Source organism: Clarias gariepinus, chromosome 18 (assembly GCF_024256425.1).
Source record: "Clarias gariepinus isolate MV-2021 ecotype Netherlands chromosome 18, CGAR_prim_01v2, whole genome shotgun sequence".
NCBI classification, from domain to species: domain Eukaryota; kingdom Metazoa; phylum Chordata; class Actinopteri; order Siluriformes; family Clariidae; genus Clarias; species Clarias gariepinus.
In genome coordinates this window covers 3,627,198-3,699,286 of record NC_071117.1, presented here as the reverse complement: position 1 = coordinate 3,699,286, position 72,089 = coordinate 3,627,198, and the positions used below count along the sequence as shown (strand labels likewise).

The window sequence follows — 72,089 nt, the reverse complement described above, 5'->3', positions numbered from 1 at the left end:
AGAAATGCGCCGCGGCCCGGTGCTTCTCAAGGAATGAGGGGCGCGCGCGAGCACTTTATTCGAAGCAGTAAAGTGTAGAGATCGCCCTCCGATATGTGTTTATCAGACACGGAGGAATATCTTAATTAAAACTCTGCCATATCGGTGAGTTAAACACTTTCTTATTTTGCTGGTTTAAATACACACGCAAACACAACAAGGTCAGTGAAGACAAAAGATCTGAGAAATGTTTCCGGTTCACTCCTATTTATAACCTGCAGGTGCGTCTCATCAGATGACGTCACCCGACCGAGGTTATATAAGCCAAAATTTGGCGTGTTTGATACACAAATGCTTCACAACCGGCAACATGACAAGATGTTTCCCCAGCGTTTTCACGCAGCATCGAGTGTAGCCTTTGAAAGGGAACTTCTGAATCTGGTCTACACATTATTTGTAGTTATCTTCCATACTTTATTAAACGTGATAGTGGGCTACATAAGCCATGAGTACAGTACACACAGTAACTTAGGAAAATCTTATTTAGTTACATTTTAAAAATAATTAATTTATTAATATGTTAGGAATCGCCACTAGAGGGTACTGTTTATGTTTTGTAGTTTTGGTTTGGCAAACTCAGTTTTCCAGACGGCACCTCTGTCAGGTGATGCGGGAGCTCACCTGAACCGAGGCAGGTCATTAAATCTTCTATAAGTAGCTGGTTAGTCTGGGAAACTTAAATGTTTGTTGGTATTGACTGCCTTCTATGTGGGCACTTTGTTTTGTATTTTGGTTTGTTTTATGTTTTTCTTGATTTAGCTTGTACCATAACTTAGAATCATGTCCCAAGGCACTAGTTGTGTTAATATGTAATTCTTTTGTGTTTAAATGTGTGTGGAGCTGACTCGATTTTGTGCAGTCATGTGTGGATCTCCAGTTTGTGTAAGTCTCCCTGTGTCTTTGGTCTACCTAGTCTCCCTGTGTCTCTGGTCTTCCTTGTGTGTTTGGTCTACCTAGTCTCTCTGCACTGAAAAAATAATAATTTGAGATGTTTTAAATGTGGCATTATTAAATCTGTGTAATCAACAATAAATAATTAAGTTTGTACGTTTACATAAATATATCTAAGTTAGAAATTAATCTGCATTTGTTCAGAACACAAGACAATGTGCATTTTTTTTCCTCAACATATTTTTTTTATGTAATCCCTGACAATCTTTTGCACACACACAACAAGCAATAATCATGTTTTTTTTTACTCTGTTTAAATAAAACTGACTCCCCATGGAAAAAGCATGGGAAACCCCGTATCAAATTAAAAGTGTACCCAAGCCTCATTGCAGTAGGAAACAACTGTTCTGTTCTGTTCACCTCGTGCGCGAAGAGTTTTAAGAAGCAGAAGACGACCTGTGGATCACTTTTGTGAAATAGTTGATTAAACAGTTAGACAAAGAGTTATTGTTGGCCTAGGAGGTGGCATCCAAGTAGAAGCACGTTTTATTAATTCAGCCTGTAATATTCAAGCTTTTCTATATAATATATTATAGTTATTAATTTACAATTTACTACCAAGGCGGTTTATATTTGTTGGAAAACAGTTAAGTAATTAATTGAAACGCAACTTCAGATGCCTTTAGAGCCTAACTCCATTACTGATTAATATTGAAAGATAGCGGGGGAGGGGGAGGTTATCTCCATCAGATTAGAAAATAAGCGCAAATTTTACAGGGTGGGCGGAGTAAGTGGGCAGCCATCTCTGAGCAGACGGCATTCATTTCACGACATGGAGAAAAAACTCAGCATGCGAGGTATAGGAGCGACTGAACCCAGCTGAACTGAACGCCAGTGTTATGCGCTAAAATACCCCCTGCTATGAATTGCCCCCACACAATCTTTATTAAATATTATTACAACATTAATTTATATATTTATTAAACAGTCATCGAGACTATAATAGAAAATTATTATGAAAAATACTTTGTGGCACAAAGTTTTCAGATGTTTGTAATGCAATAAATTTTTTAACTAAAATATTGAAAATAAATGTTAATTGGCATCTTTATATATGCAATATGGCAATTTTCTATTACACAACTTGGTAATTTAGTTACACAACTTTATTATAAATCATATAAAATTATTCATGTATATCAAATCAATTGCATAAACACCTACATATTTAAAAAGCATACATATTTATGGTCTAATTATCTGCAGTGGTTATTGTTTGTTCCAGGGATATTATGTCATTAATCAATTTCTATAGATTTTTTTTTTTATTATTATTGGTTAGTTGCTAACTGTGGCATTTTATTCTTTCCAAATATTTTGATTTTTACACTGGATAAAGGTATGTATACATTTAATTTGCGGTGGGGAAAGTGGGGCAAAATTCTATTTGCATTCACTTATTTCAGACAAAAGATGGTATCAAGTTGACTTTTTTTTGTATTGTTTTTGCATTTAATTTAATGAACTCTTACCAAAGTCCTGTCAACAATGTAGCAACAATATTTTGAGTGTAATTTACCCACTTGTAAAATGTATTATGCTGCTGGGTGGGCAGAATCTGCCATTAAATGAATGCAAAATAGCCCTGCCATTCATTGCCTTGGTAGGCCGACTTTTGCCCTTTAAAAGTCACACATGTCTTCCAGGTTTACGATTGAAAAGTGTTTTGGGTGCAGAGCTGTTTGCACTAGTGTGCTGTTACAAAATGTGCTTAGTTTCAGAATAAACACTACACTATAATCCAGCAACCTGTGGGAAGAATGGACTGTATGTTTACATGATCATCATTTTAGAATTTAAGCTGTATTTTCTAAAAGCCAGATCAAAATTGAGTTAATTTAGGTTGAGTTTTATTTCATCTTTAAGTTTCATACTGAACACTTGTATAGTCTTGAACACTTATATGCCTGAGAGTTGTCATGTTGTGACAAGAGTAATGTGCTTTAGGAATATTATCTGTAATATTTGACCAATCATGTCAACTCCATGTGTACAATGTGTGCCTCAAAGTCACTGCAAGTAAGTGATGTGTGTTGCTGGGATCTGTGTGATGTGAATGTTCCAAACACAATTGTAAAAATCAGATTAGTGTCATTTTAAGATGAAGGTGAAGAGGTTGGATTTCTGATGTTGATTTTGTTTAATTTTTCTTGAATGTATGATTTGAAGGCATTCCATATTTCAGGGAGCATCTAAATATTTATTTATTTATTTATTTATTACTTTTGGATGGATGAACAGATGGATAAGCAGATAGAGGAATAAATGCTTCTAAAGAGAACCCAAGTTCTAAGACTCTGCTCTACTCTCCGCTGACTGAGTCCAACCCAAGCAGAGTTTATTGTAAACTCCCCCGGACAGACCACCCTCTTTGCTCCCCGATCAGTGTTTGGATGTACTTTTCAAGATTTGTGATTTTGTTGCACCTAAAACTAATGACCTTTTGAGGCACTACAGGTTAAGGCACAATCACAGCCAATGTCTTCCCTGCCTACACGCTGATTGCCCCTGCGCCTTCAAAACTTTGAATGCTCTCAAATCACATTTATCAAGGAATCATTAAGTTAACAAGCCAACACCAGAAGTAAGTTTCAGTTGTGAACTTTGCAGTTCTTGTTTCCCCACAGCATCTTTTCCAGCATCTTGGAGTTTATCTTTTATTAAAATTAGAGAGTGTTTACAATGTGTTAAGCAAGTGCATTACTGAAGTAGCTGCCGAGCTCCAGTTTATATCCTCTTTAGTATCAGTTCCTGGCATAAGAAAGACCGTAAACTCATGTTTAAGAAAACATGACCGTGTGCTTGATAACCTGGTTGTGTCTAATTTAGTCAAACCCTATTAGCTCAGCTTTAAGAGCTGATGGTTGTCTTGCCACATCATACAAAAGACGGGTGTTTCATAAGGAGAAATGCACTTTTAACCACTGAAGCCATAACACTTTCTCTCCTTGTGTACATTGATGATTTTGAGGTGGGCAATCCCCTAAGAACATCTAAAAAAAAATACAAGATTACTGCAGTGTATTGGGTATTGGCAAACGAGCCACCACAGTTTCGTGCTACATTGAAGTCAATTTATTTAGCCGTGCTGTTCAAGACTAAGGATGTAAAAACATATGGTTATGAGGCAGTTCTTGAACCACTATTAAAAGACCTTGTCCAGTTGGAAGAGGAAGGACTCTTTATTCCTGCACCCTAAAAAATGCTGGGTTAAAAACAACCCAATCTGGGTTGTTTTTAAGCCAGCTGCTGGGTAACTATTGGACTAACTACATGCTGGGTTAATTTAACCCAGCAAAATGGGTTATTTTTTTAACCTAGCAAAATGGGTTAAATATTCAACCCAAATGCTGGGTCATATTTAACTATAATGCTGGGTTAATTCTACCACATAAATTGGTCAAATGTTCTACCCAGATGTTGGTTAATTTTAACTGGAATGTTGAGTTATTTCTACCTCACAAATAGGTTATTATTATTTTCACGTTTTACAGTGAATTTGTAAAAAAAAAAAAAAAACTACCCATGTCTATTAAACAGTTAAATTACTTTGATATACTGGTTTATTACAAAAAAAAAAAAAATTACAAATATGCAATAAACAACATTCTATTAAATGTTTATAGAAAATTTTTTTTTTTTCAAAAGCACAAGAACAGATAATCAACAGCGACATCATTACTATACTAATACTCACAAGGGCAGAATTGAGTAATAACACAAATAGGCTGAGGCAGCTTCTACAGAGCAGGATCTCTTTGTGACATTAGATATCTTTTCTGCAGAACAAAACTATCCAGCCCTGGTTCCGTTTTAACATACACTGTCTATGACTTTTCAAGTAGGCCTTGCTATTTCATAGCAACATTACAAAAAGTCCTATACAGAAGCACACTACTTAGGAGTATATAAAAATATAAAATGCCTTGAAGCACACATCAACCGCCCCAAGTAGTGTGCATTGCTCCCGAGCCTGTCCCATCAGAAGGACGAATGCCTGAGAGCAGCGCTGGTCATCATCTCCCAACGTCAGGATGTACAGTAGGGGTACGGCCTTGACCCTTCAGCCTACTGGAGGTATTCCACCATGTTGGTGCCAACTTTAGAAAGAAATGAAAGAAAGTTAAAAATTTGTTGAATAACAAAGATTAAACTGAATAAGACTATCAATTTAATGTGTAATAGGATTTATACTAAATAAAAAAATGACAAAGCTAGGGTATAGGTTACCTGAAACAAAAACATGGAGACAGCTACTACCAAACAGTCTGTACAGCAGTGGCGGCTGGTGAAAATTTTTCCTGGTGGGGCTGCTGTGACAAAATATTTCTTTGCTTAGTCCAATATAAGAATTAAAATTAACAGTCAGACGATGATTACAATTAACAGTAATGATTTAATCTCCTCCTCAAAATCACCAGTTTCACAGATAAAGTAAATGAACAAATTTCCATTGTATAATACGCCATGCATGCTTAAAAGAGTATCAAATACAATAATCAACATCAAAGGGTATGATCAGCTGGATCACCTTTCAAGCAAAGTTGCATCTCAAAGTGGTTCACACAAAGAAAAACTGTTTTAAAAGTGCAATTTAACACAACAGTCTAAAACGGGTATATTAATAAGGATCTCACCGAATTTGGTGGAAACTGCTCTTCGCTCGTTAAGTTCGCCATCATTACTCTGATTGATCGCCTCAAAAGAAAAAAAACTTAAATCTCACGGTATTTTCTGCTGCTTGGGACAGAATTTCCAGCAACAGCTACATGACTGGCTATTTGGCTGCACTCAGGGGCGCTTTTTCTCAGCGCCCCATGACAGAAACGATACAAGTCTGTCTGTGGAAATTCACTGGTGAATGAATGTCACTAGGTGGGAAATGTTGTATGTTATTCATATCGCATGTAGGCACATACTGGTGGGTAAACAGAATTTAAAAACTTAATTTGTAAAAATATATTTTACATTTTTAGCCCCTCTTATCAGGGAGGGCGGTGCCCCAGCGCCCCCTATGGGCCGGCCGCCACTGCTGTACAGCTGACTGATAGATAATTAAGTCTGAGTCACAAGCAACTTCGGTTAAAGAGGGCTACCTGGTTATCTTACATGCAGCAGTCATATTTGCATACTACTTGCCAAAAGGGGAAAGGTGTAAAATATTGTTATAACTCGTGTTACGTCCCGTAGTATTTTCGGGCATTTCGCACGTATTTTAGTGCCTATGTCTTTCAGGTCTTGGGATTGGACATCGCACCTGTCAATCATGGTTTCCAGCGCGACCGCGATTCCCGTGGGAACCAATGAGGCTGCCCCAGCCGAGTATAAGAACCCGGAAGTGACGCAGCCAGCGGCGCGGCTTTTTTTGGTTCATTCATATAGATTGTTGTTATGGTGACGCTATACTTCCGGTATTATTGAACGTTGTCGTAGTGATTTGTGAATGGTGTGTGTGCGTTACGCTAAGCTTTCTACGTGTGTTGTTTTGTCCTGACTACGCCCAGTACGAGTTCTTGGACGTTTCTCCATTCGCGGTGTCGAGTCCAGGTTAGTATGCCCTAGGGCGTACATAAACAGCACGTAGAGTTAGACTTTGTTTAGACACACTAGATAGGAGTGAGAGCTAATTGTTGTACTTATATTTTGGCTAGTTAGTGTAGTTAGCGGGCATCCCACGCCCCGTTTTTGTTTTCACTTTGTTTTAGTTTAGATTGACTGCCGCGCATAAGTTAGGTGTTTTGTTTTATTTATTTCTTTGATTTAAGCTCTGCTCGTGGCTCCCACCGTTGAATGCGTATTTGATATTTTGTATATATTTTCTGTAAATATTATTTCTTTCTCTACTTGAACTATTGGTTTCCACTGTGTGTTTTGGTGCTTTAAAATTACTAAAGTTTGCTAAAACTCAGCGCTACTCTCGAGTTGGTCTCATTCTTGTTCATGAGTGACTTCTCAAATAGTAATCAGTGACGTTCTTCAAGATATTACCCTTTCTTATGTCGGCTTCCAATCTCCCTTAGACAAGAGCAAAATAACAACAAAATAGGAAACCGTAACAACTCGGGAGAAACGCGGGCGACTTTTGACCGCGGAGTAAATTACTAGCTAGTGAAAAACGGGAGGGTTAGCAGGTGTGTATATTTGTAAGAGGGTCAGTGTTTTGTAACACCCCAGCATTTTACTGTCTCAAACAGTGAGATTAATAAAGTTCTAATGTTAATGTGGTTGCTAACGCTAGCAACCTAACTAAATGCTAGCGTCATGCTAATACTACAGTTACAGTTTCGTCACCCTGCAAACATTCTACAGAGAAAGATAAAAAGCTCAGACATCTTATCCGTTTCCTTCACACACAGGTGGGGTTCTTTGGCTAACTATAGCAGCTATTGTCAGCTAAATTATCTTACCTCAAACCAGCCTGAAAGTTTGAGTGTTACCTTGTACCTTGTAACAGTAATAAATCTTACATATAGTAATAATTTTCAGTCATATGTGACTTAGGTGAGTGAACATGTGTATACAGACCTTGTATTTAACGTCATTTCCCTTAAATGAACCGTCATCAGCGGTGTGGGAGCTCAAGAGAGACACGAAGCTCTGACTGACAGCCACTGAATCCACCGGTGAACTTTGGGGGAGGAGCCAATCAAACTTCAACCCAGCAGGTTCTTCAGCAGCTGGGTTACACAAAAACTACCCAACTCTCTGTAAATAACCCAGAAAAATGACCCAACAGAGGCAACCCAGCGCTTGGGTAGAAAAAACAACCCAGCGTTTTTTAGAGTGTGTGTTTGGAAAGAAGATAAAAGGCACAATAGTTGGTGTAGTAGTAGGTAGTTAGATAGAACGTTAGGTGCACACTCAATTGGTGGATTTTTGGAAAACTTTTCTGGATCTCACGTCTGCAGGTTTTGTTTGGGAGAGGTTTCTGATTTTCAGGAAAATGAAGTAAGAACTGGATCCTTCAGAGCAAGAACAAAGCACGAACATTCTCTTCATGTACAGGCAGCTTTAGAAAGTCCCACTGTCTCTCACTGCTTTGGTGTGAAAAGTCAGTGTGCCTTAACAAGTAAATTAAAATATTTTCATGTTTTGTCAGGGTATCCACCAGACTTGTTTTATGACCTGTTCGAAGGAATAGTACAGCTGGAGTTGGCTTTGTGCCTTAGTGTTTTAATAAAAAAAAAAAAAAAAAACTTTTCCTTACTTTTACTCAATGACCTAATCAGACAATTTCCCTACACATGGGCTGACAAAGTTGATAGCTGACAGCCTGTCCCCTTGCACTTTGCCACCAGGAAAAGCGTAGGTGGAAATGCTCATGAAAATGAGTGCTTGCTGCGCCTGCTTCCTTTTATAATTGCATTCAAAGTGCCAGAGAATGAACCGGCATGGTATCTTCTAATGGATCTTAAAGACATTGTTGAATTGGTGGTTTCCCCATTTCACACAGATGACACAATTAAATATCTTGACATCAAGATCTCGGAACACAGGCATAGATACAGGCAGGTTTTTCCAGAGGCAAAACTTTTGCTGAAGCATCATTTCCTTGAGCATTATCCGAAACTAATAAAGGCTTTTCGACCATTTGTAGCTCTGTGGACAATGCACTTTGAAACAAGGCATAGCTTTTTTAAGCGAGTTGTTAGACATGCCAACTGTTTTCGCAACATTTTAATGTCTCTTGCTGTAAAGCATCAGTTAATGTTGGCTTACCATTTGCATGGCACGAACATACCCACACCTGCCCCCAGTGTCTCAAATCTGTCCACAGTTTCTGTGGATGTTCTTAAGGAAAACATACAGGAAGCACTGAAAAGAATGTTTCCTGAAGAGGCATGTATTTAGGTGGCAAATATGGTTACCTGCTATGGCACCAGTTACTCAGTGGGTATGATCTTGCCCTGTGGATCTACTGGAGGGCTTCCAGAATTTGTTGAAATATGTTTAATCCTTATTGTGCATGGCCAGCCTGCATTTGCTGTCAAGTGTCTACATTCATGGTACAGTGAGCACCTTAGGGCTTTTGAACTGGTATACACTTGACGAGTGACAGTGCTCTTGCAGCAGGAATTAACATATTCCTATTCACTTGCAACACTGTTTAGCAGAAGTGATTTGCCACCCTGAAGCGCTATATTCCCATACAAGATTAGGTACGTAAATGGAATATTTATGGATTTTCATTTGTTCTCAATTTCATTAATTTACTGTCATTACAGAGATAAAAAAAAAAAAAAACATGGTGTGTACAAAATTAGGGTCACTTGATAAGTGACAATACAGAACTCATCTAAGTGTCCTTAAAGGATAACTTTGGCCATTGTTTAAAGACATCAGATTTTCAGCAACCCCATACTCACAAGGAATATCTGGTTTTGCATCCTGTATTATCTCATTTGTCTGTGTAAAAAATAATTATAAATAAATGTTGCCCTAAATGCTCAGAATCGCCATAACTTACTTAATCGCCATACTTTTAAATAACCTTTTCCCTGAAATGTTTTGAATGAATAAACATTTAGTGGAACAGTGTGTTTAGCTGATATATTTTTAATAATTGTTGGACAAAAATTGAGTTGTCCAAATCTGTCCAATGAATTGAAGTAGTTCATTGCTATAAAAAGACCAAAATCATCCTCAAAGACTGGCATAGTTATGGAACTCTCAGACAGAGCCACATTCATTGAATTGAATTGTATTTGAATGCTTAGTTGTAAAAACTTGAATGGTGAAATACAAATTCTGTTGAATATGAACGTGAAAATACCAATATTTAAATACTTCAAATGCCTTGTTCTCTGTATGCTGGCCACTGCAATTGGGTGTTTAAAATTGTTTACACAAAGTCTTAGTTATGTCTTTGTAATAGGATGTATTTAGTATTTCTTTGCGTTCTTAAATCCATTATAACCAATGCTTTTCTTTTTCGTAGCACAGATTCATCAAAGTGTCTGCCAGACAGGGTCATATTAAGAGAAGAGATATGCAAGCTTTCCTTGCCCACAGGAATCTCACAGACTGTGGAGGAATTGAAGCATATTGTACAAGAGACGTTTGCAATTGAACAAGATTGTAGTTTGCAGTTTCTAGACCAAAATTTTAATGATATTTTTATTTCTCTTTTTGAAACTAATGAAATAAAGGACAAAGATAGCGTCTAGGTGGTTTTTACTGAACCTGTAGTCACATTAACATTGGAGGATTCTTTCAGTGCTCACGGACTCCAAGACAGCCTGAATAGCAGTTGTGTTGGGTCATCAGAAGATGTTGATGTTCCAGTTCCACTAAATCCAGCGATACCATCATTCTGTCATCTTCAGAGAGCACTAGGTCCCTTCGTTCTGAGTCTTGGCCAACTCAGTTTGAGATACCATCCTTCTCCTTTGACATGGAGCTCATTCTACAAGCTGCAAATGATGCTTACAGAAAAGATGGGACCTTATTCAGCAGTCCTTCAGTAAAATCCAACATTCTGGACAAACTAGCAGAGAGTATCTTTGTCTACACTGCCTATCCTTCACAATCACAAAGGGAGCAGGTGGCTGAGGCCCTGATTGCCAAGCACCCATGTTTGAGGAACCCACTGTCATTTAATGGGTTATATAGTTGGCACAACAACCCGAAGTAGAAGCTTGGCAATTATAGAGCAAAGATGCGACACCTTGGATTACCAGAGGTTAATGTAAACAGCGTGAAGAGAAAATCTGCTGCAGATCAAACTCCTGCAAAAAACCTGAAAAAGGCGAAGAAATCTGAGGTAAACTACCTTCCACCTCATCTTCAAGGTGAAACTGATGTAACCCTTGAAGGAGAGAGAGTTGAACTTCCCTGAGTACAAGAAGAGAGACAACAACAAACTTATCAATGAGAAGATGACCAAAATCATCTCTCTGCGTCAAAATGATGTAATCCTCAAAAAAACAAAAAAAAACAAAACTGTGATTGAAACTGTGATGGCCTGCGCTGTTTGAGCTTTCTTGGGTATGCTTGACATTTTAAATTGTTTTCTCCAGTACCTGGTACTTTTGTCATGTTTCAAATTGAATCTTTTAAATTAATCGCTCTCTCTCTCTCTTGCTCCCTTTCTCTCAAATACAGGAGGAATTTCGGAGAATCACACTAAAGCCATTATAGCCCACATTCCTGGGCAAGTTGGACCAAAACACACCCAAATTATTGAGCCTGTACAGGAAGAAGGGAGGTGTCATTAAAATAAAACTTGATGACACCCTTGACCTTTTAAATAAGGCATGATAGCACTTAATTTCATGCACTAGCTTTCTGATGTCTGCATTTATTTATGTATTTAATTATTGTTTTTTTTTGTTTGTTTGTTTGTTTGTTTTAGGACAGCAGCACTGGCTCACAAAGAGAAGCTGTGATCAGAGGCCTTATTTTCTACCTTGGTGAAGAGCCAGAGGAGTTAATCAAGGACTACCAGGTACAGAAAATACACCTCTGCCATTACTCTAATTCAAAACCTGCCCTTTTAAGACAAGGTTGTGCAATCTAAAATAAGTGACAGCTTTGAGATATTGCATCTTGACACAAGTTTATAATTTTAAAGTCAAGTCATTCCTACAGAAAAGCAATTATGCTGTTTGGAAAATTAATATATAAAGTATGATGCACTTTGCAACAAGGTAAGTGCACTATGCAGTATGTGTGTGTGTGTGTGTGTGTGTGTGTGTGTATATATATGCACCTTCATTTTAACATGAAAGAGGTGCTTTTACTGACAGATTATACCTACCTGTAAGGAAAATACTGTAAATTACATTTAGGCCTTCGGCAGATGCTTTAACCGGAGCAACTTGTAAAAGTCATAAATACATGTTGTAAATAAACCCAATTCCCTATACTTGCATCCAAGAAAATTCATTTAATCTTTAAGATATGTTTAGCTTTATTACAATGACATTTTGATTTGTCTAAATGTTCATGGTCATACAATTAATAATAGTTATTGTTAAGATTCAAGTACTGTAAATCTTTTTCTTTCGTCTATTGTCAAAGGTTTTTGATGATGACGATGCTGATGCTAAAACTGAAATACACATTTGAGGTTTTTCAGCAGATCTTCTTGTAGCTTGAGGACACAAACAAAAGAATGTTCTCCAAGGTACATAATCTCAAGGTCACCCTGCATGTGTAAAATTGACAGATGCCACGGCAGGTAGAGGGTTTGAGTGAGCTCCCTCTTGAACATTTAACAGTTTCACAGTTTGTTTTAAACTGCTCTTCTACCAATGCACTTGTTCTAGTAGTTCATCTGTTTTTATATGTAATGTTGGTATTTGCAATATTTTCTTGTTCTATGAGAATTCCATCCAGTTGCAAAATTGTTCTTCAAGGTGTGTCATAAAAGATATACCGATGCTGTTGATGGTGGTATTATAATGAACATTTTCTCAGGTCCTCATGCTACTCTATTTTTTTTTCTTTACGTATTATTATTTATTTATTTATGGTATTTACCATATTTTTTATGTTGTGAATTCAGGACCAAGTGCACTTTAAAGGACCTTTGAATGGTCAGGAGTGTATACACACAATAAAAAGTGTTCATACTTCAGGTTTTGTGCTGGATGAAGTTGCATTTCATAGTATAAAATTACACAACTGGTATTTTAACTATAATATATAAGAAATGCCTAGTCACTAACCAGATATTGTGAGTATATGTAACTTTAAAATGAGACTAGGACATTTAATAAAACAAAGTAGGCTCCAAGTAATATGGAAACTTAAGTTAAATTTTAATTAAAAAAACATATTTGAAACTCAAAGTTAAGTGGAGCGTGAACACAAAACAATGACTAGGAAAATTATTTAACTAAATTTATTTAAATTAAGTAGGGTTTACTTGCGAAATCAAATAGACTTTACTAGCAAAAAATATTTTTTTACATAAAGAAATGTAAATAGTAAATACACAGAATAGTCTTGCTTGAACTACATAATAATCTGATGCAAAAAGTAACCTTAATATTTCAAAGTAGATCAGGCTGGATATTTTTCACTGTGTCTCCCTAGTCTCTCTGTGTCTTTCTGTGCCCTCTGGTCTCTTTGTGTCTCTGGTCTCTCTGTGTCCTCTGATCTCTCTGTGTCTCTCTATTCCTAAAGTTTTCCAGAGGCCCCTCATACCTCCGTGTCTTTGAGCTTGTTCGTCTGTTTCAGCTCCATGCTTAGCTAGTCTGCAATGTCATGTGTCCTCGTCTTTAAGCTTGTTTCGTCATAAGGCTTATCTTCTGTGTAACAGGTATTAGAGCCTGTGTTTTCATCTTTAAGCTTGTGTTTCACCATCAAGCAAATGTCCTATGCATCTCGTGATAGTGCCTTGGTAATGTCTAATGCCGGTTATGATGTGCAAGTGTTTATTTTGTTTCTTTATGTTACATGTTTTGTTATCTTATTAAAAGACTCTTTTGGTAAAAAAAAAAAAAGAAAAAAAAAGCCCTCTGCGCCTATGCCTGCCTTTTATGCACACGGCAACACTATTAGCTATTATCATCCATTCGTGACATAATAAGAAGCATATATCACCCTTTTTGAGTTGGAGGGGTGGGTACTTTGGGTGTTTATTATACACTGTGTTTGGTTTGTGATTAAATTTTGTAAAATGTCATGAAGGTGTTTAAACAACTTTACATTTCATAAACCAAGTGTAAAAATAAAAGGTGTAAAAAAAATGTAAAATAGAAACTAATATAGCACTTGTGTTTGTTTTATGGACAAACTACAAGCAAGGTGTTAATAATAATTTGTTTATACAGTGTAGGTACCCAATTGGAATAGTTATTACCCTGCACTCACTACCGCGGCAAAACAACAGCGGCCAAAAAATCTGTCGATAGATGTTCTATCGAAGTAATACATTAGTGATGGTAATTTCCACATGAGTACTTTACACAACAAACATGAAAAATCTGAACCAGAGCTATTGATATTTACTGTACAATAGTAAAGTTTTACAAGTTGCTTAGGCAAGAATTCGTGTTTATACAGCTCAAAACCTCTATTCGTTATTAAAGAAAGTGTCTATTTATAAAAAAAAAATACCCCAATGATTTCTGAGATTTGAGCTTTAGGAAACTCTCCCGGCGCTCTGCACATAATACCGGGGAAAGCAGCCTCAGGTCGGAAAGAATTTTTAAACATGGGCTATTGTTTTTTACTTATAATTGTTAATTTAATTTAAATTAAGTTTAGGCTCGGGATTTCGATTCAGCATCGTGATCCTCGTCTTTAATTTCCTACGTATTCTAATCAGCGCTCAACCGCACGGATAAAGTTTTCCAGAGTGCACCAGCAGAAGTAGACTAATGATTATTAATGCATCGGGAAAAACAACAAACAGACTAACTCTGACCAAAATTCATTGATAAATTAATCGTCATCTCGTCGTCTCCGCAGCAGTGGATCGAGGTGCCATCTGGAAAACTGAGTCTGCCAACAAAACTACAAACACACAAACAAACATAATCCACAGTGACCTCTAGTGGTGGTCCCCTACATACATTTACTTTGCTTCAACTTGATGCAAATAGGTAATGCCTATATTTAGTTTAAATTCTATATCTGTACTGTAAATTTAGTACTGTGATTGTAAATTCATTTAATGTTTCACTTGTATTTCATAAGGTTTTTCCAGCGGTGATACAGCGCATCGAGGGTCAATATTTATAATTAAAGAAAATTATAATGATCATAACAGCCTACTGCATTTCATTCTTATAATAACACAAAAACACAAGCGGGCACTTGTGATGACACTGCATGACATCGACATCTGCTGACGCGATGTTTTAATTTTATGGTCATTTATTTCAGTTAATAAATCTACTACAAATTTAAAGAACACAAAATATAAGACGACACAAAACCCTGCACACATAGCTTTTCTAATTACACATGATAAAATCTAAAGGCTCACTGTGTTAACATTTATTTTGCCAAAATTAGATCCTAATAAGATTTAATTTTATTTGAATTCTACATTTGTACTGTAATTTTAGTTCTGTGATTATGAATTTGTTTAACTCCAATGTTTTACTTGATTTTATTCGCTACTACGTGCAGCTCTAGAGGAGCTGCAGCTCATTAATACTTGGGAGAATGAACTAAGGCCTGAGGTGTCTATAGTTATATAGCGCCACTCAGCGGTAAAAGCCAGAAAACGCACAAACTCAAATGCTGCCGCCATGCGCCACGGCGGTAAAACCAAAATTCCGATTGAGTTCCTACTGTAAAGCAGAAGTACATGCTGACTTGGCAACCCTCACTCATCTTCTATACCACTTTATCCTGTATTTAGGGTCTCAGGGGACCTGGAACCTATCCCAGGAGACTAAGGGCACAAGGTGGGGTACACACTGAACAGGGTGCCAATCCATCGCAGGGCACACATATACACACTCATTCAATTAACGTCAGTTAACCTTACCTACATATCTTTGTACTGTGGGAGGAAACATGAGTACCCAGAGGAAACCCACCAAGCACTGGGAGAACATGCAAACTCCATGCACACAGAGACGGAAATCGAGCCTGGCCGGGAATCGAACCCGGACCCTGGAGGTGCAAGGCAACAGTGCTAATGACTACACCACCGTGCCGCCACTTGGCAACATGTTGTAAAATTTAGACTGCAGGTTAAAGATCTTTTATTATTATTATTATTATTCTATGAAGTAATGCAAATAAAAAAAAAAGGTAAACAAATAAAATTAGTACTCCTCAGGCCAGGCAACGTGTATTTTGCGGACACAGTAAACACTGCTACTTTTACTTTTGAATCCTGATTCTTTTGGATGGTCAGCAGAGGCGTCCTGAGTCTCATCAGTTGTTGCTAGAAACAGTCAAAGTCTGGTAGACTGAATCTGATTGGTTGGTAGTTGGGTTCAGACTCTGGTAGACAGATACTGATGAAGTGACATTTTCTCTTTCTTTAACAGGACGGACATTTTGGTCATTTTCATAATCTTCATTTGTCTGAAATGTAAAATAAAAACCATTACAATTAAAGTAGTACAATTAAAGTAAAGTGTGACAGTGATACCTGTGGTAAATCATTATCATGTACCTCTTTGGGAGATTCGGTCACTGTTTCAGAGCCTGCAGAGAGATATGAAGAGAGAAAGAGTTAAATTTGTGACATACTGTATAATGACAACGAATGACAAATAACTGTCGCATTCTTCACTATTAATATGTAATGTTTAGCTCTGGGTCAGAGGTGTATCGAATCTTTAACAATTCAGGTTAGTTTGATTAACTGAATAAAAATTTATAATGTACACGACTACCCGTCCAGCGTTTAGCACAATTTATTGTATCTTACCAGTTTGACTTATTACGTGGCCAACGATGATAAAGCAAAATCTAGTATTTAGCATAGTATGATGAGCAAAGTAACTTAAGTAAACTTACTGTTTAGACTTTAAAATACATGACCAAGACAACAGTACTTTATAAAGAAATGAGAATTTATTTGACTAATCTACGACACAAGGAACTACACTAATTGAACGCACACACACACACACATATATATATATATATATACAAACAGTTTGGAAGGTGAAAATTAATTCTTCTAGTACTGTTTACTAGATCAAAGTAAGTCACAAGGGCAAAGTCTTAAGGTTTAATCTTACGGTTTAGTTATGAAATGAGCACCAAGTTCAGCAAGGTATGCAGCTTTGTTTGTTTACTTGCGTTACATTTTATTCTCATCTGGTAGTTCACCTCCAGCGAAGGAGATCATGGCGTTGCTGATTGGTTGGCGCGCCTTTGTAAATATTTATAAATATACATTTTGCCCTACTGGCACACTTTCAAGATGGTTTGAAATAGTGTCCATGCCATATGCCTGTTCATTAAAAGGCATGTGCTCTGGAAGTCAACGAAAAAAACACAAAGTGTGACTTGGTGCCCATCCCCCTCACTATTCCCCCCACCTCAACTCGGGGTGAAGCTGTAAAACTGTCCGCTTTGTTTACTGGATCGCCGATTTACACCCTTGGTTTTGGGCTTACTTCGAGGCATCTGGTCTTAGCATGGCTCCAGGCACAGCAAACTTCCTGTCCAATGTCTTGTAAAGTGTCCTGCAACTTCGTTTTACAGACGCTGCTTTATGTTTGGATAAGATTATCGGGATGGCGACATGAAGTTATGTTCGTAATCCATTATTCCACTGCATAGTTAGGGCCCAAGCACTGTTTTTCTGATGATTTTTTTTTTTCACCGTTTTGGTCTTTTTGATGTCTTAGCATGCTCAAAAACTTAGGAAAATTAGCAGACAGGTTGAAATCTGCTGCCATTAGGAGAGTTTGAGCCCCCACACGAGATTTTGCGTGACTTATGCATGTGAAACCTGGTACACATTTGAAGCTCATTAAGCAGAACAACTTTCACACATTTGCCAAAACACACTGGATGGATTTTTATATACTCCTCCTAGGAAATTGATAAGATTGCCAACAAACTGGGCTGATGTGATCTAAAGTCATTGAGGATACAAGATTGTAGAATGATTTTTGATATATCAAATGGGTCAGTCATGATAATGCCTCAAACTTACGCTGAAAAGTGATTAATAACTTTAATGTTCAGTGATATTACATTGAGTGACATCATAGTGTGACGCTATTTTTTCCAGCATCTGTGCCCTATTCTACACATGTACACATAACAAATGTTAACACTTACACACACACACGCACGCACGCACACACACACACACACACAAACACACTCATATCACACACACTCGCGTCTCTCTCTCTCTTTTTCCCACACACACAGACGCACGCACACGCGCACGCATAAACACACTCATATATTACACACATCACAAATGTTAACTCTCACATTACAAATGTTAACACTCACACACTCACATCTTTTACTCTCTCTCTCTCACACACACACACACACACTTGACATGACAAATATTAAGGGCCCAAACTGACATCAGCCCTATTACGTCATATTGTGTAAGATGTGCAAGTTGTGCAGTGAGTGGTGCATCACCCGAGTGGTGATGGCTTTTTGTGGGTCTTAACATGCTCAAAAGACAAACAGGTTTTGTGGTGCGCCCTGGTGTCGATGGTGCAGGGTGCTTGGGCCCACTGATCGTTGCTCGCAACTATATTCTGAAAATTTTATTTATAAAATATAAATATAAATGATAAAAATATAAATGTAACATATTTACATCAGCCACATTATGAAAGCCCATTTTGTGCTCTATGTAAATAAGTGAAATTTGATGACAATTTAAAATTTACACAAATTTAAGAAGAGGGTCTGAGCACTGTAGGTCTTCAGAAAGGTCTTAAACCACCCAGAGGGTTAAAACTAATCCTCATCCCAGGAGCTGACTTGAGTTAACTGTGGAAAAGGGTGAATCATTTGTATTTGAATGTTGTCTGACACTGTAAAGCACACACAGTAACACTAAAACAACAACAACCAAGAGTTAATAGCGAATAGAGAGGTTCTGATTATACTGCATAAATATTACAAGATCTTATGAAACATTCATTACACAAATTTAAGACAATTTATTTTTTAAGTTATTTATGTCACTTTGTTGTTGCCCTTGTTTGTACATTTGCACGTGCACTTTATGTTGTCTGTAAAAATGTTATAATTAGTTAGTTAGTTTTTGTTAATTTCTGTTGTAATTTATGTTAGGTCTCTCTGTCCTGTCTCTGCTAGCCAGCTAACTAGGCCTCTTGGTTAGCTAGTTTAGTGTCTATGTTAATTTATGTTGTAAATTTATGTTGCATGTAGCACCTTGGTCCTGGAGGAACGTTGTTTCGTTTCACTGTGTACTAACTGTATATGGTTGTAATGACAATAAAGTCTACTTGAACTTGAACTTGATGTTTTATTCTGAAAGACTATTTTATCTCGGTTATTTCTAAATTTAAAGTTTGTTGTCTTTAAATATATTTTTAAAAATAACATTAAACAGATACAAACAGAGATAGGTTATATATAAGTTCATTTTTTGTACAAATAAAATTGTCAGCTAGTGAACTTGATCGTCTGTCTAAAGAACAGGGAGGCGGGAGAACATTAGCAGTAATGAGCCGATACAGGAGAATCTGTACCACTCCTTACTTTCATACGGATTAAATAAAAACGAGTTGAATTGGTAAATGTAAAAGTAGACAGTTTAAGCTTTCTATAGATATGTATTTTGTGTCTCTCTGTGGAGTATTTGCTGAGTTTCAGTTCATTTTAATGACGTGTTTCTTCCTGCAGTTCACGCAGACCAAAGTGACAGACAGCGCACCCTGTTTATTCTCTTTATTTTATTAATGCACAAAGTTTTATTTTTAACATGTGTGCATACAAATAAAAGTAGACACTGTACAGATTTGATTAATATATAGATCTAGTCTGTACGATCAAAACTGAAAGTGTAATTTAAGTTCTTATTGGCGTCATCAGGGGAAGACGCCTCAAAACACATATATGTGTGCGCGGACCTCAGAGGGTTAACCAATGTTTTTTTTTGTACTCATTATTGTACAGTAAATGTCAATAGCACTGGTTCAGATTTTTTATGTTTGTTGTATAAAGTACTCTGATGTGGAAATTATCATCACATAATGATGATATTTTTCATGCCTTAGAGAGATAAAATGAGATAAAAATGTAAGTCGCTCTGGATAAGAGCGTCTGCCTAAATGTAAATGTTTAAAAACCTACATAAACCAATAAAAATGTTTGTATAATGTTTTTATAATCTCTTAACCACTGACACCAGCCTGGATAGGATTTTATTTCTGTAGGTTCAGGTCTGGAAAAAATCGCTTTAATACTAGAAACACTGGTGATTTTAGACCCACTGAAACCACAATTCCCTACACCAAACAGTCTTGACATTGTTTTTTTTTCCCCTAGATGACACACAATGTCCCCCAATCATTTATCTAATTTGACATTAAGTGTTAGTCCTAATTGCACAGGCACTCGCCAAATCAAACAGCCATAAAGTATAAAACTTTACACACTTTTATGGTTGTGTAACTGAAACTAAACATGCATGTGTGTGTTCGCGGTACCTCCAGTCTTCTTCTTTCTCTGTAGTGTGACAGTCAATATAAGAGCAAAGAGAATCAGCACCAGAACCACAGACACAGTAATGATGAGAATGGATGTTGGAAATCCTGCAAGAGAATTACATTTTTACCCAAACAGGTAAATTACACCCTGTGTGTGTGTGTGTGTGTGTGTGTGTGTGTGTGTGTGTGTGTGTTGTGTTCTTTAGACTGTTGATGTGTCTCGATGTGGTTTAATTAAACTGTTTTTAATCCGGAGATCTCAGACCAGACAGACCAGACTGAGGGAGGTGTAGGTGAACCATGTGTAAATTTAATCTGAATAAATACCACACATGTGGAAGTACAATAATACAATAATAGGTAGGAATGTCACTGGAGCAGCAATTTCAGAAGCCACTCGGGTTGTTATAGTGATTCAAATTCCTCAAGCAGACTGAACACCAGGCCAGAAATCCTGAGCAACACCCACAATATAGCTGTGGGAAATTATATTCCTAATCTTTATTAAAAAAAAAAAAAAACAGTTCCCAGATAGCACAGGTACGTCGCGGAGACGTCTGCTAAAGAGCATATCATCTGGTAAACATTGTGTTCGTTTTTTTATAGTCGTATTTTGATCGTCTGTAGATCGCCTGTTTGAGCTGTTAAATGATACATCGTCTTTACATCTATACACATGTTCACTCACCTAAGTTACATATGACTGAAAAATGATTACAATATATAACATTTATTACTGTTACCGTGTTAAGGTTACACACAAATTTTCAGGCTGAGGTAGGATAATTTAGCTGACAATAGCTGCTATAGTTAGCTAAAGAACCCCACCTGTGTATGAAAGAAACGGCTAAGATGTCTGAGCTTTTTATCTTTCTCTGTAGAATGTTTGCAGGGTGATGAAGAAGCTAACGCTAAACTGTTAACTGTGGTGCTAGCATGATGCAGGCATTTAGTTAGGTTGCTAGCGTTAGCAACCACATATCTTTCTAAATAGAACGAAATACTGAACATAAATGTCACCTGCTGTTTAGCGATGTTTAGTCACGTTATTTTGGTTTAAGCTATTTCTTGTATTTTTAATCACACTTAAAATACAGATGGTTATATGCGCGTTCTTAATCTGCGGTCCGGTTCTGGTTTCAGTCTGTTCTCATGAGTTGTGAAGCGAGAGGAAGAAAGTATAAATATTGTTTATTTGCTAATTTAAGTATCATGAATTTTAATTGAATCTATCTCTGTATTTCTTGACAGCAGTTTGTGAGTGAAAGTGTCCTGTCTGCATCTGACTTCAGGAGTTTCCTTACCAACCGTCTCTAACGGTCATATTTAAAAGTCATAATGAACAGTTATAAAGTACAAAACGTTTCTGTTGGTGTTTAATTTTTTCCATGATTAATACTTATTTGTGGTGTTTTATGTTTTGTACATCTTTTCAAATTGAGACCTCATTTGTAAGTTGCTGCTGGTGTAAAACAGGGTTTTTATTAAATATAAAATAAAAATCTCTGTTTTATCCCATTTGTCTTCTGCTTCCTTCCTTCACAGAATTCTGTTAACCATGGTTTATTATAATTAACCGAGGGTATTTAATTAAAATAATGGGGGGGGGGCAGATGTACATTTGGCAGATGTAAGAACATCTGATTAACATCGTCTAAAAAGTGGATCAGGGACATTTTAATTCATTTACGTCTTAAATACGTACGCTAAGCGCTGTATACGGATGTATCGGCGATATCTGCCAGATGAGCAAACGCCCTCTGCCAGACATCTGCCAGATGAAAAAGATGACGTCGTGTAGACGTCTCTGCGACGTGTGTGTGCTACCTGGGGAGCGTAGCACGATGCTTAAATCATTTACATCTCCCAGATGTGGCCATTTTCCCTGTCACTGTTTGATTTGTGTATTGTTTCTCATATAAATAAATGCAAGTAAAGACTCAAAAACACATGATATTGTACAAACCCTGAGATGAGGGGGTGGAGTTTGGGTGGTTAGCATCATTTAGTGGATTATCTGAAATACAAATATGAGACATGATGAATGATGTGAGAGAAAAGTGAGGAAGAGGACAAGCAAAAAGTTCATACCTGCTGTTGAGTGTGTGTTCTCAGCATGTACTGATGGACTCATGGAGTGTGTTGAAGTGAAGTGTGTGATGTTTGTAGTGAATGTGGTGTGTGTGGTGTGTGAGACAGTGCTGCTGATGAGATTTTCTGAAAGATAAAAGAAACAGTATATATTTAAATTCCAGACTCAAATGATATAGATTTAAAACAAACTTGATAAATAATTTCTGTTTTATATTGTACACGGTGCTTTAACACCTAGGGGTCTGTGGTACCATCAGAGGGACAAATGGTGTTTTTTTGCTGGTAAATGATAAAAGAACTGAAAGTTCTTAGTCCTTTTTTGATCATATATTAAGTGTAGTACATCATGTGACTCTGTAAAGGCTCTACGTTTATTTCTGTACACTCACAATATCCACAAAACACTGTGCTTTTGTTAAATAAAGAAAATAAACAGGGTTCGCTTTCAGCCGTCTCAGTCTCCGTCACTATCTTTCTGTAACACGTAACTAAAATAAACTGAAACACAGAGAATACTGCAGACACACAGACATGAGAAATATAACTATAGAAAGATTAAAGGGTCTAAGTTTAAATGAAGCAAGTTAAATAAAAAGAAAATAATTTATAATACATTTATAATAAACTTAAATAAAAAATTTATATTCTTAGTTCATGTATTTTGCATAAATCCAAGGAAAAGATCCGTCTTCTCTTTCTGTATTTGTTTCTTTCTGTCTCACTTTATTATCTATTAATAACCTGAGACAGGACACGCCCATATTGTACTCACAGGGTAACAGTCTTGGTAATCTACTCACAGGGCCACGCCCCCAACACACACACACACACACACACACACACAGACCCAGTGAGTTTCCTGCATGTGTGTGTGTGTGTAAAATGGCACGTGCTGTACAGAATGTTTTGGAAAGTGGGAGGAGTTTATCTTTTTTACTCAGAACAACACTGACAGAGAACAGGTGTGTTTTAAAGAGTGATTTGCTCCAGATGAGGTGGAGAATCCAGCAAACTGTTACCATGAGAAAGTTATTAAGTCTCTTATAATCCTTATTCTGATCATATTAAACAGTTTTTTTCACCAGTTTTACTGGCTTTTCTAAAATATTCTCTTCCAATGTCACTTATATATTTTAGCTTAGCATGTAGATAACACTGCTAATCCTGCTAACATACTGCCTTATGTAGCTTAGCACAAACACTTTAGCTCCCTGTGGCTAAGCTAATGCCTTATGTAGCTAACAGATGTTGGTGAATATCAGCTGTGTAGATTTTCAGATGTAAATGTAAATCGTAATGCAAACAGTATAAGTCGTTGTATGACATTACAAAAGCTCAATGACAATATGTTCATGATTAATAAATTAATGTAAGATTATTTTACTCTCCTCTGTGTAACACTCACCTGTTTTAACAAGCAGTAGAATCTCTGTGTATTTATCATGCCATGCATCTACCCCACACCAGTAAGTTCCTCCTTCCTCTGGTCTCAGATCAGTGATGGTGACGGTGAAGACTTTGGCTGTTGTGTCGTCATACAGAGAGAATCTGGAGTCTTTAGCAGGAGATCCAGACTGAACAGGAATGTCTCTATTCCCCACAGATGGACATTCACCTCTGCAGAGATACTTGTTGTTCTTTTCATATCCAGATGTGTAGGAGCATTTAATCTGAACTGATCGTCCTCTGTATCCAGTTACTGTAGGTACAGCATCAGTACCAGCTGGAGAATAATATACAGTGGAATGAAATATGATCCAGGACCATGGTGTAACATATAAGACCAAAATGAAGCTCAGTATCCAGGAATATTAAAGTGTAAACATTGTGACACGTGTAAGAGAAGAGACAGGTACAACAGATACACATACAGTAGGAGAAACCAATACAGGGATTTTAAATAACAAACACTCAGAGACTAATAATCTAAATCCTACACGTCCTACAACAGGACTATCTGCTCTCGGCTAGACTCGATAGAAAACACTAAACTCACATTCTGTGTTGAACAACAGGAAGAAGAGAGATGAGACTGCAGGCCGACTGCACTGATAAAGCATTAGTCCTGATCTTTAAACACATAACCTGTAGTTAAGGACTGTTGTTCAGCTCGTATACAGATACACAAACTCTTCAAAGTCAATTTTACACTGAAAATAAGTAGAGATAATGTTCCCATGTGTAGGTGACTTGAACATGTAGGTTTCCTCATGCAGTAAGTGAAGTGGAAGCTCCTCTGTGTGCTTCTGAAGATAACCAGGAGCTCTCAGCACCCCTGAGAACTTCACTACTTTAAACACTGGAACCTCTCTATAAAAGTTCTGTGCTAAATGTCCATCAGTGCAAAGCTTTAATGTGACACTGATACTGAACACTGAGACTGATGAGGATTTGGAAGTGTTTGTACTTACCTAGAATCAGGCAGAAGGTGAAGATGAGGACCATCTCCATTCTACATCCAGACTCACAAACTCCTCAGATAATAATAATTAATAATGTTCTGTTAGTTATCGTACACACACTTACTGTCTCTGTCTCTCTGACTTTACAGGGTGTATTTGTGGTTTTCTCAGACAGTAGCGTGACATTCACTTCCACTTGAGCCAGTGGCAAAAAAAAAAAAAAAGAAACTCTCAGGAAGTGTAGTTGTGTGTGTGTGTGTGTGTCTGTGTCTGTGGGTGTGTCTGAATTGTCGACCCCAGCCCCTGTTAAAGCACTGTAAAATTAAAATGTTTCTGATAATATTCTAATAAACAGTGTCTGTGTGTACTGCAGTATAAACTGTTAGATAACACAATACGTTTGATGATGTAAAATTTGCAACGTTTAATATCAGTGTTCTGTACATTAACTTTTATCTGAGTGAACTAGACGTACTACAGGATTAACTGTAGTGTTAGTGAGATGAAGTGTTTCACCATAAACCTCACATGAACTGCTTCCTGTCACTCTTTAACAGTCTGTTACTACTGATGTGTCAGAACGATATGGCTCTTAGAGCTGCTCTTTAAGGTGAACGACTGGAGCCGGGTCTCTGCCTGGGAGCTGCTTTTGTGTTTTCCCTCTCCTTTTTTCTGTTTAAGCCACATATGATTGGTCAACTATATAAAGAGTATAGTTATGAAGCAGTAACATGCACACAGCTAACTGAGATTCTGTAAGGGTCCATCACCAGAGGTCGCTGTTTTTTATTTGTAGTTGTTATTGGCTGACTCAGTTTCCCAGCAGGCACCTCGGTCAGGTGATGCGAGTGCACACCTGAACCGAGGTAGCCGTTAATCCATCTATAAATAGCTGTTTAGTCTGAGAAACTGGGTCGAGCATTTTTGGTTTCACCACTGTCATCTGTGTGTGTGGGTGGTTTGGTTTGGTTTGTCTTTTCTTTTCTTGTTCTTTGTTTAGTTCATATTTTGATTTAAGTTGTGTTGACCTGGGCTCTCATATTGGCAATGTTTCTGTGTATGTTCGGTGTGTCTGTGTTAGTGGAGCTGATTCAGTCCTGTCCTAGATGTATGTAAGTACTGTGGTTTTTGTCCTCCTGTGTTCTTGTGTGTTTAGCTAGAGTTAGGTAAGTAGTTAGGTGTGTGTTTGGCTAGGAGTGGTTTTAGCTAAAATCTATGTTGAGCTAACTAGCATGCTTCTAGCCATAGCCCCTTTGTGTCTCTAGCTGTTCAGTGTTTCCTACCTCCCTAGTGTCCCAGTGCGCCTAGCCCGGGAGTGCCGCCTCGCCTAGCCCGGGAGTGCCGCCTCGCCTAGCCCGGGAGTGCCGCCTAGCCCGGGAGTGCCGCCTCGCCTAGCCCGGGAGTGCCGCCTCGCCTAGCCCGGGAGTGCCGCCTCGCCTAGCCCGGGAGTGGCGCCTCGCCTAGCCACTGGGTATTCTCCGTCTCTGTGATTCTGTGCCCTAATTCCCTAGTGTGTGTTGAGCTATTAGGTAAGTGTAGCTTAGTGCAGTGGTTCGCAAACATTTTCTGTCATTCCCCACTTAAGGGGGTGGGCAAATTTTCAAGCCCCACTTGTCAACAAAATGATAACGAAAATGGCCAAGTGTACTATTTATTGAAATATTAATTTCTAAACCGATAAGATCAAATAACACCAAGTTCAAAACAGATAAAATACAAGTGCAATTGTTATTGTCTTCCTACTTTGTTGGGTCTCGTGCTGTCTGCTGCCAGCGGTTTAAGACACAAAACACACACTGGTCTCTCTTCTGCCCCCACCATCCCCACCATAAATCCAAGCGCAACATACAGTAGGCTTCATCATGTTTTCCTTTCGGCTGGGTTTTTGGTCGTTAGGCTGATGATGCTGAATCACCTGCTTTTTTGACGTTATTATGCTCACTACATACAGTACGCTACAGAACAGGTGGTGTTGGCTCTAAAATGCCCCCCTGCCATGGATTGCCCCCCCTACATAATCTCTTTCAAATAATATATTAAAACATAAATCCATAGGTTTATGGTTTACAAATTACAAATTATAACAAATGAATTTAATTATTAAATAAGCAATATAAAAAATGTATAGGGGAAAATATATTATTTTTATAATAAAATCGTTTTCTGTAATCTTTCACCACAAACAATATTTATTTAGTGCAATTTGTGATAATTTATTTGCACATTGACAAACCCCTGCAAAATAAATCATTTTTGGGGATTTGTATTAATCGTCTCGATGGCTGTCACGTGCCCAGGGTTAATTATAATAGTAATAATATTTGATAATAATAAACCTTTGAATGTCCTAATATAATATTTGATAGAGATTATGTAGGGGGGCAATCCGTGGCAAGGGGGCATTTTAGCGCATAACACCTGTTTGTGTCCGCAGTAAAGTTAGTTTGATATTCGCATCTCCGAATTCAATAACTGCATAAATAAACCTGAAAATAAGATACCCACATATATTTCCTCTCTACATTGTCTTTAAGCTCCATCCGCCTTAAATTATACATGTTTAAAAGCATAAACACCATTATTCTCTACAGTACAACGAATAATTTAGGGATCATCGCAAAAAGCCGCACACCAACAAAAAGCGTAGAACGATATTGATCTTCCCTTCTGTTCAGCGCCTGAAGGATCAAAAAGTAACTTTGTTGTTTCACTGGAAACTAGAAATGCCAGACTAGTACTGCCTGATAAAATATTAATGTTTAACAAAAATACAGAAACATCAGCATACACATAGGAATAAATGAAATGACATATATAATACCGAATGTTTCCTTATAATTTGTTCCTCTGGAATTAACATGCCGACGTTAAACCGTTATTGTTGCACTATGGTTCCACTTTTTCTCTAATGTTATTTTAATTTACTTGTATTATTGATCCATTTCTTTGCGTGTGTTTAGTTTTAGTGTGTTAATTTAGTTTCGAGTGTCCAACCTTTACTGTCAATAAAGAAAAGCATGAATTATAATAGGTACTTTCCTATTATTTTTCACTAATTCCCTCCCGTTCATTGCGCCCCACCTGTCATGTCTGTATTCCCCACTAGTGGGGCGCCACACACTTTGAGAACCACTGGCTTAGTGCATGTTGGGGCTGAAGACATGTTTAGCTAGGTGAATGTGTAGCTGACTGCCATGGTTAAGAGCAATCTTAACCATGTTTAGCTAAAAGCCATGTCTTTAGCCCTAGTCCCGTCTCTCTCTCTAGTCTCTACGTGTTTCTCTCTCTAGTCTCTACGTGTCTCTCTCTCTAGTCTCTACGTGTCTCTCTCTCGTGTCCAGTTTCAGCTCCACGCATAGTTTGTGTGTCCCGTTACGTGTTTGTCCTCCTTCTGCCTGTGTCTCGCCACAGGGTGTGTGTTCTTTGTCCCTCTGCCTGTGTCTCGCCACGGGGTGTGTTTTCTTTGTCCCTCTGCCTGTGTCTCGCCACGGGGTGTGTTTTCTTTGTCCCTCTGCCTGTGTCTCGCCACGGGGTGTGTTTTCTTTGTCCCTCTGCCTGTGTCTCGCCACGGGGTGTGTTTTCTTCGTCCCTCTGCCTGTGTCTCGCCACAGGGTTTGTTTTCTTCGTCCCTCTGCCTGTGTCTCGCCACAGGGTTTGTTTTCTTCGTCCCTCTGCCTGTGTCTCGCCACAGGGTTTGTTTTCTTCGTCCCTCTGCCTGTGTCTCGCCACAGGGTGTGTGTTCTTCGTCCCTCTGCCTGTGTCTCGCCACAGGGTGTGTGTTCTTCGTCCCTCTGCCTGTGTCTCGCCACAGGATGTGTGTTCTTCGTCCCTCTGCCTGTGTCTCGCCACGGGGTGTGTTTTCTTTGTCCCTCTGCCTGTGTCTCGCCACGGGGTGTGTTTTCTTTGTCCCTCTGCCTGTGTCTCGCCACAGGGTGTGTGTTCTTCGTCCCTCTGCCTGTGTCTCGCCACAGGATGTGTGTTCTTCGTCCCTCTGCCTGTGTTTCGCCACAGGATGTGTGTTCTTCGTCCCTCTGCCTGTGTTTCGCCACAGGATGTGTGTTCTTCGTCCCTCTGCCTGTGTCTTGCTAGAGAGCCCCTGTTAGCACAAAGTTATTGTTTGAGTTTGGTTGTTTCTTTTCAAATTCAATTCAAATTCAAATTTTATTTGTCACATACAGATGTGGCCATTAAGACTGCGCGTGTTTTCCCGCGGGATGCCTCAATTTAGCGCGCGGCGCGCCGCGACTTGCCGTAAGCAACATTCAGAAATTTAAATAAATGTGTTGTGCTTCACTGAATATCCGCATGGAAGGACTTTATTTAAACGCCGGACCAAGTACTGTACAACGAAAAACTGTGTATAATTACTTAGTCTAAAACAATATTGTTCCCAATGCTGAAGCAAACATGAATTTTATTTTGCTTTACAACAGATCTTTCATGATAAATGTGTGTATATGTGCTTCATATTTTTTTCATAATGATGAAATGAGATGCCCAAATTCGTGCTTTAAAATTCCTAATAAGTTTCTTATATATTTTTTGTAATGTTTTAACAGGGACAAAACAGTGAAAGACATGGCAATGTCTCGGTTTACATGGTGTTGAAATTAATATAATTTCCTGATAGTAGGCTATCTGATAGTCTTAACTATGCGAATGTCCTGATTCGTGAATATGCCAACATATCTTATTTAAAACGTAAAAAATGTGTCGACATCATCAGAAGACATGAATGAACTATATATATTATATTATTAAGTAAATATTATCTTATGACCACAAACTACTTCGGGCTTTTTATAATAATCATCATATTTGCTGTTTGTGTCCAGCATTTAATAATTATTTCATCCATTATTTAACCACGGCTGGAAATAATAGCTGGAATGTGATGTGATTGTGAATTCATGACTAAAATAAAGCAGTTTGTCTTTTGTAAAGTACTTTCACTTTACAAAAGGCAGCGTTTTTATCAAAAGGTTGATAAACGCATGTTGTACAGTATATACACCGCGACAGCGCGCGCAGTTACTCACTTCTCACCTTTCATGTAGGTCTGCTTTGACTAATTAGTTTTAAACCCCTCAAAAATGTGCGTATACAGCCCAAAACCTCCATCAGTTATTAACGATAGCATTTATTTAGAAAAAATGCCCCAGTGATTTCGGAGCTTCAGGAAATCTCCCGGCGCTCTGCGCATAACACCGGGCCAACTCATGTCGAAAAGAATTTATAAACGGTTTCTAAATGTGGGCTATTGGTTTTTTTTTTTTACTTATAGTATTTAATTTAATTTAAATGAGGTTTGGGCTCAGGACTTCAATTCGGCATCGTGATTCTCCTCTTTAATTTACTCCATAGTTTTAATCAGCGCTTTAAATCAGCAAGTTTTCCAGAGCGCACCGCCAGAAGTAGACTAATGATTATGAACGCGTCGGGAAAACAGCAAGCAGACTGACTCTGACCATTTAAAAAAACGCTTGCGTTCATTTTCTGACGCGCTTAAGTTTACCAAAACAGCGCAGCTTATTTGCTTTTAAACATTTATAAAATCACGTTTTTTCGTTATTGTGAGTGCGCTTAAATAAAAGTTGAGTCTTATAAAGGCAAGTAGTCTTATATAGTTTTATTATATAGTTTTTGCACATTAATCAGAGTCCTCATCTGTTACATTTTTGAGGACAATAGTTTTTTTTCAGCCTGTCACGGCGTGCGCCCAAATCAATATCGCTTCTCGCTCACTAGTTAGGCGGCCTCTCCTTCAGATATGCGAAGAAGCAGGGCTGCAGAATTAGGCACGAATAGTGAAGAAGAGCTCTCCTTGCTAAAGATCACGGGCTTCCAATCCGCGGTATAAAATACTCGGTTTGTTGGTTTACAGTGGATTTTACTACGTGGTGTGAGTGAGACGCGCGCACACAACGCGGAAGTGCGGCCTGCAAACGGGGCAAATGGAACGCGCCCCAGGGACTTTAAAGAAGAGCAAGCGCAAGCGGACGGAGGCAGGAGCTGCTGTCCGCGGATGGCTGTCGTACTCGTATTTTATAGCGCAGGGTGCAAACCCGGGATCATTGGCATGGATAAGCTATGTCCAGCTCTGTACCAGCATGTCATGTGGGCATTATAAGACTAAAAAGTGGCAGCTGGCACGCCTAAAAATAGACGCAGGTTAATTTTTTTATAGTCTAAATTAAAATCCTCCTCTTTAGTGTCTCCCCAAGTGTGAATCAGCTGTTCTCACATATACATATTAACCTATACGTTCTCACCTAAAGTGTTTAGGTGAAATTCCACCTATACAAGTGTGACAAATATGCAAAAAAAAAAATAGGAAGGGGCAAATACTTTTTCATGGCACTTCACGTGTAGTCAGATTGTTCCACTGGGCTGAAACTGTAGCAGGTGGAGTTATAGCACTTTTCAAATCACACTTACTATACACTGATATGAATAACTTTGAATGATGAATGCTACGTTAATATGATCTCGGGCTTGCTCCACATTATAAAAGCAAAGCGCGGAGTTTAGTCCGAGATCAGGGAAGTACGTGATGTGGTGGAAAATAGGCAGTGGCGGTTCTACACTGAATTGCTCCGCGGGCGAGACTCCCTCCCGCCCCCCATCAGTGCCACTTCTAACCAACCAAACCCCCTGTCTGAAGTCTGCTCGGTCTTGTTAATTTGTTTTAAAACCCCCAATTCTGTGAATTCCCCCAGCAGCGAAACCGGTTTGGTGACTTCACACCTGTTGTAAAGGTGAGATGGGGGATTACAGTAACTGTGGGTGCGCTTCACCTCGGAGCGCGCTGTCGCGTTGTATTCAATGAATAGACTAAAACAAAATCATATTTGCTTCAGCATTGGAAACAATATTGTAATAGATTAACTTTAATAAAGATTATACACTTTTGTATTCTTTGTCCACACATGTGGGCATCTTTAAATTTTTAGATATTGATCCTTTCTCGATGCAGCGAATTTTCTAGGCAAATTAATAATAATTTCCATGAATGAAAAGCAGGAAGAAGAAAAGGTTACGCGAAAATAAGAAAAAGCTTTAGAGGAAAATGCTGTGAAATGCTTCAAATGAACAGATTCTGCCTATAACAGGTCAGGGACAGTGAGGCTGGATCCAGCAGCGCACCACATCCCACATCATAATACATGCTGATGATGACCAACACGTCTCCCCTGATCTACCAGAGCCAAGTAAAAAGAATGGCAATCAAACAGAATAAAATTAGTAGCAGCACTAACTTGTGCTACTTATTATGATGGTGGTCAATATTAATTGAAATAATGTTTCTCAGCATTATTTCATGTTAATATTGACTACCATAATAATTAAAATAAGTAACTAGTTTACTAGCGTGAGCTACTGCTGCTACTGATTTTATTTCAGCTTACCTGTTCAGTTTTATTGCCATTCCTTTTAAAATATTGTCTTTATAGATTTATATGTTTGTCTTGTTGTTCTTTTTTTTTTTTTTCGTTTCTTTGACCCAATATATGTTCAGTGATACTTCAAATAACATGTTTAAATAGCATTGATTTCTGTATTGTTATATTTTTATACTAGTAACTGGTGTTAAAAATGTATCTCTACATTAATGAGCCAATGTATTATGGTGTGAGCTGCTGTGGGCCAGGAAGTCCAGGGCCACTTTTTGGTCCCAGTCCGCCCCTGTAATAACGAATGGAGAAAGCGCAGTCAAAGCCCGGGGATTCTGTGTTCCGTGGGGGCCCAGTCGTGAATAGCTGAGACTCAGTAACAGCCAATGAAATTGAAGCATTTTTGTCGCTTTCCACGTGGTGTGGCATTGCTTAAATAATATCCGTATATCCTATAAAATTGTCCAGACCCTGGTTCGAATCCCGCTCTGGGTGAAAATGTAATAAATGTGAATCCTTTGTTTTACACTTTTTGCTTATGATCATTAAATTATAGCAACTGTGAGGTGAGTGCTAATGTGTTTCATAGCTTAAGCAAAAATAAATTCTCAATTGCAAACATGCATTTAGTACTGAAGCATAACTTGATAATGTAATGGCTATATCGTGGCATTTTAGCAAATAGCACCGGCATTTTGAGCACTGGCTGGGAATCGAACCTGGGTCTCCCGCATGGCAGGCGAATCACCTACCACTGAGTCACCAGTACCCGTCTGCGTTTAAAGCGCATAAAAACAATACTGTTATAGGCTAACGTCATACATCTTTGTAGTCCTTTTGCCCACGCAGGGGTGCGTTACAATAATAATAATAATAATAATAATAAATTCGGAGAACAATTCAATTCAATTCAATTTTATTTGTATAGCGCTTTTAGCAATTTTCATTGCCGCAAAGCAGCTTTACACAGTCAAAAGAATTATTTAAGTTTGTATGAAATGTGAATTTGTATGAATCAAAAATGGTCAGTTTGTCCCTGGTGAGCAAGCCGAGGGCGACAGTGGCAAGGAAAAACTCCCTGAGATGGTAATAGGAAGAAACCTTGAGAGGAACCAGACTCAACAGGGAACCCATCCTCATTTGGGTGCAACAGAAAGCAGTAAATTATCTGCATTTATACAGTGTGTAGGGTGGGAGGCAGTTCAGCTATAATAGCTGATGTTAATATGGAGTCCAGGTAGTTATTGAAGACCCAGTTAGACTTGTAGGAAGTTCCAGTCCTGAACTATCGAACTGTCAAGTCCCCAGAGAAACAGTTGCCAACACCAGTCAAGGCCAGAACCATTTTCTAGGTAGAGAGAATCATCCCCAGACACCAGACGCATCCCAGAGAGACACACGGGGCATCCATGTGACGAGATCTTCAGCCAGAAGCGGGGCATCAGGATGGGTCAGACAGGTCCGGAGAGCAGTGGGAGTCTGGATCACTGGCAGCTCAGGAACGACATGTGTAGCTCAACAGAGAGAGAGAAAGAGTGAAAGGGGGAGACAGGAGGAGAGAAGAAAGAGAAAGAGGGGGGGGGAGGGAAGAAGAGGAGAGATGGCAGTTAGATATGGTCAGTCACACAATGTATAATGTGAATGTATATTAACTGTAGAGTGCAAGCAGAGACTCCGGCAGGACTAACTATGACAGCATAACTAAAAGTGAGAGCCAGAAGGAAACACAGACATGAGGGCTTCCTGACATGTAAAGCAAACAATCACCTCACCGTCAGCAAACCTGAGTGATCAATGAGAGTGAGGAAGACAGCATCCAAACATACCAGTTCACCATAATACTCTACGTCCATAAGTCCCCCAGATCTGCTCCTTTACCTAAGGCAAATCTATTTATAAAAATGCTTGGCTAAATAAATAGGTTTTTAGCCTGGACTTAAACACTGAGACTGTGTCTGAGTCCCGAACACTATTTGGAAGACTATTCCATAATTTTGGGGCTTAGTAAGAAAAAGCTCTGCCCCCAGCTGTATTTTTCATAATACGCGGTACTGACAAGCAGCCTGCATCCTTTGATCGAAGTAGGCGTGGCGGATCGTAAGACACTAGCAGTTCGCTCTGGTACTGCAGCGCGGGACCATTTAATGCTTTATATGTCAAGAGTAGTATTTTAAAAATCAATGCGAAATTTCACAGGGAGCCAATGGAGTGAAGATAAGATAGGGGTGATGTGCTCATATCTTCTGGTTCTAGTGAGGACTCTCGCTGCTGCATTCTGGACTAGCTGAAGCTTATTTATGCATCTAGCTGAACAACCAGACAGTAAGGCATTACAATAGTCCAACCTAGAGGTGATAAAAGCATGAACTAGTTTTTCTGCATCGTTTAGCGACAATAAATTTCTTATCCTGGCAATATTTCTGAGGTGAAAGAATGCTATCCTGGTAATATTATCTACATGTGCTTCAAATGAAAGGCTACTACTCTAACTACTACTACTAATAATAATAATTCTGAATGAAAATGAAGAATAAATACATATCAGTTTGAGCTTGACACGTTTATGAGCTGTGACGCTTGCCGTCAATGGGTGCCTAAGAGACATAACATTTTTCGGCTTCAGTAGACACACAATACTTTAGACTGAAACACGACTGCCCCCTACAGGTATTAAAGGGCATTTTCACAGCTTGCCACTCCGAAAACGTGCGTTTTTAAAGGCCAGATCTGTACACAGTCATACACAGTACGAAATGTAGTGAAATGCTTATACGACTGCCATTGACCCTAAAAGAGAATTAAAGTTTACAAATAAGAAATAAATATGAATAAAAGAAATACGATAGAAAAATTTAATTAAACTAGGAAAAATAGAACTAAAAATAGAAATATGCTAGGAAAAATAGAACTAAAAATAGAAATATGATGTACATAAAAATAGAAATGTACTGTAGAAAATTGAAATATACTGTACTGAGAAATATACTGTACAAATTGAAATATACTGTACTGGGTGTGCAAATATGCATAGAACAAAGTGTCTTTGTGCAAAGGTTATTAAAGTGTCTTTGTGCACTGGTCCAGGGTGTAAACGTAAACATGTAGTGTAGTTGTAAAGGTAGGTGTGCGTGTAATTGTCCATAGTGTCCATGGATGTAAAAAGATTGATTGATTGATCAATTATAACAAGATTGTGTTAGTCCTGCATAGTGGTGTGGTTGTGGATCAGAGACCTTATCACCTGCTGGAAGAAGCTCCTCCTCAGTCTCTCTGTGTCGGCCTTCAGGGAGCGGAATCGCTTCCCAGACCGCAACAGAGTAAACAGTCCGTTGTTGGGGTGGCTAAGATCCTTCATGATCTTCCTGGCCTTGGTCAAGCACCGCTTGCTGTAGATCGAGTGCAGGTCAGGGAGCTCGATGCGGATGATGCGCTCAGCTGATCGCACCACCCTCTGTAGAGCTCGTCTGTCCTGCATGGTGCTGTTCCCGAACCAGGTCGTGATATTTCCCGTCAGGATGCTCTCTATGGTGCAGGAGTAGAAATTCCTGAGCACCTTGGAGGGCAGTCTAAAGTCTCTCAAGCGTCTGAGGTGGTAGAGACGCTGCCGGGCCTTTTTTACCACGGTGTTGATGTGACGGGACCATGCCAGGTCCTGCGTGATGTGAACACCGAGGTATCTGAAGCTGTCCACTCTCTCCACTGGGCTTCTGTTGATGACGGGGGTCTGGTAGTTCCTCACCTGCTTTGTACTGAAGTCCACTATCAGCTCCTTTGTCTTACTGACGTTCAGGAGGAGATTGTTCCTCTGGCACCAGTTTTTCAGATTTCCAACCTCCTCCAGGTAGGCCGTCTCATCGTTGTTCGTGATCAGGCCCACCACAACAGTGTCGTCAGCAAACTTGATGTACAGGGTGTACAGAGAGTACAGCAGGGGGCTCAGAACACAACCCTGGGGGGCTCCAGTGCTGAGAGTAAGGGAGGCTGAGACATGTCCACCCATCCTTACTGCCTGTGGTCTGCCAGTCAGAAAATTGGAGATCCACTGACACGTTGATGAACTGAGTCCCAGGTGCTCCAGCTCGGTGGTAAGTGTGGAGGGAATTATGGTATTAAATGCAGAACTGTAGTCGATGAAGAGCATTTTCACAGGTTTCTTTGGGACAGGAACAATGATGGACTCTTTGAAGCATGTGGGGGATCACCGACTGAGATAAAGAGATATTGAATATCTCTGTGAACACAGGTGCTAGCTGGTCTGCGCAGGCTCTGAGAATACGGCCTGAGATGTCGTCCGGTCCTGCTGCTTTCCTGGTGTTCACTCTCTTGAAGGATCTCCTAACGTCATGCTCTGTGATGATGAACGCGCTTCCGGTGCTGGCAGTGACTTCCTGTCTGCAGCCGTTAGCGCCGCTAGCATTAGCATCGCTAGCGTCTTTAGCTGCAGCCTCGAAGCGAGCATAGAAAGTGTTCATCTCGTCTGCCAGTCACGTCTGCGTTCATCATACCGGATGTTGGTGCTTTATAATCCGTAATTGTCCTTAATCCCTGCCACAGGCTCCTTGAGTCACTCTGTTGGAGCTGTGACTCTAGTTTCCTCCCGTAGCGCTGCTTCGCCTCTTTCACCGCCTTCCGGATGCTGTATGACGCAGCCTTGTACGGTTCCATGTCCCCCGACACGAGTCCCGTGTTGTAGGCAGTGGTGCGAGATCTCAGAGCATCGCGGATGGTTTTATCCACCCACGGCTTCTGGTTGGGAAACGTTTTAATAGTCTTTTTTTCCATGGTATCATCCGCTAGTTTCCCAATGAATCCCACAACCGCTTCCGTAAACACGCTGACGTCATCGGAGCTGTTTCTGAACATGTCCCAGTCTGCATCATCGAGTGCGTCCTGTAACGTGGCCACCGATTGGTCCGTCCAGCGCGCGACCTCCCTTTGAACCGGAACTTCCTGTTTCAGCCTTTGTTTGTATTTTGGCATGAGGAAGATGGCGGCGTGGTCGTATTTACCAAACGATGGACAAGATTGTGCCTTGTAGCCGTCCTTGACAGTTGTATAGCAGTGGTCCAGTGTCCTTTCGCCCCTGGTGGGGCAGGTGATGTGCTGATAAAAGTTCAGCGCTGTGCGTTTGAGGTTGGCACTGTTAAAGTCCGCCGCCACAATAAGCGCAGCGTCCCGGTGTTGTGTTTGTTGTTGTGCGAGTGCCTCATGCAGCTCGCATAAGGCAGTGTTCGTGTCTGCTTGTGGTGGAATATAAACTGCACTGATTATGACCGATGTAAACTCCCGAGGTAGATAAAAAGGACGACACATGATGGACAGTAGTTCCAGATTTGGTGTGCAGGAGCGTGTGAGAGGAACAACGCTCGCGCTGTTGCACCAGCTGCTGTTCACCATTAAACACATGCCGCCTCCCCTTGACTTCCCCGAGTCCCGTGTCCTGTCCATGCGGTGAACCGAGAAGAACTCGATGGCTGGATGGCGTGGTCCGGCACCGCTGGGTTCAGCCATGTCTCGGTGAAGCAGAGGAGATTGCAGTCCCGAATGTCTCTCTGGAACTTTATCCTGGCCCTAAGGTCATCGAGCTTGTTTTCCCGTGACTGGACGTTGGCGAGCAGGATGCTAGGCAGAGGTGTGCGGTGTGCACGGGCTCTCGGCCTGTTCCTGACGCCGGCTCGTTTCCCTCAGGGGCCGACGCTTCGCGTCGCGTCCTTTGTTGTCCCTCAGGATCTCACTCGGCCAGCTCGGATCTGGAGTTAAAAACGTCGAATTGTGAGTACATTGTACACCAATAGAAACAAGAGTGTCTCCATCATAACTAATGTACTCCATGGTGGTAATTTTGTTGGTTTTAAAACGCTGTAAACTAACTTAAAGAACAGGTGGTCTTTAAGTTAGTTTACAAAAAGGTGGTCGGAGCAGTCGTGACGGCAGCCGACCTCACCAGCGCCATCTTGGAATGCATCTTGTTTGTTGAGTTTTTATTTATACTTTTGTGTTTACTGTTTATTAAAAACTCTTTTTGGTTACACAACCTCTATGCCTGCTCTCTCCGCCCACGGCGTTTTACACCAGCCATTACACTCCGAACGTGACAGATTCTTGTTTTCAGCAGACATGAGTGTTAATTTGCAGTAATTTTGTAAAATGTATCCTGTTCAGTGATATTTAAGATAGAATATAACTAATATAGTGTAGATATTTCATGGGCTACAGTATTTGTGTTTAAGAGCCTACAAGGGCACATTAGTGTTGTTGCCATGGAAACTTTAGCAAAGAAGCATGGTGGGATGTGGTTTGGCAGTAGAGTCGACAGTCTGTGGTTCTGTCTCTGTGACTACTCTGTTTATGTGGTCTCAGCAGAAAGTATCATCCACTTCCACTTTTGAGCCAGTGACAGGAAACTACTCAGTGTCTGTGTGAAGTTTCGAGCTCGGCTGCTAAAAACACTTAAATAAATTTATACATGTTTTATCCTTACTTGTGAAGGGTTGTCATGAGTAACCCATGGAGGGCTCTTTGAGACCAGGGACTGCATTTGAGCTAATGGATTCTGATTTTGTGACTTCAATATCCAGGGTTGTGCATGTCATCGTCTGCAGCGTATTTACTTTTGTATATGAGCAGTCCTTGGATTCGAACTAGATGTACTACAGGATTAACTGTAGTGTAACTGAGGTGAGGTGTTAAATCATAAACCTCACATGAACAGCTTCCTGTCACTACATACATTTACACAGACGTTATTTCTTTAGCCATATTGAAATGATTATGATTAAAGATTACAGCTTGACTGTTTACATGGACACAGATTTATAAAGATGTTTAATCAGATGTTTTATTAAGCACAAAGGAAAATGCAAGTTTAGTCATATTAAAATGTTTCTGACATTTGCAAAGTGGTGCTGAATGTAACTGGTCTAATAACAAACATGCTGTAGGTTTTGTTTTAGTAACAGTGAAGATTAAACCCTCCTCTTAAAGCACAGCAGATCATGCATATGCAGCGGAAAGCCACGCTGGAATTGTCGCGGACCGACGCTCACCTGTCCCAGGTAAATTCTCGGCATGAGAATTCTCCGTCAACCTCTACTCCACGTGCTTCTCTGCCCAGGTCCAACGCACCGAGGACGCAGCCCGCCCAGGTTTCCTTCACCCCGGCGCCGGGATACCACGAGGCCTGGAAACTGCAGCAGCGGAAGACGTGCGCCAAGCCCCGGGCGAGGACCTCTCCTCCTCCGCCACCACCCGTCTTCGAGATCTCAACCCGAAACCGCTTCGCTCCTCTCCGTGAGACGGCACACGACGCGCTGGTCATCGGAGACTCCATTGTCCGGCACGTGCGTGCTACCACAGCTAAAGGTAAGGCGTACACACGCTGTTTACCTGGTGCACGTGTCATTGATGTTGCTGCACAGGTGCCTGCGGCCCTGAGGAAGAACATTCGAGCTGTGGTTCTTCATGCTGGCACCAACGACATCAGGCTGAGGCAGACGGAGATCCTAAAGAAGGACTTCACGAGCCTGGTCGAGAAGGTCCGCAGCACATCACCCACGACAAAGATTGTCGTATCTGGACCACTTCCGACATTTCAGAGAGGAATCGAGAGGTTCAGTAGATTATTTGCCTTCAATGAATGGTTACAATCTTGGTGTCAACAACAGAGATTACCCTTTGTTAATAACTGTAATGTTTTCTGGGAGCGTCCTAGGCTCTACCGCACAGATGGCCTGCACCCTAGCAGAGCTGGAGCAGCGGTCCTCTCTGACAACATCTCCAGGACATTACGAACCATCTGACTTGCGGTAAGTCATACCTCAGATTCTTTAGATTCTTTAGATATCAGCCACAATACAACTCACCATACTAGTAGACGCACACACATAGCTTGTACTATAGAAACTGTGTCTGTTCCTCGAATAGTGAGAAAAAAGAATAAATTCGTTAAATCCAGCCGAAACAATCTGGTAACCATTAAACCAGAAAAAGGCCAAATAAGTAATCGAAGTCTACCTCTAAAGTTTGGACTTCTCAACATTAGATCCCTTACGCCTAAAGCACTTATTGTTAATGAAATGGTATCAGATTATTGCCTTGACGCACTCTGCCTCACTGAAACCTGGCTTAAACCAAATGAATATATTGGTCTGAATGAGTCTACTCCGTCAGGATATTTTTATAAGCACGAGCCCCGTCTAATTGGTCGCGGTGGTGGTGTCGCCACTATCTACAAAGATGTACTCACTGTTACTCAGAAAACAAGGCCCAGGTTTAACTCATTTGAAGTGCTCGTCATTAATGTTGCACTTAATAAAATACATAAACCCGCGCTATATTTTACTCTGGCCACCGTGTACAGACCCCCAGGGCCATATGCCGATTTTCTTAAAGAATTTGGACATCTGCTATCAGACCTAATTGTTAACTCTGACAAAGTGTTGATAGTAGGTGACTTTAACATTCATGTAGATGATGCTAACGACACTTTAGCCCTCGCATTTATGGACTTACTAAATTCCTTTGGGGTTAAACAAAATATAAATAGATCAACTCACCGCTGTAATCATACACTAGATTTAATTATATCTCATGGTATAGATGTCACTAATATAGAGATTTTAACTCAAAGTGATGATATCACAGATCATCACCTCCTGATATATACTCTACTCGTAGAACAGATTAGCTGTGTCTCTCCACGTTATCGATTTGTTAGAAATATGAATCCGACTACTAAAGACAGATTCACAAGTAATCTACCGGATCTGTCCCAAATTCTTATTAGACCCCTAAATGCAGATGATCTAGACGAAGTGACCAGCAGCATGGGTACTATTTTTACCAGTACATTAGACACTGTTGCTCCCTTCAGATTAAAAAAAGTCAGAGATAAAACACTTGCTCCTTGGTACAATAGTTATACTCGCGCCCTAAAGAGAGCAACCCGTAACCTTGAGCGAAAATGGAGAAAAACTAAATTAGAAGTTTTTCGAATTGCGTTTAAAGACAGTATGTGCAGCTATAGACGGGCTCTAAAAACCGCTAGGACCAAGCATCTTAGCCAACTGATAGCAAGAAACCAAAACAATCCCAAGTTCTTATTTAGTACAGTAGCCTGCCTAACAAAACCTAAGATGCCTGCAGAGAGTACTCCACAACATTTTAGTAGTGAAGATTTTATGGACTTCTTCAATGAAAAAATCGATAGCATAAGGAAGAAAATAACAGAGGTTCAACCTCTAATAGCATCTCATGATCTAGTTCAGCCTAGAGCTTCACATTTAGATTTTCAGTGCTTTACAGGTATGGGACAGGAAGAGCTGTATAAACTTATCACCTCAGCTAAATCAACAACGTGCCTGTTAGACCCAATACCAACCAGATTTTTAAAAGAAGTGATGCTTACAGTTGGAGAGCCACTTCTAAACATTATTAATTCTTCATTATATCTAGGTCACGTCCCTAAACCTTTGAAGCTGGCAGTTATTAAGCCGCTTCTTAAAAAATCTAATTTGGACGCGAATGAAATAACAAATTATAGACCGATTTCAAACCTTCCGTTCATATCAAAAATATTAGAAAAAGTAGTATCAGCTCAAATATGCACATTCTTGCAGGAAAACAACATCCTAGAAGAATTTCAGTCAGGTTTCAGGCCCCATCATAGTACAGAAACTGCACTAGTTAAGATTGCAAACGACTTGTTTTTAGCTTCAGACCAAGGCTGCATCTCAATACTAGTCTTACTTGATCTAAGTGCTGCATTCGACACCATAGATCATAATATTCTCATAGACCGCCTACAAAATCATATAGGTATTCAGGGGCAGGCATTAAAATGGTTTAGATCATACCTGTCTGATCGATACCATTTTGTAGATCTAAATGGAGTACCGTCTGATGTAATGCCAGTGAAATATGGGGTCCCACAAGGGTCAGTTTTAGGACCTCTCCTGTTCTCAATTTACATGCTTCCCCTGGGAAACATCATTAGAAGGCATGGGATTAGTTTCCATTGTTATGCTGATGATACCCAATTATACATCTCAACAAAACCAGATGAAATACCCAAGTTGTCTAGATTAACAGAGTGTGTCCAGGACATAAAAGATTGGATGACCAATAACTTTCTTTTACTAAATTCAGATAAGACAGAGATATTGCTCATCGGCCCAAAAACCAGCACACAACAGCTTTCACAATTCAGCCTGCGTTTAGAAGGATGTACTGTTACTACTAGCTCAACAGTAAAAGACCTGGGCGTGATATTAGACAGTAACTTGTCTTTTGAAAATCATATTTCCAATATCACAAAAACAGCCTTTTTCCATCTTAGAAATATTGCCAAACTTAGGAGTATCCTATCCGTATCTGATGCAGAAAAGCTAGTTCACGCATTCATGACCTCCAGACTGGACTATTGTAATGCATTACTAGGTGGTTGTCCTGCATCCTCAATAAACAAGATACAGTTAGTCCAAAATGCAGCCGCCAGGGTTCTCACTAGATCCAGAAAATATGATCATATAACACCTGTATTATCATCCCTGCACTGGCTACCTGTTCAATTTAGAATTAAATACAAAATAGTACTACTTACATACAAGGCTTTAAATGGTTTAGCTCCCTCATACCTAACCAGTCTTTTAATACGCTATAATCCACCACGTCCCTTAAGATCACAAAACTCCGGACTTCTGGTAATCCCCAGAATTTTAAAATCTACAAAAGGGGGCAGGGCATTTTCATATTTGGCTCCAAAGCTTTGGAATAACCTTCCAGACACTGTTTGGGGAGCAGACACGGTTTCCCAATTCAAAAGTAGGCTCAAGACGCATCTCTTTAATCTGGCATACGCGTAACTCATCCCATAACCTCATACTCCAGTACACCTATCCTGAATGGCAACTACGCTAATTCTCTCCATCTGTTCTGTACTTTTCTACCCATCCCGAGGCATCTGGAGATTGTGCCAGCTTCAGTAGACAAAGGCCAACCCTGCGAGGTTTCTAAGGCATCTTGAGAAGGACCTGCTCCAGCTAGATTCTGCTTTATGATGGCTGGAGCTACACATCCTGCTCCTGTGCTTCCAGTGATCTGACCCCATCTGCCCTCTGCACCTACTGCTGAACTGAATCTACACAACTTCTGATATATTGAACTTTCACCTGCACAACACACTTGATGTTATTTCTATCTGTTATCACCCAGATGAGGATGGGTTCCCTGTTGAGTCTGGTTCCTCTCAAGGTTTCTTCCTATTGCCATCTCAGGGAGTTTTTCCTTGCCACTGTCGCCGTCACCCTTGGCTTGCTCATCAGAGACATTTCATTCATCATTCATTCATTTCATTATTATCTAGACACATTTTTCTCACACATACACACTTCCAAATATTTTCTTTTCTTTTCTAAAAAAAAAAAAAAAATCTTTAATTTTTTTTTTTGTGAAGCTGCTTTGGGACAATGACCATTGTTAAAAGCGCTATATAAATAAAATTGAATTGAATTGAATTGAATGTAGGCTATTTACTCTTAATGTATGTAGAAAGGTGCCCTGAGTCATTTTATTCTAATCTACTTTTATGATAACCCAGTGTATTCATTTATTCCTATATTATAAGACTTGGGTCAATATAACAACCTTACCTCTTAAGCTAAAGTATAATATTATATACTGAACAAAAATATAAACGCAACACTTTTGTTTTTGCTCCCATTTTTAATGAGATGAACTCAAAGATCTAAAACATTTTCTACATACACAAAATAACCATATCCTTCAAATATTGTTCACAAATCTGTCAAAATCTGTGATAGTGAGCACTTCTCCTTTGCAGAGATACTCCATCCCACCTCACAGGTGTGCCATATCAAGATGCTGATTAGACAGCATGATTTTTGCACAGGTGTGCCTTAGACTGGCCACCTGTAAAAGGCCACTTTGAAAGGTTCAGTTAAATCACACAGCACAATGCCACAGATGTCGCAAGTTTTGAGGGAGCGTGCAATTGGCATGCTGACAGCAGGAATGTCCACCAGAGCTGTTGCTCGTGAATTGAATGTTCATTTCTCTACCATAAGCCGTCTCCAAAGGCGTTTCAGGGGATTTGTCAGTACATCCAACCAGCCTCACAACCGCAAACGACGTGTAACCACACCAGCCCAGGTCCTCCACATTCAGCACACCTCCATGATCGTCTGAGACCAGCCACTCGGACAGCTGCTGAAACAATCGGAGTGCATAACCAAAGGATTTCTGCACAAACTGTCAAACAGTCTCAGGGAAGTTCATCTGCATGCTCGTCGTCCTCATCGGGGTCTTGACTTGACTCCAGTTCTTCATCGTAACGGATTTTGACAGGTTTGTGAACAATATTTGAGAGATATGGATATTTTGTTTATGTAGAAAACGTTTTAGATCTTTGAGTTCATCTCATTAAAAATGGGAGCAAAAACAAAAGTGTTGCGTTTATATTTTTGTTCAGTACAAGAACAGAATAAAACAGCTATGTGCACTCAAACTTTAGAGTCACAACAGTGTTTGCTTTCATATAAAATAACTTAATTGGCTTTCTTTTTCTAATTAGCTTAATGTCTAAATAAATGAGGCCTGATTAAGTGCTTGGGGTCGCAGAGACCAAAAATTCAACAATCATTTCATTTCAAAGAGAAACAAACCAAGATAAAACAAGCATCAACTTAGTTCCCTGTTTGGGGATTCCCCAACTTATCTAATTATTTCTGTACACACAGTGAGTGTCAGCTGTTGATCACATCCACAAAGTTGTCCCGTATCTCCAGATAAGCAACAGTCCACTGAAGCACGTGTAGCGGGGTTAGCTGACTGACTCCGTCTGTTCACGTTGCTACACTCTGTATTAACAAGTCCGTTTCCTGGAGATATTACACTAAATGAACTTCTATCTGAACTCTCAGTGTCTCATAGCCTACTATGTTTGCATTCTATTAGATTATCTTGCTGACAGTCTAACACTCGTATTGAAACTCTTGTAGTAAACACCTTAAACGTTTTTTTTACATTGTAACTTTTTTTCACATTGTAACATCGCCCTTTTTTCACTGTTCTTCTGCTCCAAAGCTTCCAGTTTAAACAAACAAACAAATAAATAAATAAATAAATAATAAAAGTCTGCTCCTACAATTTTTAGAAAATGATCACTGGCAAAAACAACTTTATAAATTTACAATTTAAACTTTTTCAACCACAAACCTTTTTCAAATATTTTTCAGACATTTTAAAGCACAATAGACACATCTGTTTTAACCCTATGCTTTATAAATCACATATTTATTTATTTATGCATTAGTTATTTATACATACCTAAATATTTTTATCTGGACTGATGCTTTCACAAATTGCCTCCACTCACTTTTATCTTTAGAGGTGAGAGTAGGGCAGGATTTTACTGCAAGCTAAATATATCTATATCCAGCTCTATAGGGGCTTTAAACAGTATGTCAGTTGTTAGGATAACGCCATGCAGCATGTCACACATCTATATGTTTTTCTCACAACTGCTGCTGATTTCATCATTTTACTTTTCTTCCATGTAAAACTACAAAAATCTTTCGGAACTACAACACCCACTATAACATTGATAACTATTTTATTTTATATTTACTATAATTCAGACAATAATAATAATAAAATGTTTTATTAGCTATGGTTCACACACTCCCTGTATATGTCTTTCCGACTGTGCAGTGTGTATTTGTGTGGAGTGAGCACCGGTGTGATTAGTCCGCTGACATCAGCATTGGTTTGGAAATCACTCGTGTGATTAATAGAAAGAGATTTGGTTTACAGAATATTTATTAATTTGCTGTTTAAGTAATTAATCAGGCCTATGGTACATTGTACACACTGCTTCAATAATCTGGCTCAGTTGAACTGTCTGTTCATCATCAACATTTTATATATATTTTTTTTCTGTGATATAAACGAGAAGTAGGAAGAGAAAGACTTGATTAGATCATAGATATTTATTATTCTAATATGAGAAAACATTTCTCTATATTCATATCTAGCTCTGAGCTCAGTAGGCTGCTTCCTGTACATTAAAGTGATGTTCCTCATTCACAGGCTGATGTTTCAGTACTGACTCATAGTGTGATGGTGCTCATTATGAGTCTGATTTGTTGCTGCCATTGGGACCATAATGTGAGTGGCACAGAGGAGAAACAAATGGGAAATATCTGTTATCTCTTCTAAAGTAGAAAATCACCACTATGATGTAGATTCACAGTAATAGTGCTTATCATTCTCATACCCTCATACTGTTAGTATGTCATTTCTTATGGTGTGAAACTGAAATTAAATATCTATTTTCTCAGTTTGTTTATCAAGGTGGTGTCTGTAGTAAAATATCACTGTAATAAATCTTACATTGTGCGAAAACCTTGGAAGTAACTTCATATGGTGGTGAAATTCATTGGTTTTGTAGTTTCTGATCTCCTGTAATACCAGGAACTTAAGATTTCAGCAGGAGATGTGAGAACACTGGGGAAAATGCTCTTTTATTAAAGGAAAATAAATTGCTCACTGAAGAGGGTGGGGAGATGAGGACCAGAGGAAAAGGTGCAGATGGTGCAGATCCAGGAGAAACAGTCATGAGGTGGGCCGACAGAGGACAAAACAAAAAGAGACAGCAGTCTGGGGTCATGAAGCTTAGTGGCCCTTTTATAAAAAAAACAATAACAGTGGATGATAATTCCCTGTGAACCACAGTGAGTTTATGCATCCCCCCCCTCCCCCCAACCCTTACCCCTAACCCTAACCAATCCCCCCCATGCGCAAAACAGAGCTAGTCATGGTGCTGAATGTGTCCTGTGTTTTCATATTGCTCACATAAGAATCATGTAATAAAAGCGAGGGGAATGTGGAAGTGATGTGTGGCCGCTCGATTAGAACTAAACCAAAGATTTCGGTAACTACGCTGAGTGTAACATAGTGACACTAAACAGCAGAACAACTTCACTTTTCAAATGAAAAGTGAAGTTATGAAACTTTTCACTTGACATTAACCTTATTTAACTGTAATTTCTGATTCCTCTTGGCACAGGCTGCTTTTATCATGAAACTAAAAGCAGTACTGTAACCATGTAGCACAGCCACATGATGGGTTTTTATAAATCTGCCAATCATTTTTTTGTCATTGTTTACTTTATAATCTGTTACTTTATGATGTATTTTCCCATCAGTTGTTTTGGTTCAGGTTTTTTACTCTCCCGAGACTTTCTCTTCAAACTTTCTCTTGACACACATTGTGACACATGGGAGTCGTCTGAACGTGTTCAAAGGGTAAACAGTTCATACGGCAGGAAGGCCAACGCTCCATTGGTGTTTACATACAAAAGACATAAGGTATACCCATGTTTTTCCAGTCTCTCTAGATAAATCAAAATTGGATTACGCAATTGGATTTAAGACGGTATCACAGAAAAGCGTTTTTTTTTTATCATCGTTCTCCCAGATTGACTCATAAAGCCGATACAACTCATAAGGCTGATACTTAACTCCCAAACACCTACATGCACACACTTGTTCAGTATACAAGTATTACGTTTACACATCCATTCATATATACACCAAAATATTGTTTATAATTGGGAATATTCATATTGCATGCACTACAGTTTTTTTTTTTATATAATACACATTTAGGTTTGGTATATTGAGTGTTGTTTGTCTGTCTTACATGTTCTCTTTGTTCATACCAGCAGCTGAGAGAAAAGTCCTGTGTTTGTGTAATCTTGGTAAATTAATTAATATGAGTGTTACAAACATGATTGGGTGTTGTGTCTTCACTAAATCTTGCACAAAAAAAAATGTTCTCACAAATATGAGAGCATGCTTCTCTTGGCTTTCTACTGATCCAAACAAATATCCGACTGGCTATTGGAAGTATGTGCAAATGCATGATTTTAGACTTGACTCTACATACAGAATATAGGACTTAGTCACATCTACAATGACTAACCCAAGTGCATTTGTAAACGTGTGAATTATTTGCTAAATGTGTCATTATAGGCTGCTTCAGACCCATTGAAGTCACTGTTACTTTCCTCACATCAGTAAGAGGGTATAAATAGCAGAATAAGTCTAGACATACAACCAGTGATACGCACAAAACCCTAGAAAGGGTCTGAGGGACTTTGTCAATGTCTTTTTTTTTGTCGGAATAGATGTTTGCATACACTTTCTCAGGATCAGTGGCTACTCCAGAGGCAGAGACAATGTGACCTAAGCGTCTCCTCCATGTCCTACAAGGAGCTGCTCTCCTGCCATTTAGGATCTCTGAAACTTTCTGGGTTTGTAAAAACTCTGGAAAAAAAATGTCTGGAGTAAGTTACAATATTTCGAGCGTTGTGCTGAGCCTGCCATCTGTGGCATCATCACATAATAATAAGTATAAGTACTCATTATATCATATTAATAATAACTTATTAGTATTAATAGGATATTTATTAATTAATTATTTGTTGTTAATGATTGGGTGGATGGTAAAATAGGAATCACACATTTTTTCTCAGTTTAATATAATGTTAAAATAGTAACTGCTAGCAAAAAGTGAAAGAAGCCATACACACACGTAAAATAAAATAAGAATAAAAAAAGTCTAAAAAGCAAATAAAAAAAAGGAAAAATTTAAATATATTAAAATAAAAGATGAACCATCTTTCATCTGTTGCACTATTGTCAGAACCGATGTTCTAAATATTTAATTAACACATTCTGACCAAACAGATATGAGAACAAAACATATAAATAATATAATGGGTCAACAAATTACAAATAACTCATGATGATTAGCATTCTGTTGTATGCTAACTAGCCACATTCAGCGTCATTAACAGTATCATATTCACATGAGTTGTTCTTATGTTTGTAGATCACTGCTGGAGCTGCACCATTAGAATCTGTGTCAAAACTCACTGCTGCGTACGTTAGACTTTCACCGGATTTCACACCTGATGGTGGAGCAGCGCTGACTGATGAGTCAGAGGGAATTGTGGGTAAGTGAGCTGTGGAGTAGAAGTCCTGATCAGGAGGATCTGATGGGTGATCTACTGTAGTATACACAGCTTGTGAATTATCAGAGTGAATTGTGGGTAATTTAGGTTCAGAATAAATCTCAGAGGGGTTTGTGGGAGTCAGAGCAGTGGAGTAAAGTGTGTTAGTAAGACTTATGTTGTCTTTAATCTCGTCATAAATATAATCAGGATGTGGAACCTGAGCAGAAAAGAAAAAAACATCATAAAAATGCATTCATGTTAAAATTAAGCTTTTAAGTATACAGCCAGGCCAAAAACATCTCACACTGTAGATTTCTGATTGCATCATTACTTTCTCACATGAAAAATATTTCTGGAGATAACTGTGGAAAAAACTGAATTTAATACTTCTGCAATAAACCATAACATAGATATTAATCTAGTTCATACACATATACAGATACATACAGTATACAGGTGGGATGTGAGATCACTGCCAAGTTCTCACCTCAAAGTCATGAGTTTCTTTACATTTAACTTTACAAACTATATATAAATTTAAACTGAAAATCAGCTAATGTGATGCTGGTTTAATGCAGTATATCAGATGTGACTACAACATTCTGTGTTTTGTTAAATTTAAAGACGATTTTGAAGAAACACAACTCACCACATTGTGGTTTGAGGAGCTTTGTGCAGGTTGGGTTGGAGATGAGGCTGAACACATAATATAAAATATACAAACAACAATAATTAATACAGTTTGTAAATGGTCTGTGTTGCATCTGCATTTCTATCGGCTAGGGGAGATGCTGTTGTGTCACTTTAGACTTGAGATTTATTCAGATATATTATATTATTTATTTTATACCAATTAATGGTGTTAAATTTAATTAAATTCCAGCAAAACTCTAACATTCTACTATATTCTACTGATAATCTATATATGTTACAAAAAAAACATTTAATTCAATTATGAAAATAAAATGTTGCATGCAATACTGAGTAATTAAACTCAGATCATACAGTATGTAGACTGATTGCTCATAGCCTCAGTGGATCACATCACTGAATATTTCACTCTACATGACATTTTATATTTTGGCTGTTATTTTTAACAATTGTTTGAGTTTCACATGGCAAAGACTTTCTATAGAATCAATATTAGGATGTTGGATGTTTATTTTGCCCCACAACTGCCATTATAAACTGTGTTCAGGGTTTGATTGCACATGAGAGCAGATGGATGTGACATGTTGGACTCCTATTGGCTGATTTCATTACAGTTCTCATTACTAACCTAACCAGAGAAGAGTCGGCACAATTGTACCTTATATATGCTAGCATATGTACCTTTCTCACTACATTAGTGTTCAACAGAAGAATGTGGGAAAGGATGGGGTAAGTCAATAATCCAATTTATTTGTTGGTAAAAAAAACAATTCAATCCTAATATCATTTAGTTTACACCCATTGGCCACTTCATTAGGTACACCATGCTAGTACTGTCTTTTTTTTGCCTTCATAATTGTTTTAATTTTTCAAGACATAGATTAAACAAGGTGCTGTTTCCTTAAGGATTCCTTATGGACTTTGGTCCATAGTTACATGATCACATCACTCAGTTGATGGCCACCATATGTTAAATCTGTTCTATTGGATTGAGATCTGGTGACTGCGGAGGCCGTTTATGTACAATGACCTCATTGTCATGTTCAAGAAAATAGTTTAAGAAGATTTTAGCTTTGTGACATGGGGGATTATCCTGTCAGCATAAAGGTCAGTAACAATACTCAGGTAGGCTGTGGCATTTAAACCACACTTTACTGGTACTAAGGGGACCAAAGTGTCCCAAGAAAATCTCCCCCACACCATTTCACCACCACCAACCAACTAACCACTGGATAAAACAAGGCAGAATGGATCCATGATTTCATGTACAAGCCAAATTCTGACCGGACCATCTGAATGTCGAAGCAGAAATCGAGATTCATTAGATCAGGTATTTGCTTTAAGGTTTGACGTGCTGCATGTTCAGAGATGTTCCTTAGCATAACTTGGTTGTAACGAGACAGTATTTGACTTACTGTTGCCTTTCTATCAGGTCAACCAGTCTGGCCATCCTCCTCTGACCTCTGGCATCAACAAGACATTTTCAACCAGAGAACTGTACTTAATGGATATTTTCTTTTCTTCAGTCCATTTTTTAAACCCTTGATATGGTTGTGTGCTAAAATCCCAGTAAATCAGGAGATTCAGAAATATCCAGACCAGCCCATCTGGCACCAACAACCATGCTGAATTCAAAGTCATTTAAATAACCTTTTGGCCCCTATACTTATGCTCTAAGTTTGAACTTTAGCAGATTGTCTTGACCATGTACAGTATATTGCTGCCCTGTGATTGCTTAAATATTTGCATTAACAAGCAGTTTAACTGGTGTACCTAGTAAAGTGTGTGGCGAGTATTTTAAAAGGTGTACAAAAGCTCACTGATGTTAAACTTCTACAGGCAAAAAAAAAAAAATAAGGCTAAGACAAAAAGTTAAATCTTTATTTAGTGACAATAAATGATTGTATGGATCAAACAATGCATGTATGTCTGTTTGTGGTACTGTACCTCTGGTCTTCTTTTTCCTCTGAAAGGCGACAGCAAATAACAGGACAATAAGAAGAAGCACAAGAACCACAGATACAGAAGTGATGATGGTGGACGTTGAGAAATCTGGAAGAGAAATGTTATTATAATGTAAGGGTCAAATTTAAATAGTAAATAGTTTTGATTTAACATGAATGATTACGTTTTAGAGTGATGCGTGTGCACAAGTGAAGTGAGACTAAAGATGCAGATGATGTGGTTGATTTTGTGGCCTTTAGACTGGGAATGATTGTCTTGACTTAGAAATCTGGTCATATAGGAATTAAAATTAGTGAATAAAAACACTGAATAAAAAAATGAAAGATTTAATTGTGATAAAAAAATGCACTGTGCATTGCATCCCATATTTTTACCTATTTGTTTAACAGTTTTCTAAACAAACACCATTTTTGTAAAGGGTTAAAATAAAATCCAGGGCAGAGCAAGATGCATAAAACATGTATATTCCATAGATGATGCTATTGTAAGTTTGCTGTCTTTGGTTGATTTGTCCGTTCTTTCTCATAAAAATAAATGTAAATTTAGGCTCTAACACAAATGATGTTGTACGCACCCTGAGATGAGGGGGTGGAGTTTGGGTGGTTAGAATCATTTAGTGGATTAGCTGAAATAAAAATACGAGACATGATGAATGATACCAGAGAAATTTGATGACGAGGACGAGAAAGAAGTTCATACCTGTTGTTGAGTGTGTGTTCTCAGCATGTACTGATAGACTCATGGAGTGTGTTGAATTGGTGTGCGTGATGTTTGTAGTGAATGTGGTGTGTGTGGTGTGTGTGGTGTGTGAGACAGTACTGGTGAGATTATCTGAAAGATAAAAGAAACAGTATATATTTAAATTCCAGACTCACATGATATAGATTTAAAACCAATGAGCCTCATTGGTTTTAAAACCATTTATTAATCTGTGAGTTTATAAGCTTGATAAATAAGGTCTGTTCCACATTGTACACGGTGCTTAAACACTTAGGGGTTGGCGGTTCCACTGGACGGATCACTTGCATTTTTTTCTGGTAAGCATTAAAGGATCTTAAAACACTTCATCATATTTAATTGTATAGATAAGTTTAGTACATCATTAAAATATGTTAAGGGTCTACCTTTATTTCTGTACACATTGTGCTTCTGTAAAATAAAGAAAATAAACAGGGTGCGCTGTCTCAGTGTCCACCAATATAATCCTGAAACGCGTCACTAAAATAAACTGAAACTCAGAGGATACTTCACACATCGACATGAAAATTATGTGTATAAAAAGATTAAATAGAATAAAGAAACTTAGATAAACAATAAATATTTTAAGTTTGTGTAATCTGTATGAATCTAAGGAGAGGTACAGTCTTTCTGTCTCACTTTATTATCTAATAATGACCTGAGACAGGACACGCCCACACACTATTCACAGGGGAACAGTCTGGGTAATCTACTCACAGGGCCACGCCCCCAACACACACACACACACACATATACACACACACACACACAGACTCAGTGAGTTCCCTGCGTGTGTGTTGTACAGAATGTTCGGGAAAGTGGGAGGAGTTTATCTTTTCCTCACAACAACAACAAGTCTCTGACAGAGAACAGGTGTGTTTCAAAGAGTGATTTGCTCCAGCTGAGGAGGAGAATCCAGCAAACTGTTACCATGAGAAAGTTATTAAGTTTTATAATCTTCATTCTGATCATATTAAACTATTATTTTATTTTTCCTAATTTTTCACCAGCTTTTACTGGCTTATCTGAAATATTCTCTTTTAATGTCACTTATATATTTTGGGTTAGCATGTAGATAACACTGCTAATCCTGCTAACATACTGCCTTATGTAGCTTAGCACAAACACTTTAGCTCCCTGTGGCTAAGCTAATGCTAACCTGTAGCTAACAGATGTCAGTGAATATCAGCTGTGTAGATTTTCAGATTTAAATGTAAATCGTAATAAACAGTATAAGTCGTTGTATGACATTACAAAAGATCAGTGACAATATGTTCATGATTAATAAATTAATGTAAGATTATTTTACTCTCCTCTGTGTAACACTCACCTGTTTTAACAAGCAGTAGAATCTCTGTGTATTTATCATGCCATGCATCTACCCCACACCAGTAAGTTCCTCCTTCCTCTGGTCTCAGATCAGTGATGGTGACGGTGAAGACTTTGGCTGTTGTGTCGTCATACAGAGAGAATCTGGAGTCTTTAGCAGGAGATCCAGACTGAACAGGAATGTCTCTATTCCCCACAGATGGACATTCACCTCTGCAGAGATACTTGTTGTTCTTTTCATATCCAGATGTGTAGGAGCATTTAATCTGAACTGATCGTCCTCTGTATCCAGTTACTGTAGGTACAGCATCAGTACCAGCTGGAGAATAATATACAGTGGAATGAAATATGATCCAGGACCATGGTGTAACATATAAGACCAAAATGAAGCTCAGTATCCAGGAATATTAAAGTGTAAACATTGTGACACGTGTAAGAGAAGAGACAGGTACAACAGATACACATACAGTAGGAGAAACCAATACAGGGATTTTAAATAACAAACACTCAGAGACTAATAATCTAAATCCTACACGTCCTACAACAGGACTATCTGCTCTCGGCTAGACTCGATAGAAAACACTAAACTCACATTCTGTGTTGAACAACAGGAAGAAGAGAGATGAGACTGCAGGCCGACTGCACTGATAAAGCATTAGTCCTGATCTTTAAACACATAACCTGTAGTTAAGGACTGTTGTTCAGCTCGTATACAGATACACAAACTCTTCAAAGTCAATTTTACACTGAAAATAAGTAGAGATAATGTTCCCATGTGTAGGTGACTTGAACATGTAGGTTTCCTCATGCAGTAAGTGAAGTGGAAGCTCCTCTGTGTGCTTCTGAAGATAACCAGGAGCTCTCAGCACCCCTGAGAACTTCACTACTTTAAACACTGGAACCTCTCTATAAAAGTTCTGTGCTAAATGTCCATCAGTGCAAAGCTTTAATGTGACACTGATACTGAACACTGAGACTGATGAGGATTTGGAAGTGTTTGTACTTACCTAGAATCAGGCAGAAGGTGAAGATGAGGACCATCTCCATTCTACATCCAGACTCACAAACTCCTCAGATAATAATAATTAAAAATGTTCTGTTAGTTATCGTACACACACTCACTGTTTCTGTCTCTCTGACTTTACAGGGTGTGTGTGTGATATTAGTAGAAACGAGCATGATGTCCACTTCCACTTTTGAGTCAGCAAAAGAAAACCACCCAGGAAGTGTGCATGTGTGTGTGCGCATGTTTGTGTGTTTGTGTGTGTGTGTGTGCACGCGCTCAGCTTTTCTAGGATTAAGTGTAGTGTTAGTGAGATAAAGTGTTTCACCATCTACTGTACTTCACATGATCTGCTTCCTGTCACTCATTACTGTCACTATGTGTCGGTCGTGAACGTTACGGCTCTTTAAAGTGATCCTGCCTGGAAGACGCTTTGTTGCTTTTTTCTCTTTGTTAAAGCAACATATTATTGGTCTATTACATGTCATGATGTATAGTGGTGTGTGTGTGTGTGTGTGTGTGTGTGTGTATCCACTGAGCAGGAGGGGACGGGAGGGGTTACAGACACAGCACACAGAGAGCACATTTTATATTGAGCAAGCTTCAAATAAAATTTATACACAAATATATATAAAAGAGGTGGAATTCCCATCTCGAACTGTTACAGACAATCCCTACTGCCCCCTAGAGGACAAGGTGTGTAAATAGGAATAAATCACAAGTGAACACTGCAAAGTCAGGAATAGGAAGACTAGGACAGGATTGGAGATGTTTATTCAATTCAATTAAATTTTATTTATATAGCGCTTTTAACAATGGTCATTGTCTCAAAGCAGCTTCACAAAATATATATATATATATTTTTTTTTTAGAAAAGAAAAGAAAACATTTGGAAGTGTGTATGTGTGAGAAAAATGTGTCTAGATAATAATTAGATGAATGAATGATGAATGAAATGTGTCTGATGAGCAAGCCAAGGGTGACGGCGACGGTGGCAAGGAAAAACTCCCTGAGATGGTAATAGGAAGAAACCTTGAGAGGAACCAGACTCAACAGGGAACCCATCCTCATCTGGGTGATAACAGATAGAAAGAACATCATGTGTGTTGTGCAGGTGAAAGTTCAATATAACAGAAGTTGTGTAGATTAACATGAAGTCCAGTCCAGCATAGGGATGAGTCAGTAGGTGCAGAGGGCAGATGGGGTCTGGATCACTGGGAGCACAGGAGTAGGATGTGTAGCTCCAATCATAATAAGGCAGAATTCAGCTGGAACTGGTCCTTCTCTGGATGCCTCAGGATCCTCGCAGGGTTGGCCTTTGTCTACTGAAGCTGGTACAATCTCCAGATGCCTCGGGAAGGGTAGAAAAATACAGAACAGATGGAGAGAATTAGCGTAGTTGCCATTCAGGATAGATGTACTGGAGTATGAGGTTATGGGATGAGTTACGCGTATGCCAGATTAAAGAGATGCGTCTTGAGCCTACTTTTGAATTGGGAAAACTGTGTCTGCTCCCCAAACAGTGTCTGGAAGGCTATTCCAAAGCTTTGGAGCTAAATATGAAAATGCCCTGCCCCTTTTGTAGATTTTAAAATTCTGGGAATTATCAGAAGTCCGGAGTTTTGTGATCTTAAGGAGCATGGTGGATTATAGCGTTTCAGAAGACTGGTTAGGTATGTGGGAGCTAAACCATTTAAAGCCTTGTATGTAAGTAATAATATTTTGTAATTAATTTTAAACTGAACAGGTAGCCAGTGCAGTGATGATAATATAGGTGTTATATGATCATATTTTCTGGATCTAGTGAGAACCCTGGCGGCTGCATTTTGGACTAACTGTAGCTTGTTTATTGAAGATGCAGGACAACCACCTAGTAATGCATTACAATAGTCCAGTCTGGAGGTCATGAATGCATGAACTAGCTTTTCTGCATCAGATACGGATAGGATACTCCTAAGTTTGGCAATATTTCTAAGATGGAAAAAGGCTGTTTTTGTGATATTGGAAATATGTTTTTTCAAAAGACAAGTTACTGTCTAATATTACGCCCAGGTCTTTTACTGTTGAGCTGGTAGTAACAGTACATCCTTCTAAACGCAGGCTGAATTGTGAAAGCTGTTGTGTGCTGGTTTTTGGGCCGATGAGTAATATCTCTGTCTTATCTGAATTTAGTAAAAGAAAGTTATTGGTCATCCAATCTTTTATGTCCTGGACACACTCGGTTAATCTAGACAACTTGGGTATTTCATCTGGTTTTGTTTAGATGTATAATTGGGTATCATCAGCATAACAATGGAAACTAATCCCATGCCTTCTAATGATGTTTCCCAAGGGAAGCATGTATATTGAGAACAGCAGAGGTCCTAAAACTGACCCTTGTGGGACCCCATATTTCACTGGCATTACATCAGACGGTACTCCATGGTAAACCATTTTAATGCCTGCCCCTGAATACCTATGTGATTTTGTAAGCGATCTATGAGAATATTATGATCTATAGTGTCGAATGCAGCACTTAGATCAAGTAAGACTAGTATTGAGATGCAGCCTTGGTCTGAAGCTAAAAACAAGTCATTCGCAATCTTAACTAGTGCAGTTTCTGTACTATGATGGGGCCTGAAACCTGACTGAAATTCTTCTAGGATGTTGTTTTCCTGCAGGAATGTGCATATTTGAGCTGATACTACTTTTTCTAATATTTCTGATATGAACGTAAGGTTTGAAATCCGTCTGTAATTTGTTATTTCATTCGCGTCCAAATTAGATTTTTTAAGGAGTGGCTTAATACCTGCCAACTTGAAAGGTTTAGGGACGTGACCTAGATATAATGAAGAATTAATAATGTTTAGAAGTGGCTCTCCAACCGTAAGCATCACTTCTTTTAAAAATCTGGTTGGTATTGGGTCTAACAGGCACGTTGTTGATTTAGCTGAGGTGATAAGTTTATACAGCTCTTCCTGTCCTATACCTGTAAAGTACTGAAAAACAAAATGTAAAACTTTAGGCTGAACTAGATCATGAGATGCTATTAGAGGTTGAACCTCCGTTATTTTCTTCCTTATGCTATCGATTTTTTCATTAAAGAAGTCCATAAAATCTTCACTACTAAAATGTTGTGGAGTACTCTCTGCAGGCATCTTAGGTTTTGTTAGGCGTGCTACTGTACTAAATAAGAACTTGGGATTGTTTTGGTTTCTTGCTATCAGTTTGCGTATCTAGGCAACCGCCTGTTACAGAGAAAAGTTTAGGACACACTTTAAATTGTACACAATCTCAAATATTATCATGAAATATTTATGAAAAACATTTTATTTGTTTGTTTTTTGTTTACATGCACATACGCAGGTGCTCATTGTTGAGTCCGATACTTAGTTGTTATAATGTTTATTGTGGAGAAAGCTGACTCAGCTGTACAGCATGTTTCACAAATGTTTGTTATGATATCATTTGTATCACAAAAAAATTATTGTCCTAACAGAAACTGTATCATTTATTATTTTCCTGTTACAGCACACTCCCATGTTTTTTAGTCTTTGCTTACATCATAAACAAATCAAATCTTAAAGTTTTTATATATGTGCACAAATCAAGCTGGAAATATTTACTTTCATTTCTTCTCCACAAACTAGAAATTTGATTTCCTGTAAGGTCATACACATGTTTCTGTTTATAGCAGCACTGACTAAGTGTAACTCTAATCCTGAGAAAGTAAAAGTGAAAATGAAAGTGAAAGGAAAGGCTGAGTTATATCAAGTTTCACATTCACATTTATATATAACCCATCTTTAGTGAGACAGACTCATACAGCCGGATAAGCAGCAGACAGGGACAGCTCCACAGCCAGAGCAGAACTAATGGTAAGCAAAACAAAACAATTTAACAGATTTGATATTTCATATCTGTTTAATATACTGAGAGAAAAAAAGAAAAAAAAATCCTTATTGTAATCATAAAATGCAATGATGCACTATTTTCATAACAGTGTCTTAAAAAAGAAATTATGTATTGAAAGAAGAAACATAAACAAACAATAACAGAGATAAAACACAAATCAAACAACATTTACAGTTGAGTAATAATTACTTAAATAATAAATAGGTATAGAGATGATATAATCTAATGTACTACTTTTGTAGCTTTTGACCAGTCACAATGGATCTATGTGATTATTGCATAAGTACAGGATATTCTGGTGAATCATATGATCAGTAGTGCAATCACACAGTGCTTCCTCAAGTTAAGTGTGCTTATTGACCTGGAACAGAGTTCTTGAGTCTATTTGTCTGTGAGTTGATGGTCCTGTAGCACCTGCCAGATGTTCAGACTGATGGTGTTCTGGATGCATTACATTACATTACATACATTTAGGCATTTGGCAGACCCTCTTATCCAGAGCGACTTACATTTTTATTTCATTACATATCTGAGCAGTTGAGGGTTAAGGGCCTTGCTCAAGGGCCCAACAGTGGCAACTTGGTGGTTGTGGGGTTTGAACCTAGGATCTTCTGAACCATAGTCCAATGCCTTAACCACTGAGCTACCCCTGGATATCCTGGAAAATGTTTGGCTTTGCAGAGGGGACGAGAGCTGGAAATGATGCAGTTGACAGCTGATAATTTATTATCTTTGTGGTGTTGATGTCACTCTTTAGAGCTTTCCTGCTTCTGCTGGCATCACACACACTGAGATTCAACACAGCAGTACACTTTCAGTGAAGGAACAGTAGAAGAGCACCAGCAGTGTTCCTCTCTTCCTCTCAGATTACCTGAGCTTTCTCAGGAAGAGTAACGATTCTTGTGATTTTGAATGACCAAGATACAGTGGAAAGAAAACATATCTAAAAGTTTTGAAATTTTGTAATCTACAAAATTTCTAAAATCAAGAATATTGACAAATAAAATGTTACCAAAACATTAATGTGAAAAATAAAAGCAGGTCTTCAAACACATGCATTCAACATTCAAATGGTAGTGGAAAAAGTAAGTAAGTGAACCTTTTGGATTAATAACTGGTTTACTCTGCCCCCTTGGCAGCAATAACCTCAGTCAGGTGCTTCTTGTAGCTGTGGATCAGACCTGCACATGGTTTAGGAGGAATTTTAACACATTCTTTCTGGCAGAACTGCTTTAGCTCTGACATATATTCTTTGGACATTTCATGTGTGGGACTCTTTATTGGGCTGAGGTCTGGGCGCTGACTCGGCCACTCCAAAAGGAGGATTTGTTTTTTCTGAAGCCGTTCTGTTAAAGACTTGGTCCGGTGTTTTGGGTATTTTTCCTGTTGTCACCCAACTTCTACAGAGTTTCAGACCCTCTCATATCCTGAACAATTTTTGGATACTCTTAGAAATCCATCTTCCTCTCTATGACTGCAAGCTGGCCACGCCCTGGTGCAGCAAAGCAGGTATAAATCATGATGTTCCCTCCACCATCGAGGGTTGAGATGATGCTTTCATTATGATATGCATTGCCTTTTTTATGTCAGATGTAGTGATGCGTGTTTTTTCCAAATAGTTCAGTGTTCATTTCATCAGTGCACAAAACATGTTGCTGATACCGCTGTGGAGTGTCAGTGTGCTCTTTCATAAACATATTGTGGCGTGGGCGGGGCGGCGGCTGACGACCAGCATGCCTTGCGGGGATGTCGGTGTATTCACCATGATGGGGAAAGGTGTTTGGGTTTGTGACTTCGGCCCTGTTGTTTGTGTGAGGGGTGTGTGACGTGTGAAATGTGCTCCAGTTCAAGCTAGTGCTGAATTGGATGTAGGCTCCTGAGTGAAGGTGCTGCTCATGCCTTACATGCTGTGTGCTTAATAAAGTACTCCCAGCCATTGCATTGGGTAGCAAATAAGCTCACTCGTCTCTCCAGCATTCTTCCCAGTGTAAAAACGCTACATTGGTGTCAGAAGTGGGATGGAGAGTAACGGGTTCGAGCGCACAACGGAAGACCTACTGAAAATCCAAGCGGGCCGCCGAGTAGCGGAGCGACTACTCGCAAAGAAAAAGCGCTTTCCCGACGGCGCTAAAGCGAGCACACCACGGCAACCAACGCGGAGCGGTAAAGTGAAAATCCCGGCGCTGGATCTCGGGGCGGAGGCTGGCGCAGCGCAAGCGGCGGAGCAAGAGACAGCTCCGCGCGCCGTTAGCCGGCAAAGCGACCTGCCGCTGCGCGAGGCCGAGCGCGCTGAGCCTATATCGGCGGTACGTCACGGCGGAAGAGCCGAGCGACCGCCTGCAGCTCGATGGCGCTCTGTTCGTGAACCTAGCCGGGGATAGGGCTACCCGTCGCGGCTAGGCAACGAGCAGCTCTCCGACGTTTCGCGGCGAGGCGACGGCGCGGGTGATCGTAAGGAGGCGCTGCGCGAGGCCGAGCGCGCTGAGCCCATAATGGCGGCACATTACGGCGAAAGAGCCAAGCGACCGCCCGCAGCTCAGTGGCGCTTGGTAGGTGAACCTAGCCGGGGACAGGGCTACTCGTCGCGGCTAGGCCTCGACATCGCTTCCGAGATTCCGCGACGACGCCAAGGCCACGGACCGCCGGACTACCACTGCAGCGTTCTCAGGCCTGATGGACAGCCGGACTACCGCTTCAACGTTCTCAGGCCTGAGGGACAGCGTACACCAGCAGCCGCTAAACTAGCGCCGGGTGGACGGTTGGGGAGCCCCGCCGGGCTCTACATCGACTGTGTGCTGGATGGCGTCTTACTGCGGGCGCTCGTGGACACCGGCTCCACTGTTTCGCTGCTGCGCTCTGGATTACTGGGGCAAAGCAAGCGTGTTTGCGGACGGCCTGATCCTGCCTTCAGCATCGGCACCGTTGCTGGGGGCTACGTGAAGGTAAGGGCGTGTCGCACAGTGCGAGTCCAGGTGGGTGGACGGACTTATTCCCACGGGTTCGTTGTGGGGAATGTCGAGGAGGACTGCATTCTGGGGTTGGACATTTTGGGTAGATGGGGTGCGGTGCTGAACTTGTCCAGCGGAACTCTTCGTGGTAACTTCGGGGTAGCCAGGTTGCTTGGACCCAAACCACAGCCGGACAGGTTAGCAGCACTCACCCGGGGGGCGGAACTTCCGGTAGCAGACCGAGCGGGAAACCCTCGGTGCTGCGAGCGAGTGGAGCGCCGTGACGACGTAGAGCCCTCGTCGCCGAACATTGTCCCCGTGCAGTCCTCCAGGCTCTCCAGTGGTGGGCAGCCGTCCGAGCCAGCGTGCAGCCATGTTCCTGCGTCACCCGCAGTCGCTCCGCCAGTCTCACAGAACTGTGAACCGCTCATCGCCAGGCAGAAGGGCCCCACCCAGCGCTCGCGGGCACCGCTGCAAGACTTTCGGGTGGGGGCACCCATGGAGCGAATGGGCGTGGACACTCACGGCCAGGGGCGAGATTTTGCTTCTGGCGAGCAGGTGTGGGTGTGTTCCTCCGGAAGGAGAAGGAGGGGGCTCTCGGCCGGGCGTGTGTCTCACTGGGTGGGCCCCTGTACGGTAATAGCCTCTCCGATGTCATCTACCGGGTGCGGTTGGCGGGGCGGGCACGAGTTTTGCTCCACCGGGATCGTCTTGCGCCTTGCCAGCCGCACGCCGGGGAAACATTGAACTCTGTGGAGGCCGGACCGCCTCAGGACTACGTTCACGTTCATCCCTCACCTGCCAAAGGACACCGGCGTTCCCACCGCCAGCGCCGACTGCCTCCACGCCTCCAAAACAAAGTTCGTCATGGTGACCAGGGACGGTCACAGCTCGGGTGGGGGCAGTGTGGCGTGGGCGGGGCGGCGGCTGACGACCAGCATGCCTTGCGGGGATGTCGGTGTATTCACCATGATGGGGAAAGGTGTTTGGGTTTGTGACTTCGGCCCTGTTGTGTGTGTGTTGAGGTGTGTGACGTGTGAAATGTGCTCTAGTTCAGGCTGAAGCTGAATTAGAGGTAGGCTCCTGAGTGAAAGTGCTGCTCATGCCATTACCGGCTGTGTGCTAAATAAAGTACTCCCAGCCATTGCATTGGGTAGCAAATAAGCTCACTCGTCTCTCCAGTATTCTTTCCGGCGCAAAAACGCTACAATATGAATAGCATCCTTACTTAGCTGCCCTGGTCTTCTAAATGACTCAGCACCAGTCCACCTGGACTGTTTATGATCTGTTTTTACCTTTTCACTTGTGCAAGGTATAATTTTCTGTAATGTGGTCCTAGGTCTTCCTCTTGTATGCTGCCTGATTATATTTTATACCTGTCCTCAGGTTGTCTCTGACTGTCCCCTGGTCTGAACTCTGGTGTTACGGTCTCTCAGGCATGACTGGAGCACAGTTCTGTGCCTTCCATTAACTCCATTAAAATATTTTTTAATCAGTTTAATCAGAGTACTCTGTCAGACCAAGTGGTTATAGTCTTTTATTTTGGCTTTGTTATCTTCATAAGGTTGTTGTATGCTGAGGTAAGACACCCAGAGCTGATCTAACTGATCACATTAATTGTTTCTCTTCATAAAACAGATTCGTTAAATTATATGGAATGCTGTCTCTAGTTTTGCCTGTTAAAAAAAACTATTTTGTTTGTTTATGGTATAAAGTAATTAGTTTAAAGCTATGCTAAAGTCTAGTGGAACACAAACAGTGTATTACAATACGATACAAAAATACACAGAGACCGCAATGTTCTCCCCATGTCCACTGGTATGTTATAAGTCTGTGAACAGTGTTAAGTTTAAGGAGAATGCAGGCAGACATGCATTTTGTGCTCTGTATGAATTCTCAGCGTTGTTATTGTCAAGAGGAAAATTGGACCATGGTCAGTAATTTCGGTCGCCCTCTTCCAACCATAACGCCTCGAAAATGCCTTGATATTGAGTTATTGTTAACTATTTTAGTTTTTTATTACCTCCTTACCTTTCAGCAGCATTTGGCATCCAAAATTCCTCATATTAAATGTAGATGGAAGTAATGACAAAATTAACAAAGTGATGTTTTAAGGAAAACAGTCACGCAGAAAATTACAAAAAACGCATTAATTTTAATCAAACACAAAACAATGCATCACTACTTACTGTATATTCACGGCAACATTCAGGCGAGAACACACTTAAGAGAGTTTCCAACAAAACACACGCAAAATTATGTGTAGTGTAGTACAGCACCAGCATACACTCATACTACCAAAGCTCAAAATCAAGTCACAAAATGAGCGTCATGTTAGCGACATTCTAATGATGTTCCCAGCAACATGCTAATATAGTTAGCATAATGCTAGCAACATGCTAATCATATTAACGTCATGCTAGCAACATGCTACTCACACTAGCACCATGATAGCGACATGCTAATCATATATATGCTAACGATGTTTTTAAAATGCTAATATAGTTAGCATAATGCTAGTGACATGCTAATCATGCTAGCAACATGCTCATTATGTTAGCATCATGCTAGGGGGCGTGGGTTATGAGCAACATGAGCGAATCATTTGCCTCCATCTAACCCTATCCTCTGCATCCTCTTCTCTCACACCAACTAACTTCATGTCCTCTCTCACTGCATCCATAAATCTCCTCTTTGGTCTTCCTCTAGACCTCCTGCCTGGCAGTTCCAACCTCCTTCTACCTATATATTCACAATCTCTCCTCTGAACATGTCCAAACCACCTCAATCTGGCCTCTCTGACTTTATCTCCAAAACATCTAACGTAGGTTGTCCCTCTGATAAACTCATTCTTGATCCTATCCATCCTTGTCACTCCCAAGGAGAACCTCAACATCTTCAGCTCTGCTACCTCCAACTCTGTCTCCTGTCTTTTCTTCAGTGCCACTGTCTCTAAGCCGTAGAGCATTGCTGGTCTCACCACTGTCCTGTACACCTTTCCTTTCATTCTCGCTGATACTCTTTTATCGCACAACACACCTGACACTTTTCTCCACCCATTCCAACCTGCCTGTACCCGCCTCTTCACCTCCTTTGAACACTCTCCGTTGCTCTGGACCGTTGACCCTAAGTACTTAAAATCCTGCACCTTCTTTACCTCTGCTCCCTGTAGCCACACCGATCCTCCTGGGTCCCTCTCATTTACACACATGTATTCTGTCTTGCTGCGGCTAACCTTCATTCCTCTGCTTTCCAGAGCATACCTCCACCTCTCCAAATTTTCCTCCACCTATTCCCTGCTCTCGCTACAGAGCACAATGTCATCTGCAAACATCATAGTCCATGGGGACTCCTGTCTTACCCCATCTGTCATCCTGTCCATCACCAGAGCAAACAAAAAGGGGCTTAGAGCCGATCCTTGATGCAGACCCACCTCCACCTTAAACTCTTCTGTCACACCTACAGCACATCTTACCACTGTCCTACAGCTCTCATACATGTCCTGCACTACTCTAACATACTTCTCTGCCACTCCAGACTTCCTCATACAATACCACAGCTCCTCTCTTGGCACCCTGTCATACGCTTTCTCTAAATCTAAAAAGACACAATGCAACTCCCTGTTACCTTCCCTGTACTTCTCCGCCAGCATCCTCAGAGCAAATACTGCATCTGATGTACTCTTTCTAGGCATAAAACCATATTGCTGCTCACAAATGCTCACCTCTGCCCTTAACCTAGCTTCCACTACTCTTTCCCACAGCTTCATTGTCTGGCTCATTAGCTTTATACCTCTATAATTGCCACAGCTTTGTACATCTCCCTTGTTCTTAAAAATTGGCACCAATACACTTCTCCTCCATTCCTCTGGAATCCTCTCACTCTCCAAGATCTTGTTAAACAAACTTGTCAGAAACTCTACTGCCACCTCTCCTCGACACAAGATGTAGTCGACCTGAGTGCTTCTGCCTCCACTCTTATATGTCACCCTATGTTCCTGCCTCTTCTGGAAAAAAGTATTTACTACTGCCATTTCCATCCTCTTTGCAAAGTCCACTACCATCTGTCCTTCTACATTCCTGTCCTGAAGACCAAACCTGCCCATCACATTTTCATCACCTCTGTTCCCTTCCCCAACATGTCCATTGAAGTCTGCATAAATCACCACTCTTTCACCTTTGGGGATGCTCTGCATCACTTCATCTAACTCACTCCAGAATTTCTCCTTCTCTTTTAACTCACATCCTACCTGTGGGGCATAACCACTAACAACATTGAACATTATCCCTTCAATTTCCAGCTTCAGACTCATCACCCTATCTGATACTCTCTTCACCTCTAGAACATTCCTTACAAACTCCTCTTTTAGAATAACTCCTACTCCATTTCTTTTCCTATCCACACCATGGTAAAACAATTTGAACCCTGATCCTAAGCTTCTAGCCTTGCTACCTTTCCACCTGGTCTCCTGGACACACAGTATATCCACCTTTCTTCTCTGCATCATATCAACTAACTCTCTTCCCTTCCCTGTCATGGTCCCAACATTCAAAGTCCCTACTATCACTCCTAAACTCTTGCCTTTCCTCTTCTCTCTCTGCTTTCGAACACGCCTTCCTCCTCTCCTTCTTCGACCAACAGTAGCCCAATTTCCACCAGCACCCTGTAGGTCAACAACACCAGTGGCGGTCGTTGTTAACCCGGGCCACGACCGATCCGGTATGGGAATTATATTCGTGATTTGCATCATTGATTTGGCAAATGTTTTACGTCGGATGCCCTTCCTGACACAACCCTCTGCATTTATCCAGACTTGGGACTGGCACAAGAAGACACTGAATTGCACACCGTGGTTGCATTAATGCAAATAAATGCAAATGACTAATTGGTTGCCTGAGTTAAATAAGCCCTCCCCCATTGTCTCTACAATAAGATCCACGATTAGGTTCAGTTCCTATGGAAGTTACCATTATATGTTAATTGCTCCTGCTGGGGCAGTTTACCACCCACCCCTTAGAAAAATCATCAAGCATCCCATTCCCGAATAAGCCACACGATTTAACACTTCTTTCATGGGTCAAAATAATAAGCCTGTGAGATAATAATAGTGATGCTTTTCAGGCACCACTAATAATAAAAAGAGAAAGCACAGTCAAAGTAAATCATTATTGATACAAAAGAAAGAGAGAAGAAAAGAGAACAAAAAACAAAGATCCCAAATATAAAGTGGAATAGTGCATATGTTAAATGTTACTGTACATACTGACATGTTTTTTCCTCTTTGGATAATACTCTGTCACTCCTCACACTGTTGTAAAGCAGATGCTTGTGTGTGCAGCTTTTGCATGTTATTGATATCTTCACACAGCTGTAAATGTGTGTTAATTACAACAGGATTACACAAATATTATTTTTCTCCACTTGGAGAGAACAAAGTGGAGCCAGCTTTGCCAATCACTTTTTTTGTAAATGAAATGATACTGTAACAACCCAGGAAAAAATATGTACATAAATGGTCCGCTACAATAAAAAAATGAACCAAACTGGTAGCAACCGCAAGGACTTCAGAACCAATTTTAAATCTGGAGATGTCGGGAGATAACTTATATCCAGAGCAACTTACAAAAATGCTTTGAAGTTTGCGTCATTGAATAGATATTTACATTGGGTTACTAGGTTACTAACTAAGTACCACTAGTGATGGGTCGTTCATGAACAATTCTTTTTTTTTTAACGAATCTTTAATGTGACTCAGAAGAACGAGTAGTCTCTGAGAGTAATTCGTTGATTTTCTACTGGGCGCGCATGTGCAAATCATCGCAAAACCTCCATAGGTTATGTACAGGAAACAGAAATAAGTAGTTACTGTCGAGTCTTTGGTCCAAGTCATTCGTTCTTTTGTCACATGACTCCCATAGATGCTATGAAGTGCAGTACACAGGAAACAGAATCGAACGGTTATCAAAGAGTCTTCTAGTCTAGAGTCATTCGTTCTTTTGTCATGAGACTCACATAGACACTATGAACAGTGGCGGCCGGTCAAAAGGGGGCGCTCGGGCGTCGCCCCCTTAAAGTTAGACAGAGAAGAATACTACTTTAATATGTAATTATTTATCATAAAAAAAGTATTTTAATAATGAAATAAAGTCATTTAGTCACAATATTCCATTGTATTTCTTAATACTTATTTAAAATTTAAAATCTAAACTGTATTACGTTTATTTATGGTCATGTACGCGGGGTGCTGGACAAACGAGTGACTATGTAGGCACATACATTTTTAAAAAGCATGTGAATAGTTGTTTGTTCTTTTGTCACATGACTCCCATAGACGCTATGCAGTGCAATAGATTCAAAAGAATGAACGACTAAGGCTAGAAGGTATGATGGTGTGATACTCATTCTGTTTATTATAATATGTCCTTAGCTGCATTGTAATATTTTCATTACTGGAACTATAGCCAAAATTTGTGTTGAGGGTTTGTTTATTAATAATGTAACATTTTATTTTGTTTCTGGTCAAAAGAACAAAATGAACCTAATGACTCTTTCATTTTGATGAACAAGATTCAAAGAACTGAGTCACTAAAATGATTAAAAGTTCTCATTACTAAGGGCCATCAGTCTACCACTTTTGGGAGAGGAGGGGATGAGAATAGCCTAAGTACTGAAGAAACAGATATGTCTTAAGTAGTTGTTTACAGCAGTGCTGTACGGACATCAGGAGGAAGTTCATTCCACCTTCTTGGTGCCAGAACAGAAAAGTCTAGCTGCATGTTATCCTCGATCCCTGAGAGATGGTGGGACCGGCCAAGCAGTACTGTTTCAAGACCATGAAACAACATCGACTTCAAAGTCCCAACACAAAACCCTATCCCTATGGCTATTCCTGACAGATAAAGTCACCTGTGATGGCTGTGTTGTGCTGTAACCTTACAGTATGTCAAGCACTTCTTTATGATATAGACATGATATAGTAAAAAAAAAAGTTTTCCTTACCAAAACTTTTAATTTTAAACTTTATATGAAAACAAACTTAAATCCAGAAAATAATACAGAATAGAAGAGCAAAAGTTACTGCACTATAATGAAATATTTAGATTTTTTATTATTTTTTTTTTTAAATATTAAGTGTACCTACAGCACTTTTCCGGTTTCCCCTCTACATGGTGTGGTCAGATCTCTTAAACAAAGCCCACCACACTCCTATACATACAGCATAACAAAGAGGCGATAACGACAAACAGGTCTAGCATGTCTGTTTTCCTGTGTACTATTGTGTGTGTGTGTGTGTGTGTGTGTGTGTGTGTGTGTTTTATAATCCAAGTTTTTTATCTGTAAACAGACCTAGAACAACACCAACACGTTACAGTTCACAGAGACCAGTGTCATGTTTAAGGTAAGAAAATCAGGTTCTTATTATGAAAAAAAATAATGATAATTATGATTAAGGAATACAGGTACAGGGCAATAGTCCATGTTCATAGACATAAAGATATGCTTGGATTATTCTGACTTTGTTGACAGTTTTTAGAGCAATTATTTTGGGAGCCTAAGAGGGCTGATGCCTATCAACCACACCAAAGACCTATAAATCCTGGTAAGTTATGGAATAAACAGAAATCCCTGCTTATAAGCTTTCAGGTAATATTCAATATGTGTTTGTTTGGTTACAGAATATGATAGAGCATGGCGGCCAGTGGAATGGAGGTAAAACCAATAAATAAATAAAAAAAAGAGTGTGCTTGAAGTCTAATTTTGATGGATCATGTGGCCTGTAAGAATATATATTTTAAAAAATCTGTTGGTTTGATGCTTTAATAGTCAGGATAACGTCTGTCAGATGTTGAGGTACATAAAGAAATTCCAGCCAGCTACTGCAGAAAGCCGCAAGGTTAACATTCTGCTTCACGGCCCAATCGGAGCGGGAAAATCGAGCTTTATCAACTCCATCAACACCGCTATCCAAGGAAAAAACACCGCCAGGGCACTGGTAGATGCATCATCTGGTAATAGTCAGAGCTACACTTTAACGGTAAGAACTAAACAATAAAATATTTACTGTAGTGGCTTCAAGTCTAGACTTTGTTTCCCTGTAGATTAGCAAATTCTTTATATGGTTTGGTCTTATATTACTGTATGTAATGTATCTGATTTAAAATAAAAGTGTGTTGAAGATAAACTCCTGTATTTTGTGACCAGTTTAACAATTACCACATGAAGAAAGCTGGGACTAGATCTTACTATCCATTTGTCTTTACTGACATCATGGGTTTGGAACCAGAAAACACACAGGGAATACAACCCAAAGATATAAAGAACATATTAAAGGGTCACGTGAAAGACGGCTACACTGTAAGTTTATGACTTATTATGTTTTGCATTGAACAAAAGTTTGGTTATGGCAATGACAACATAAGATCTGATAAATAAGTACAGACTTTTAGGGTTTAGACCAAGTACTAGAGGTGGAAAGTAACAAATTACATTTACTCACATTACTGTAACTGAGTAGTATTTTGTGTAATTCTATTTTTTAAAGTTAGTTTTTAAAATCTGCAATTTTTCTTTTACTTAAGTATGTTTTGTTTAAAGTACTGTACTTCACTACATTTGAAATCATATTAGCTACTAAGTAAAAAAGAAATTAATTAAAATGAAAAATAATAAAATATGATGCAACGGAAATAGAAAAAAAATGCACCCTGGAAACCACTGCACTGATTGATTGATGGAGAACAAACGCGCAAAATTTACAACGATGGAGACAAAACAGATGCCAGTGATACAGATCCAGCTGAAAGCGAAATGCCATCAAATTCTTATGATCAAACCCCTGGCCATAGTAACGGCCACTACTATGTCGTATACCACATTATGTATGTATGTTGGCCTTTTAAGAGTTTCCGCCCCGCTTAACCCCCCTGCAGAAACAAACTGAGTCAAAATCCCAAAGGTCAAATGCAATTTATATCAATTTATATAGGGAATATGCATGGATATTCAGTAAGTATTTCTAATTAATGTCTAATTGATTCTCATTTTCACCAAAGGGTGAGATATAGCTTACGTTACATTTTTCATCCTCAATAGAATACAGATTTAAAAAATAGTTTATAGTGGTAGTGAAAATAAAGCAATTCTTACGTGTACAACCGTACTTACTTACATAATCAGCTTTTTCACTTTTTTTTTTTTTGTATTTAGCAATAGTTACATATTTTAATATATAAAACCATATTAACATTCCATACTATCATGGATAGCTGTTTATAACTAAATACCAAACTTTGAGTATTTTGGTAGTTGAAGTATTTGAGTAATTACTATGAGTGTTCTTTTCATCCTTCAGTTCAATCCTGTAAAACCAATTGGTAAAGATGACCCGAGGTTCTACAGGTCTGACCCCGGTCTGAGAAACAGAGTGCACTGTCTGGTGAGTGCTCTACCAGCTGATAAAATCTCCCTCATAAGTGATGAGGTTATACAAAAAATGAGAGATGTTCGGAAGACGGCACGTGACTTAGGTGAGTTTTAACATAACTATAATTTTTTTTTAATTGAAACAAGCTATAAGATAGACACAGTGTTTGTGTTTCTGGTGGATTAACAGGAATTCCTCAGGTCGTTGTCATGTCGATGGTTGATAAAGCATGCCCTCTGGTCAACCAGAACCTCAGTAAGATCTACACTAGCAAAAGAATTAAAGAGAAGGTGAGAACAACAACAAGATCCATCCTGTCCTCCATTTATTAACTGCCCAAAGCTCTCACACCTACTCCAACAGCATTTTCGCTCATTTTAAAAAAGCATATGAGAGTTTTATATTACGGTTTAACTTTAGGTGTATTTACTAATAACTACACTGATGTGACTGATAACCCCAGTTCCTTAAATATAATAAACCTCATGTTGTATCTGTGTATCGTAGATGAAAGAGTGCAGTGACAGACTGGGAGTCCCGATGAACTGCATCTATCCTGTGCAGAACTACCATGAGCAGGTTGCCAACGATATGGACATGGATATTCTCATTCTAATGGCAGTGACTGATATCATTAATTTTGCTAACAACTACGTTGAAGACCAGGTTTACAAAGCTAATCAGGATGATGAATAAATTCCCCATGTGTCCTGTTAACTGGCTAGTTTATAAAAATACAGTATTAATAGAGATGCACTTTAAGATGCACTAAAAATGTTTCTAAGATGTAAGTTATTAAAACAATGTTTAATCTGTTTATTTAATTAAATGGACTATATTTTGTGCATGTGATATTTTTTTACTAGAAAATGCCATTTCTCATCTTTTTAGTTACTGTCTTTATTGTTTGTATTTGCTTTAATAAATTTTAAAAAATGCTTTATTGAAGATTATTTTGAGTATGACTTTTTTTTTCTTTTTGTTGTAAATACAGTCTATACAATAAATGTATTATTCAAATCCATCCATCCATCTAGATATCTCTGTAATCCAACTAGAGACCATGGAGGCCATTGTTGACCATTGTATTTTGGTTAACATTGGGGTCTTTTTTCCCTGAGTTCCAC

At 39.5% G+C, this 72,089-nt stretch overlaps 2 protein-coding genes across 4 annotated transcripts; one reads left to right on the top strand and one right to left on the bottom strand.

Annotated features, from left to right (window-relative positions):
- Window positions 1-20,147: 20,147 nt before the first annotated feature.
- LOC128506183 (CMRF35-like molecule 1) lies at window positions 20,148-54,740 on the bottom strand. Of its 2 annotated transcripts, XM_053476509.1 has the most exons (8): window positions 54,701-54,740; window positions 53,905-54,012; window positions 53,695-53,811; window positions 52,326-52,457; window positions 52,201-52,251; window positions 51,609-51,713; window positions 49,660-49,706; window positions 48,512-49,227 (listed from the first exon to the last, which is right to left on the bottom strand). In XM_053476509.1, exons 1-8 carry the CDS (start codon window positions 54,738-54,740, stop codon window positions 48,826-48,828), a joined length of 1,002 nt encoding a protein of 333 aa, XP_053332484.1. In that variant the 3' UTR covers window positions 48,512-48,825. The 2 variants fall into 2 exon arrangements, 1 of the variants encoding a protein (XP_053332484.1); XR_008355691.1 differs by lacking the exons at window positions 48,512-49,227; window positions 49,660-49,706; window positions 51,609-51,713; ... (2 more) ...; window positions 53,905-54,012; window positions 54,701-54,740 and adding exons at window positions 20,148-20,186; window positions 22,048-22,098 and having other exon boundaries at window positions 52,326-52,397.
- A 3,743-nt stretch (window positions 54,741-58,483) lies between these two features.
- LOC128506740 (interferon-induced protein 44-like) lies at window positions 58,484-71,829 on the top strand. 2 transcript variants are annotated; one of them, XM_053477309.1, is made up of 9 exons: window positions 58,484-58,553; window positions 68,884-68,937; window positions 69,066-69,138; window positions 69,215-69,248; window positions 69,363-69,573; window positions 69,741-69,893; window positions 70,891-71,065; window positions 71,152-71,252; window positions 71,470-71,829. In XM_053477309.1, the coding sequence occupies exons 2-9, from the start codon at window positions 68,929-68,931 to the stop codon at window positions 71,656-71,658; spliced, it is 945 nt and encodes a 314-aa protein (XP_053333284.1). In that variant the 5' UTR covers window positions 58,484-58,553; window positions 68,884-68,928; the 3' UTR covers window positions 71,659-71,829. The 2 variants fall into 2 exon arrangements, with proteins under 2 accessions (XP_053333284.1, XP_053333285.1); XM_053477310.1 differs by lacking the exons at window positions 58,484-58,553; window positions 68,884-68,937 and having other exon boundaries at window positions 69,064-69,138; window positions 69,367-69,573.
- The last annotated feature ends 260 nt before the right edge of the window (window positions 71,830-72,089 follow it).

Coding starts and splice junctions, on each gene's coding strand:
- LOC128506740 (XM_053477309.1), top strand. Junction 69,249..69,362: donor TGGCGGCCAGTGGAATGGAG/GTAAAACCAATA, acceptor ATGCTTTAATAG/TCAGGATAACGTCTGTCAGA. Junction 71,253..71,469: donor GCAAAAGAATTAAAGAGAAG/GTGAGAACAACA, acceptor TGTGTATCGTAG/ATGAAAGAGTGCAGTGACAG.
- LOC128506183 (XM_053476509.1), bottom strand. CDS start 54,740: ATGGAGATGGTCCTCATCTTCACCTTCTGCCTGATTCTAG. Junction 53,812..53,904: donor CAACAAGTATCTCTGCAGAG/GTGAATGTCCAT, acceptor ACGACACAACAG/CCAAAGTCTTCACCGTCACC. Junction 51,714..52,200: donor CTCCACCCCCTCATCTCAGG/GTGCGTACAACA, acceptor TTTCTCTTCCAG/ATTTCTCAACGTCCACCATC.